This window comes from Hydractinia symbiolongicarpus, chromosome 1, assembly GCF_029227915.1.
Source record: "Hydractinia symbiolongicarpus strain clone_291-10 chromosome 1, HSymV2.1, whole genome shotgun sequence".
Taxonomy (NCBI): Eukaryota; Metazoa; Cnidaria; class Hydrozoa; order Anthoathecata; family Hydractiniidae; genus Hydractinia; species Hydractinia symbiolongicarpus.
In genome coordinates this window covers 25,752,501-25,816,230 of record NC_079875.1, presented here as the reverse complement: position 1 = coordinate 25,816,230, position 63,730 = coordinate 25,752,501, and the positions used below count along the sequence as shown (strand labels likewise).

The 63,730-nt window shown below is 35.8% G+C and overlaps 3 protein-coding genes across 3 annotated transcripts; all 3 read left to right on the top strand.

The window, feature by feature from the left end:
• Positions 1-25,092: 25,092 nt before the first annotated feature.
• LOC130637777 (uncharacterized) lies at positions 25,093-26,366 on the top strand. The gene is made up of 4 exons (XM_057446958.1): positions 25,093-25,282; positions 25,355-25,552; positions 25,694-25,857; positions 25,981-26,366. Exons 1-4 carry the CDS (start codon positions 25,138-25,140, stop codon positions 26,047-26,049), a joined length of 576 nt encoding a protein of 191 aa, XP_057302941.1. The 5' UTR covers positions 25,093-25,137; the 3' UTR covers positions 26,050-26,366.
• Positions 26,367-49,542: 23,176 nt separating this feature from the next.
• LOC130620229 (tigger transposable element-derived protein 1-like) lies at positions 49,543-50,520 on the top strand. The gene has a single exon (XM_057436395.1). The coding sequence runs from the start codon at positions 49,543-49,545 to the stop codon at positions 50,518-50,520; it is 978 nt and encodes a 325-aa protein (XP_057292378.1).
• A 10,691-nt stretch (positions 50,521-61,211) lies between these two features.
• On the top strand, positions 61,212-61,793 carry LOC130620063 (uncharacterized). The gene has a single exon (XM_057436394.1). The coding sequence runs from the start codon at positions 61,212-61,214 to the stop codon at positions 61,791-61,793; it is 582 nt and encodes a 193-aa protein (XP_057292377.1).
• The last annotated feature ends 1,937 nt before the right edge of the window (positions 61,794-63,730 follow it).

The following is a 63,730-nucleotide window of genomic DNA, read 5'->3' as shown; positions in this document are numbered from 1 at the left end:
AGACCTCAATAAACAAGTTAAGCATTGCATCATCAATTTATCCGTTTAATTTTATGTTTTGTATTAGCCGCTTGTTCAATATCGTTTTTGTTACTTAGATATTGATTTAGCATGTGTAAATTCATTTAATAAAATTAAAAAATTGTACTTTTGGGAAATATTTAATTGTCTTAAACAAATTGTGTATATAAATTTTATTTAACTAATTGTGTTAGTTTATCTATATTATTTTGTCAATATGGATTAGCTTGTGTATAATTCATATAAAATTGTACTTTTGGGAAATATTTAAATAACTTTCGAAACAATTTTTGTATAAAGAGTGTATGTATCAACTTTTGTATAATATTCTGAAGATGACTTTGGTAAAGTCGAAACATGTTAAAAATAAAACGTGTCGTAATTTTTATAAAGATATTTACCAAAAATATACAAAACTCTCTTCTAACTTGTGTTTTCAAAAATATCTTTCACAAAACTCAAACAACAAAGGACACGCCAGCGTTTGTCCAGTAATAAAATATCTGATTAAGCAGTGGAATAATAGACTTCTTTTGTTGCCATAGCTGGTATTTGCTTTTAGAAGCTCTTCATCGTAGGAGCTTCAAGACACTCCGTTATTTGTTGTCATTAAAAGTTTATAGTTATCGTATAATTTTAAGAAAAATTACGATAATCTGTTATTCGCTATATTTGTATTCTTGATTTTCGTATCATAGAAAATCTTGTAATTCATACAATATGTAACGTGTGTCCATTTGATTTCAAATTTAATTGAAAATCAGAAATCCAGAATTTTAGTAGAAATACATTTTTTTAATACTTTCCTATTTTGAAATTCAAAATTTAGTGCAGGGTTTACCAGATTCCGGGTTGCACTAACTCTGCAACGATTTTCGAGCATTCGTGGACCGAGTCTAACATTAAAAAAATTCGAAATAGCAATTTTCTTTCGTTGTATATTAAAAAAATTATTTTTACTTCATGATCATTTTTAAGATAAAAAAATTGAAAGAATAATATAACTTCGTATAAAGTTCGATTTCTTTTTTATCACGTCTTGCGCGTAGTTAGATCTAATTCTCGCCTATACATGTAAATTTCTAGCCCGATATATAACTAGATTACCTGAAAAGATATAAGTGATGAAAAATGAGAATTTGATAATAAGGTGTTGAAGAAAAGTCGATAGATAATGTGAAATGGTATTCTGTGACATGTCACTACGAGCTAATAAAATGTATTCAACTGTTATTTTGTGAAAGAAGAAATAAAGAATCCCGACTGATAGCCTTGTGGTAGAGCGTTCGCTTTCAGTGCGGGAGGTCTTGGGTTCAAACCCCGGCCGAGTCATGCCAGAGACTATAAAAGTGTGAATCTATCCTTTCTGCTTAGCGCTCAGCATGAGAATAGGATTGATATCTTAGGCGGTTGTCTAGTTGAGCGATTGCTGTGCTTGCACGACTTTCGTAGCTCAAATGGGAGCTTTAAATGCGCTAGGACCCCCTTCGCAGGACCCTCGTTGATAGCAGTACCAATAGGAACTGATGAGGCTATCCTGGGTAAATAATAATAATAATAAAAAAAAAAAAAAGAAAAACAAATCGAAATTATGAAACTTAAAGTATACCCCTCCAAAATTCAGCATAATCACCAAACAATAAACCTAGAATGAACAAAATTGCATCGCACCCAGAATAATAGAAAAGTTTTAAAAATGATTCGATCAACTTACGAAGGAAGTAATAATATCCTGAAATAATATTTTACTTACAGCACAATCAATCGAGTATTTTCCAGACCGAAATTTTTCGGTGTTATGCTTTTTTCTGCAACACTACACTTATTATCAGACAGCCTTTAATTAAAGCAAATGCAATATATGGCTTTCTGTTCTATAAAACAATGAATTTACTTTTCCAAACCAAGTATAACGTGAACGGTTAAATTTAATTGATATTTAACGTCGTAAGATCTGTACTGGAAGTATTTTTAAAACTATTTAACAGAAATATACAAAACGTTTTAACTTGTGCTTTTAAAGACAATTTTCACAATACTCAAACAACTTAACACAAATGACACACGCCAAAAATATTTAATTAAACAGTGAAACAATGGACGTCTTTTGTTGCCATAGCTCGTATTTGCTTTTAGAAGCTCTTCATCGTAGGAGTTAAGGGGCACTCCGTTATTTGTTGTTTTTTAAAATCTTAGTTATCTTATAGTTTTTAAGTAAAATCACGGTGTTTTTTTACGGAGTTCCTGACACTTTCAGGCAGACATATTATTTTTGTTACCAGTATTACTTTAATTGACTTTTGTTTAATATGCCTTAATCTAATATTTCTTCTATTGGTTCAGAAAATTTGTTGACACTCTTCGACAGTCCATTATAGAACACATTAAAAGGCGTTATAATTGGTATAATATTTTAAATTCTCGATTAACATTCGATTGTAACAAAGTTGGACTTAGGGGGGACATGTTTGAGAGTCAACAACGTCCCTGGTTCTATATATTTTAGCCGCAGAATTGACAAACAGGCATTCGAAAGTGACGCGTGTCATTTATTTGCGATTTTTCGTACTGAAACAGGACTAGCCGAGAGACTAAACCCAACGTCGAAACGCCGTGTTTAGAAACGCCGTTGAACACCCAAGCACCTAATAAGCCTAATAAGAACTGAAAACAGTGTTCTCAATAAGAGCTTTGTAATAAAAGAAACAAAGCTGTGAACTCGTGTATTCTCCAAAAAACATAAGCATTCAGCAGGAACATTTTGTTTACATGGTTTGACTTGCTTATTATTTCCATAATAATGAAATTCGGCAATCAAGTCAAAGCCAGCCTCCTTTTTGCCCTTCTCTGATCTTGAATCAGTTTTTTCTTCAAATGTAAATTTAAAATATTTGTGAAGTAATTTTTCCACAACAAGCGAGATGTAAAGAATGACCAACTTGACGAAGAATATTATTCACAATTTAACAAAGGAAGAATGCTTAAAGTATTGATTTTAATTGGTTACCATAGCAATTCGCTGCAACTTTATATATCCTTGCCTCAGTCTTTTGAAATAATAATGAAGGCCTTACGATACAGTTTTTTCCTTGTTGTTGGTAAGATGTTATCATAAAATAGGCGCGATAAGATTGACCGTTAATTTAATAACAATTTTGTCAGGAAACGATCTTTTGATGATACAAAGCTAGTTTTGTCCGCCTTGATTTTTAATCTTGTTTTCTCCTAATACTCCCAGAAGAGAGCACTTTTGTTTGAAACTTACTTTTACAACTTATTGATGGCCATAGAAAACGCGCCTACGTAATTTTCTCTGCTTTTGTATTTTACCGACCGGTGCGCGCTCTTATACTAAAACATTATAGGGAATCATTACAAGAAAATAATAACTCCACTTCAAGATTCCTGCCGAGATACTGGACGGCAAGCAAATATAAAAAATCATGGAACTTCTTAAGACAGAATAAATGTGTAAAGAATATAGATTGGAATATTTCGAAGCACTATAAAAACATATTGAACTAAATTAAGAAAATAATTTACAAAGAGGTGGCAAGCCACCGCAATGATGAACTCAACCTGTTAGGTCTTTGGAAATAAGCTAGAGGTTGTACTCCTCTAGAGAAAATGCCTCTAAAAGCATAATTCTCCCTTTTTACAAGGAATTAATAAAAAAATATATATAACAAAATAAAAAGGACACAACACATTTGAAAAGATGAACAGAACTTTAACCAAGGGCAGGTAGGTTTCGACCCATATTTCTGAACCTAAGTACCCTGAATGTCTAGCTGGGCCACCTCGAAGAGGTCCGCGGACGGTCATCAGCAGAAACTAGACATCCCTATCTTCCTAAAGTAAACTTTGACCCCTTTCTGTTCAACTGTGCTATTCTTTGTTTTCAAGTCAGGTAATAAGTGGAGTCGTTACTCTCCAAAGACAAGATCATGTGTGATCAAACACCCCTGCTATTTTTTTTTTTGTTTTAACTGGGGTAATAAGTGGAGTCGTCACTCTCCAAAGACAAGACTGAGTGTAGTCAAGCCCCCTTGCTGACTCATTCTGGTTAAAATATTCTTACCTCAGCTCTTCTAAAAAGAAAACACATGACTCGTGACTGTTAATAAGGCGGTCATCACAGAAATTACTGCTCTATCGTTGCAATGTATCCACCTGTGAACCATTTGGTCGAAGGCTATGGTTGTGTAGTGACCATTATTTAAGTTGCCGCAATGGTTGATAATAGCCCTTAATTGAAAATTTTTACGAAATTTCACTTCTCCATCTACGGTAAAAGGTATGGAAAGGGTACCAGGGTAAGCTGTAATACGAGAGGCAATTTTTGACACAAGGCCGTTGGCACTGGCAAAACGTTTTAGCAGTAAAATGAGATGGGAACCGCACGACACTATCTCTTTTAGATGGGCGTTACAAAGATGGCAGAAGTAACCATTGGTGTCTGATAACTCCTCGCTTTCAAAGAAATTATCTAAGGAAGATTGTAACGTAGGGTGCAGAGAAAGTTGGATGCATGGTGCTATAACTTCTGTGGAGCTGGTAATATGACATGAATTGCAAGTGGTTGATGTCTTGATGCCAATACTAAAAAGACTTCCAAGAAATGGAAAGTCTAATGACAGACCAGGTAGGAGATATTCAAGAACCTCGGGGACGTCGTGCTGAGCAAAGATATTAAATGCACTTCCCTCCGCAGCTGAGATATGATGTTTCATAGCACGCAAGAAATGGTAGGGATCAACTGGACTTCTAGAAACAGCCAAACTTTGAAGAACACCTACAAATGCTTCGCCTAACTTTGAGGTTGTTTTGCTGACAGAAATGGCTTTTGGTTACTGAAACAGACCACAACGACAGCGAAGGCAGCACAAGCTTCGACAATAATGGCACAATGCTACAGTTTCTCGCCTACCTGATGTCCCCAGATGGTGGGCAACGTGAAAGGAAAAGTTCCTTGCAAGCTGTTAGCGAAGTACCCACAGTGGCAAATGTTTTGGGGGCCCAGCTTATCAATCTATTTAACAAAAAACAAGATCCAAGACAATTTTTTTGTCAATTACCTGGACAAGAAAAACAAGCTGGCAACCTCAAAGCACTACATGTCTTCGCTAATTTCATTCATGGAATTTGCTGTCAGTGAAGGTTTGGAGTTGCCTGAACTTGGTGTGGATGATTTTATAACCGCGAAATTATACTCACATAAATGCCGTAAAACCTATAACAAAGTCATCGATGAGCAACGTTGGGACATAGAAGCTCAAATGAAGCTTTTAGTCAGTCCAAAGCAATGGGCAACATTTGAAAGCAGCAAATTGGCTAGAAATGCGCTAAAAACCTTTAGGGACAGCATTAGAAAGCAAAGTTTTCACCCTGTTGGAACACACCAACGTGCGTAATTACTTGATGACTGTTATCGCTTTGCAAAATGCACACAGAGCTGGTGTAGCATCCAATTTAACTTTGGAGGAGTTTGGAAACCGCAAGTTACATGACAGCGATCAAAATATAGTTATACCGTTTATCAAAATTACTGTTGACTTCGCGATTTCTCCTAACCCATATCTTAGCTTTCTAGGTTGTGGCACCGTTTAGATTGGCTTTAGCCTACCAATATTTGTTGCTGTTATAGGAAATAGTTTTTACTGGCGGACCTGGCAATTTATACAGTTCTCCATATGCCCTGCAACATGAATAACTGAAATACATCAGAAGGAGTCTTTAAATCTTCTAAAAATGAATTATGAACATAAGATTTTTACCAGAACTATTTAGGACCAGACTAGACTTGCCTTCGCATCATTCATTTTCAGCGTTACTGGACCCTAAAGTGTGTTTCAGTCTATGTTAAGATAACTATTGTTGCCAGGATTGATACCTTATCGATTTATACAATTGTTTTGTATATGCTGTAAGGCTAAAACTGAATTAGTAATAATGGTAATAATAAATCTCCCTGTACTTTTCACCCATGCGTTGTTTGTTTGGAAGAACACAGATTTTAAGTCAACCAGACTGATGATATAAACAGCATTTAGCATTTCTATTTTCTTAGACCGCATTCAATAATACCAGTTTATTATTCGTTTTTGTGCCTTAACAACAAGGCCGTAAATGCCCACCTGCTGTTCTGGCCGCAAAAGTCTTTTTACTTTTAACTTACGTCAAACTATTACGAAGTCAACAGTCCCATGTTTCATTTGTGTTAATCAAACCAAGTTAACAATATAGACAAAAAACACATGGTTATGACCTTTTTGCGAAATAACATTTCACAACCTAACTAATCTTCCCTGAAATATACAAAATTTATAGTGCAAATCTGCAGCCTAAATCACTTACAGGTGCCAATTTGTGGTTTTAGTATTGCAGAGTGCTTTGATCTTCCTTCTCAGTGGGTTTTCAATATTTTTTATCAAAAGCGCAGCAACATAATTAATATCCATGGATCTCCCAAAATATAGGGAGATTAGTTAAGATAGTTATAAATAAAAAGTTACGTCAACAGAAAATTTTGAGTACCGTCACTAAACCTAGACTTTTTTCTGTTTGGAAACTGCCACTGACATGAATTTTCGCATGATAGTTATTGAGTGATATGCACACATCAAATTTCAAGTTAATTTATTAAAAAATAAGGCGAAAAAAAACACTTTTAGAAATTCACGATGTCGCGTTTCGTTTTTCCAACGAACTCCTTTCTAAAGTTGCGTTTAGTTGCACAAACCCCACTTGACTGTCGTATTCAAAACATAACTCAAAATTAAAAGCAAGAGGGATTTTAGTGGATAGTATATTTCTATGCTATTGGGGTGTCTCAACACGACTAATTTTTTTTAAACTCATTTGGGCCTTATATATATACAGGGGAGATTTGTTACATTGACAACTTTTAACGGTTATTGCGAAAATTTGAAAGGGATTTTTGGAAAACCATTATTGGGAATGTAAAAAGCACAAAACAAATTTAAAAAAAAATTAATTGAACTTGCAATTGAGCGGACATATTTGTTTTACTCTACCTATAATAGTAAACATTTCTGGTAGGTTTAATTATTTTACAGTTTTAATTAATCTAAACAAAATTAATAACAGCAAAACATAAAAATGAAATGTCAAAAATGAACATATGAGCGCTCCTTAACCAACTTTATAACGCCTCATTGAAAACAAATAGTTTCCAGTATTCTAAACTGTATTGATAGCCAAGAAAGAATGGACCTATTATTTTGTAATGATTTGCAACTGCTTTATTTGGTTTTTTAGCAAAACAAAAAAAAGGAAAACACCATTGATAAATAACTTGGTAAGTGTATTATCATTATTATTATTCGTCGTATTCATGAATAAACAATTTATCACAATAATTTCACATTTTTCAGTCGCGCTATATGCTGAATTTATTACTCACAGAATTGCGCATGCCGGGATCAATAAGATAAAGGTCTTTTTGGTCGTTGGATACTGTGTTCCAAATACTGCGTCGTGTTATTCGTGGTGTTTAGCGTTGCATGTACACGGTATAGACATTGCCTTACAACATTGCTCGCTGTGCTTTGATATTGTGTTTACCATATATTCAAGTCGTGTTGAGAAGTATACCAGTCCAAGCACAAGTGTGACAGTGCAATCAAACGTATAGCTGTCATCATTAACGATTACTGTAAGTGCCATATTTAATGTTCAACAATTTTATATTTTCCGGTTCATCATCATCATCATCATTCTCGGCTTAACGTCCGTTTTCCTTACTAGCATGGGTTGGACGGGGTATATTAATGGCCCTCTTCCAATCTGATCTAGACTGTGTTAGATCTAAACTCAACTTTCTCTGTATCAAGTCTGTCCTTATAATCTCCTGCCAAGTCTTTCTCGGTCTGCCTCTGGGCTTTGCCCCAGGAACTTACCCAATTAGGTTTAAAACTTCGGTATACCTTACTTTTCCATGTAATTTACTGGATTAACTTTTCCATTTATTTTTATTTTAGTGAACGTCTGGAATCAATTTGACGAGGAGTCGTTAGGTCGTTGGATGCACAGGGTAGGGGGGGAGGAGAGAGAGAGAGAGGTTTCCCGGTAGTAGGTTCCAGTGGTCTAAGTAAAAATTACCCGTTTTTTGTGTAAAAAGAGTTGGACACATTTTGGTTATACATATACAAATATCAGAGTCTGACCGAGCTTTTTGATTGGTTAATACTATTGTTCCTTGCAGAATTGATCACTATCGGGATATCCTTTGTTTTGAGAGCAAATAGCCTCACTCACTTAAAGAAATATAATTGATTTCTAAATTAATTATTTTTATTCTTCAACAGAAAAATATTTTAGCACATTTTTTCAGCATAATGTTTATAATTTTGATTCTCAATGCCTCTCAAAAATTTGTGACATCAAAAGTTGCTAACGATCGCTAAAAAATTTTAAAGTTTCCACTCCTTTGGCGATCTTAGCAAATAATTATAGCTCTTGTGCTCTTTGCGGGAGACTGGGTTTCGATTCCTTTTGACGGCGATTCAATATGGGCGAGTGAATGTTACCATAGCCCCGGGTTAACCCAAGCCATGTGAGGGAAATTGGGGAGATGGCCAACTGTTGTGGGCCGTTGGATGTTAAGCCATGGCCCCTCCTGGAAATAATAGACAGGGTATATCGATATTTGTGAGGCTAGTCATGTAAAATATGCACATCTATCTATCGACCAGGTAATCATGAGCATATGATATAATCATATTGAGGGTAACAGGTAATCTTTGAGTCGTAGAGGGAAGAGTTCTCCGTGCCCTTGTCTACTCATGCCTTTTCGGGTGCTGCCTACTATGGCCTTTGCTGCGACTTCCATGCTTTGCTGTTTCCCTCTTTTGTTTCCTTGTCTGCTTTTGCCGTGGCCTTAGGTTGCTGTGTTTAATAATAACCTTACCCTTCCAATGCCTTTACTGGTGCCTGCCTACTATGCCCTTGCCTGTGCCTTCCATGCCTTGCCTACCCCTGCCATTCTGATTCCTCTTCCTGTGCCATGCTTAAACCTCTGCCTAGGCAACCTCTCCGTAACCCTTTCTATATTGATTTCTCCAGATTATTCTTCTCCTCAAAAAGGCTTATTGCTGACCACCACGTCTAACCCATGCTAGCATGGAAAACGGACGTAAGCCGAGAATCATGAATGATGATGACTGCCTAAGCCTGCATTTCAAGTTCCTGATAATGCAGCTGTCAGCGAGATAATCTTGATCATAAAGATGCTCTTGACTCTGACACTGATTTTGACGACCTCTTAAGTAAAACCGATGAAGAAGTTGTTTTAAACAACAGTGATTCTGAACACTCTGAGGATGTTGCCATCCTTGTTCTCGACAATCCTTGGGGACAAGGTGGCTCAGTTACTCAGCAGATGGAATATATTTTATTAAAAAATCAATAGAAAAGAGAGGAAAAACTTTTGAACATTTCAGCAAGGCACAATGAAATATTCAACCTGTTAAGTTTTAGGGTTAAATCATAGAGGTTTTGTTTCTCCAAAGTTACTGCTAAAAAGACAGTTAAACTTCCTTTTCGCAGAATATACTACTTTAATTCATCCCCCGATACAGAGAGATCCAGAATTTACCGTCTAATTAAAGTTTGTTTTCATGTTATTCTTCCAATATGTAGCGCAAACATCAACGTAGTTTAGTAAACTAAAGTCATCATTTTCACATTTTGCAAAAAAGCATACATCATTTATTTAATGTCCAACGAAACCCTTATAATTCGCCATTTTTAGGGTCGGCAAATAACTGCTATCGTACTTGCACGTATTAAAATACTGCTTCTCAATTTTCAAACTTAACAAAAACAAAAAATATTTTAGCTACCTCCTAAATAAAAAATAATTTTTCTACCGGAGAAAAGCGAAGAAAAATAAGAAATAAAATAATAGTTAATTGCGTAAATATTACAGTTTAATGCAAAAAAACGACATTCTATTAAATATATTTAGCGTTTTCTGCAAAGATTTAATCAAGCTACATTGGTGACAAACTGTTTTTATGATGCAGTTAAAACGCAAAACTAACTGTGTTTTGCTAAAAGTTTGTTGTTCGTGCATTGCCGTAAAAGGCAACTGAACTATGCTGTGGAAAAACAAATACTTTTTTCCGTTGTTATATCTTCGGCTATTTTTTACATGTCTGATTGCACAAGGCTTAGGGTGGTTTGAGGAAGGCTTTTTTTTTGGCCTCTTTCCAGGAGAAACTGAGCTAGTTCTTCTTTTTTTGTTAAACTTGTTTTGTGTGTCTAATAAATTGGTTTTTGAATTATTTATTAATGTTGTTGTTGTTGTTTTTACTACGTTTTCCAATTACTGTTATGAAAATCTGCGGCGATTTTGCTCTGTTGTGAAACCTTTAGAGGGTTGCAACTTCTACCTATTGCTTAACCAGCTGTCATTAGATAAGTATCGTCACTGCAGCAGCTTCTTTATTTTCCTCTTTTCCGATTTACATAGCCTGTACTATTTCAGGTAACTTAAAGCTTTACGCATGCTTTAAGCTCATCGTTGTTTTTCAAAAGGCTTCCTTTAAAGCTTGAAAGTTGTGCCCACTGTACATGTCCAGGGACTTTTGGTATCTTTCTGAGAATAAATTACAAAGTCCATGCACAATGATAAACTCGACCAGTTAAGACTTAAAATTTAAATTCTGGAGGTTTTGCTCCTCTAAAGAATATGCTCATATAAAGGAACACAATTCTTCCCTTTTCAAGGAGATAATCGGCACAAAAATTGAACAAACAGACAGAGGGAGTAGGACAGGACTTCTGTAAAGGGTACAAGGGTTTCGACTCATATTCCTCAACCAAGGTACCCAAAATGTCTAGCTGAGTCACCTCAAAACAGGTCTACGAACAGTTTTCAGCAGGAACTAGACATTTCTTTCATCGACAACTTTTCATCTGTCCTACTCTATACAATCTTGTGTGACTGGGGTAATAAGTGGAGTCGTCACTCTCCAAAGATAAGACCAGTGCAGTCAAACCACCTTGCTCCTCTAAAGAATATGCTCATATAAAGGAACACAATTCTTCCCTTTTCAAGGAGATAATCGGCACAAAAATTGAACAAACAAACAGACAGAGGGAGTAGGACAGGACTTCTGTAAAGGGTACAAGGGTTTCGACTCATATTCCTCAACCAAGGTACCCAAAATGTCTAGTTGAGTCACCTCAAAACAGGTCTACGAGCAGTTTTCAGCAGGAACTAGAGATTTCTTTCATCCACAACTTTTCATCTGTCCTACTCTATACAATCTTGTGTGACTGGGGTAATAAGTGGAGTCGTCACTCTCCAAAGATAAGACCAGTGCAGTCAAACCACCTTGCTAACATAAATTTTTTTTTGTTTCCTTTTTGACTGGGGTAATAAGTGGAGTTGTCACTCTCCAAAGGTAGGACCTGGTACAGTCAAACCCCCTTGCTGGCGTAATTTTTTTTGTTTTTCACTTTTATTTTGACTGGGGTAATAAGTGGAGTCGTCACTCTCCAAAGACAAGACTACAAAAAAAAAAAAAAAAATAAAAAAAAAATAAGAATAGTTAACCCCCTTGGTGACATAAGCCAGAAGTTGTGCTGCTGACTGCAATTTACCTAAGCTCTTCAGGAAAAAGGATGTAAGGTTGTACACCATTAAGCAAGCTTTGTTTGCAAGTGACCACTGCTCTGTCGTTGCAATGAAACCACTTACCATGTACTTGGTTATAAGCAACAGTAGTGTAATGGCCGTTGTTCAAATTTCCAGAGTGGTTAATTGCAGCCCTTAAGTTGTAGTGCTTGCGACAAAGGACTTCACTGTCTACAGTGATAGGTATAGAAACGGTGCCTGGGTAAGATGTGACAGGAGAACAAACCTTAGACAGAAGATCTTTGTTATACGCAAAGCGCTTTAATTGCAGAACCAAAATTGAACTGCACTCTGCGACCTCTTCTTCAACTGTTGCAGTTTGGTAGCTATTGCAGTAGTGACAGAAGTACGAGTTGACACTGACAATTCTTCGCTCTCCAAAAAGTTATCTATTCAGGATTGTACAGTCGATGTCAAGGGCAGTTGAAGAAATGGACTTACTTGCTCAGATGTGCTAATATTATTGCAAGCGCTGCAAGTAGTGCAGATTTTCACACAAGTGTTGAATAATCTACAAAAGAAAGGAAAGGCTAAGGACAACTCTGGTATGAGATACTTAAGAATCTCTAGGGTATCTTCCTGAGAGAACGGATTAAAAGCAGCACCCCTTGCATTAGAAACATGGCCTTTTTATGCATTTAGAAATGAAGAAGTGTTCACTGGAATGTTGGAGGAAGATAGTTTGCGTAGAATACTTACAGAACTTTTACCTATCGCCATATTGGAATCATTTGCAGAGATGGCTGTGGCGACTTCGGGTAACACATAAAAACATTGCAAGATGGAATTGATGTAACATGTGTTGCCCAAATTTAGCAAGCCGCTGTTGCTGCCTAGTTATTCTTGTGCAGGCAAGGTAGTGGAGCTCTTTGTTACGCCCTGGGGATTCGTGTCCTTAAAGCTAGTGGTCGAAGTTGCTTGTGACTTGGATGGTTTCTTTGAAACAGTTGGTATCAATTGAGCGGTATGCTGTGGATCCCTACCAGGATGAATCCAAGACAAAGAATCTCGAGATAGCCATATGTAAAACGACGATCGCATAGATGACTCAGTAAGAGATTTGAGAATGGAACGCACAGACATGTTAGAAAAGTCGATGCGACTAGGCAGATTCTGTTTCGGAACAAAATCCCCTAGCTCCTACTTCAACCGCAAAGAAATGCAGAGAGCAATTGTTTAATCTCATGACGGAACAAAGTGACGAGTATTTATCAACCTTAAGTCCATACCAAGTCTCCATGTTCTCTTCGCATAGGTAAGTTAATTCAAGGATAATTACAGTTTTGGTCATGACACAAGTTAAAAGTATGTCCGGACAAAGTTGCGTTACAGCAAGATAAGGTGGTACTATTAAGGTTGAATCTAAGTCTGACAGTAATTCTCCAATCAGAGGCCAGGTGAAGGATTCCTTGAATTTTTGAACGCTTTATGGTGGGAAGATGTTAACCAGCTGGAAGAAAGGATATTTTATGACATCTAGATGGTTTTCCTGGCTCATAATCGGATAAGAACTTCTGAATGGCTGTCACTAACACACGTAGAACAGTATCGTGGCGGTACGTGAATCTACCTTGTGAAAGGGCTAATTTACAAGCGCCTAAAATGTGGGACACGTTACAAGAGGGTTTTTTACATAGGGTGCAACTGTTGTCATTTTAAATTCCCCACTTGACAAGAATTGTAGGAGAAGGAAGCGTGTCATAGGTTGCGCCGATGCAAAACGAAAATAAACTTTGCGGCAGAGGCTGTCTGTTTGCACATAAGAAACTGCAAGTAGAGCTTAGCCAACTTTCTCATACAATTTGTCTTTTTTGCTATTTTTCTCTTTTTACAGATGGTAACTATTACCAATATTGCACTATCCCCTCGTGCACCATTCACAATTAAATCTTTGCGTATGATAATTAAGACTTATGTTAAAACACTTTGATATAACCTGCATTGGTTCTTGTAACATAAAAAGGCAACAGTACTCTTTTGTTTCAAAAATTGAACGTTTTTGCATAAAGATTTTACAATCTGGAGGGGGAATTAATGGAACAACAACAGTTTAATTTAAGTTTAAAAGTTTAAAACTTTAATTTACTATTCCTAAAAACATTATAAGAATCTGTTCTTAATCTATTTTAGAAATAACCACAGAAAACAAAATAAAGTATTAAATACATACCTGCCTGCATTAGCAGCACATAATTTGTGAATTTTCAGGGGCGGATACATACCACGTCAAAGACGTCAAGTGACGAAGGTAAATTGTCTACCTGTATAACGGACGATGTCAATCGAGAGGGGCATAGTAGTGCGTAAAGTTCTTTTTATGTAAACAACGTGCACCGACGATCGGGAGTTGATATAACAATGCAATATTTCAGTTATAAACTGAAACAAAAGCCAAAGATTTAATATGGCTGACCTTAATTGTTTTTATTAAATATTCTTTTGTTTTATTCTCAGAATAGTTTTATTTTACAAAACGTGTCATAAACAAATATATAAATGGTAGCTGAGTTGTGTTGTTATGTTTGTGAATGTATTACTAGTTAGGCACAAGACTCAGATTGGCTTTGTTTTTCTTGTTTTAGCTCTGAAGCAAGTGGAAACTGCTTATACAGCTCGGTATCATTAATGTTGTCAGGTGACAGTTCATTGTGCCATGATTTAAGGTTACTTACTTCTTTAGAGTTGTTTATTCGTGCTGAGTTTTATTCTACGCATCCCCTCTATTTTTGAACAAGGACAACTAAATAATAACCAACTTTTTAAGAATTTCAAACAAGTATTTGATATGTCCCTGGCTATATCTGATAAAGATTACCCCCCTGGTTCTTCACTTACAGAATTAGTGCAATTTGAAGCTCTGTATAATTGCAAAAACGGCAGATGGGCAGGTCTTCTTGACATACTTGGCCTTTCTACTCTCATTAATCACAATATAAATGTAACATACCCCGAATGCGGCGAAACATGTTATAAGTTATTGTTTGCGGAGAAAGTTCAACCTCGAATCCCCAATGAAAACATAGCTTCTGACATAGAGCTTTGTTATGTTATGCATGGTTATGTATCGAGACCAGGTGAAAATTATAAACCAAACCATTTTGTTCCCTGTATACTTTTGTTAAATCATAGTAGTAAGCATAAATCCTTTTCCAATGAAAAAAAACTTATAAAAACAATTAAAACTGTGGGTTTTGCTAGTGATAAAGTACAAGCAAAGCTATCATTTTGGACCGATTAATGCAGCGATAAGCTTGTATTACCTAAAGTAAAAAGTATGTCCACACAAAACAGTTTGCCGATAACTAAAATAAATAGTACTGATTCAATAAAAAGTTTATCTACATATAATTCTAAAAATTGTTTAACGGTTTCCATTCCTACCTCCAATGCCAGCCAAGTTTTTGGAAAAAATTCTTCTACTTTTACTTCCCCTGCTAATCTTTCTTCCCCTGTATCCTTTTTCTCCCAAAAGCCTTTATTATTTCCTTCATTTTTCTCAGAATCATCATCAAAAGCAGGTAGCTCATCTCTTGTCACTTCTTCAATAAATGAGTGGGATGTTGCTGGATATAGGGACAAATGTAAAGGTCCTAGGCCAGAAGAATTATGTAATTTGATAAAAAATGTTCACAAATGTGATGACTTGTTTTTCCTAAAAAAAAAACTAAAAGTTTTCGTCGGGAAAGACTTAAGTCATTTAGTTGGCTATGTTATTCTCCAAGCCAAGATGTTGACAGATTTCCAACCAAGGCATATAAAATAATGAAACTGTTACGTGAGCCATTAACATATTGGCCTGATGCATGTGCTGCTTTCAAGCGCCATGAAAATGTTCCCAATGGCATACATAGTGATGCTTTTACCTCACTGATAAATGCTGTTGAAGGTAAATCCCAACCAATTGATGTCTTAATTGACAACCAAAGGAAAACTGTTGTATTAGAAAACCGAAAAAAACTGATTCCCATTATAGATGCCATCATATTGTGTGGACGGAAAGGTATTGCACTAAGAGGACATCGTGATGATGCTAAGTATCATTCAGCTCCAGGGGAATATTCAGTACGGAGAACTGGCAATTTTGTATAATTGCTGAATTTACGAGTTCGAGGTGGTGATACTGATTTAAAAGAGCATTTATCAAAATGCCCTAAAAACGCAACATATATTTCCAAAACCACTCAAAATGATTTAATAAATTGTTGTGGTGAAGTAATAACTAATAAAATTGTTTCTGAAATTAGGAAGAATAAATTTTTCTCTGTCCTGGCTGATAAACTTTTAGATTGTTCTAATAAGGAACAACTTTCTTTAGTAATCCGTTATGTTGATTCAAGTAGAAATATCAAGGAAGATTTTCTTAAATTTCTTCATTGTAAAGAGGGTTTAACTGGTGCAGATTTAGCCCAGCTGATGTTGTCTGCTCTGCAAAATTTAAATCTAGATTTTAGTAATTGCAGGGGCCAGGGTTATGATGGGGCTGGTAATGTTGCTGGACATTTAAATGGTTTATCAGCTCGTCTTCTGTCAGTTAACAAAAAGGCTATTTATGTTCATTGTCATAGCCACCGTTTAAACCTTTGTGTTGCTAAATCTTGTTCCATTACGCTGGAAGAAAATTAAAGAAATTTCCTACTTCTTTAACTTTTCACAAAAAAGGCAACTTGAAAAAAATGTCATTCAATATTGTCCTAACTCTCATAAGTCTAAACTTAAAGATGTCTGCCGAACACGGTGGATTGAGCGTATTGATGGCATGGAAGATTTTCAGGAACTTTATGTTGCAATTTATGTGACCCTTGATGATATGACAGTTAATTTAAATAAAATTGTCAATAATGAAACTGCCACCAAAGCACACTCTTTTTTAATGAAATTTCTACCTTTGAGTTCATTGTATCTGTGGTTGTGACCAGAAATGTTTTGGCACTAACACATGGTGTTACAACTTTGCGTAGAAGTATTGATATTACAGATAATGTTTAATACATCACTAATTTGAAAAATACAAATATGAGTTGCAGGAACAATGTAGATTTTTTTCACAACTCAAGGTACAAGGAGGCATTAGATGTTGCGGAAAGTGTAGGAGTTGAGGAGAAAATGAAACGGGTTATCAGAAGTCAAACATTAAGGGACAACCAACCTGCTATCAGTCCAAAGGATTATTATAAAAAAGCCTTAACCATACCAATCTTGGACCATTTAAACAGTGAACTTAACTCGAGGTTTAATTTTGAAAACTTTGTAGTGTATAATGGATTGTGCATTGTACCAGCCAAAGTAGTTTCAATGGTTTACTCCAATAAAGATTAGAAGAGCAAATTCAAAAGGTTTGTAGATTTTTACTGTGGGAAAGTTTGCTTTGGATTATCAGGGTACAAGACCTGAAACCATTGTTCAAACTTTAAAGTCAATAAATGTTGCTATTCGCATTCTTGCTACTATCCCTATTACTTCATGTGAATGTGAAAGAAGTTTTTCATCATTGAGACGATTAAAAAATTATTGCCGTAGTACCATGACAGAAGATCGTCTTAATGGCCTTTCCTTAATGTACATTCATCAAGAAATTATTCCAAAGGTAGATATGTACTTAATATTTTTGCCCGAGATCCTAGAAGATTACAGTTAATTTAAATTCACTTAAAACTTAATAATATTTAAACAATTTACTTTAATCCTTACTTACCCATACTTACCTTTACTTACTCATCTTTTGCTAAGTCTTACTTTTAAGTTGGTAATTATACACCTAACATCTTAGGTTCACTGTAAAAGTTTCTTAATTTTGGATTTATTTTGTTTTTATATATTTCTTTGTTATTATGTCAGCCCGGTATACTGATGTTTAGATGTCAAATTTGATAGATTCATTCATTATTCCATTGGCCGGTTTTGACAATTTGCTCAATTTGACCCATTTCATGTTAGTTTCAATTTGTCCATGGTTTTCTACATTATGTGATGTGCAAGAAAGAAGAAAGAAGATTTTTATGGGTTCTTAATGCAACCCTTCAAGTTTTCAAAAAACATTATTTTGGAATACCAGCTGCTATGAAAAAGTAGCTAGATATATGTTGTTTTTTCTTTCAATTTATTCTTATGAAATAGGTGTCTGGTAATTATACATTAAAAAATGATAATTGGGGCATTTGCGACAAAACATTTTTGGCTTCACGAAAAATTTTGTCTAAGGACTTTTTAAACCTGTATCCGCCCCTGATTTTATTTTTTAATTCTAAAAATATTACCAATAAATCAGGAATACTGTTTGGTTGATAATTGCTGAGTATAGTGAAATAATTGACAGTCACGCTGCCATCATTGCTCTTTTGAAAATAAGCAAATTATCTTCCAAATAATCATAAGTCTTTTTTAAATTTTTTCTTAAGTAGTATTTCGTTATTTCACATTGATTCCTCTGCTACTATAAATTTGATCAATCCAACAGATCACAACAGAACACCACAAGATCAGAAACAACAAGTGGACTAAAATGGAAATTTGCCAAATTTTAGCAAAATAATAATTAATAAATAATTATTATTTTGTATTTATTATAATTCCATCCCAATCTATGAACGCAATGTGCTATTGATTTAGCTTTTGTTTAAGTTCTGTTACGTTCTTGAGTAATTACCTTTGTTCTTAGAAGACGTAGCTATGGCAACGGCACAAGCAGATGAATCAACACTTGCAGCTTCAATTTCAAAGAATGGAGATCAACTTAAACTGGTCACTCTTATCAATGAATGTTCCGACCAATTGCACTCAATGCTGCATGAACGTGGAAACATGTTAACAGTGCTGTTGTATCAACAACTGTTGCCATTTAAAAAAACATTTGAAATATCTAAGAATTTACATTTTTTGTGTTTTCTTGAATTTCTTATTGTTTGTGTTCTTTACATCACGCTCTCCAATACATAACATGCCTTTTTAATTGGTTATTGCTGGGGTATGCTGTTGTTCACTTTGTATGCAAGAAAGTATAAATACTGATGACTGCAATTCCATTTGCATTGCCCTTTTAGCCGTCATCAGTCACACTGCTTCATATTTTAAATCGGTAAGTATTTTCATACAAATTACACTTTACTCTTATATTTGTTTACCTAAAGGATTATTTTTATCTTTTCCGTAATTTAGAAATGGCTAACAAAAAAAAGTTCAAAAACAGTCATAAATTTTCTATGGCTCAACCGTCCTGAGTTAGCAGAAACTCTTGAAACAAACTCGCCGTTGGTTGGAGATAAGAGGTTGAACAACATTTTTAAAGGACGTATATGGCAAGTGAAGGAATCCTTGCAGCGGTTTAATAGAAAATCAGACGAGGAGAAGCCGTCAAAGTCGAAATTAAAAAAACTTCCACTTGCAGTAACAGGCGCCAGAGGTCTTTAATGGCTATGCTTGCTGACGTGGACGAGGAGAACAGCGTTGCATCAGTTGAACAGCCAAAGGCAGAGTCGAAGAAGAGAAAAAAACCAACAAGAAGTAATCCGATTGGCAGCATGTCGTATTAATTACATTGACGGAACAACCATGCACATACACACAGCATATATTAATGCATACATTTGAATGTAACAAATTTGACAATCGTAATATGAATTCTACACACTTCTTCAAACAAAGTTATGATAGAAAAAGATGCATATTCTGTAGCGAGTTCCAGTCAAGTCTATCTCGCCACTTCAGATGTGACCAAAAACCAGAAAGATGAAACAAAGCATTTTAAGGGCAAATTTCGATATTATTAAAGACTAGCCGGGTAAACCCGGCGTCAAAACGCCAGGGTAAGCCACAAGTCAAGATGTGAGCCGGCGATAAACACTCTGTGGAGCGTTTAATAACAGCCGTAAACTGCTTCACACAATGAGGTGGAGTGCTTTACTGTAATATAATCTTTTTAAAAAATAACTATCCTGCAACAATAGCTGTAATAAAAATAGAGTTTACACACCATTGTTACCCGGTCATGGCAAAAACATTCGGTCAATATTATTTTATTTTGCGGAATAAGTTTTTCTGAAAGTTAAAAATTTATTCGTGGCAATGGGCTGACCGCTTAGTACAGTTAAACAATGTTGCACAGGTGTGTAGGGATAATACCCTTTTGAAAAACTTTCTTGCAGACTCTGTTTAAATAAAAACACAAGAAACAGTCCATTCTTAACACAGGGCTGAACAGTCGGTCCAGGTAAACCGTGGTGCACATTCTTACAGGCGTAATACACTTTTTTCAAAAAAATATATAACAGTTCGGTGTAAATAGAAACACAGAAAACAGTCTGTTGGGGGAAATACACGAAATTTGATTATTGAACATATAATATTGAACATCGTTGAGTAATTTAACTTTCCTCGAACTTCTTTAACAGACGTGAATTACTTTAATTTTGATAAAATAAACTTTATATTTTTAATATTTACTTAGTTAATTTACCCTTCTCTCTCACATTTGTTTGGATATAGTCTGTTTGGGTATGTTTATAATTTTCTCTGTCTATTTATAAATATTTTTCTTTTGAATAGTTTTCTACTTTTTAACATATCTATAGTAATGTTAGAGCATATTTTATGTATAATTTATTTTTTTAAATCTTTACTCTTATAAATTTTAAACAGGACACATATTTATAGCAGTTTTTTTAATACTGAAATGTAAGTTGAAAGGTTGTCATGCGATCACACAAAAGGGCAACCAATATTGGTTATGGCAAGAATGGACGTTAGGTGACACAATTTCATAGTGTTTTTAGTGTCCTGAATGAAATGGGGATGGTTAAAAATTTCTGCTTGACTAAAGGAGCCTCATTCGCAATCATTTTCTACTTATTTGAACATATAGCAGTGCCAACTGACTCAGTTAAACCCATTTGTATAGATAATTGTCATTCGCGGAACAAGCTTCAAGAAATTTTTCCCACGTGTATTGTGAAACTAGACTGACTTCATTCAATTTAGGGACTTAACAAGACTCTCTTCAAAAGACATCCATTTTTCCATAAGTGTAGGCTTGATTTTTTGACAGAAAAATGATTTGGAAACAAGTAGAATAAAATGTACGGCAAGCATTGAACAAATCAATAACAGTCTTGATTGTTTCGTAAAGAAATAGGAATACATTTATTACAATGGCTGGAATATTTTTAATCAAATTTTCAAAAGGGAAGTGAAAACTCTTAAACCGAATAGCAGTCAGCAGAGCCGTGGGAACTGGAAAGAGATCTTTCTTTTTTTAGGTTAAGCTAAGGAAACCTAACCAGCTCCCCTTGGAGGAATATGTTCAAAACACGCGAAATCATGGGTTAGAAAGAATTGGTGCCATCATCACCGATTCTTTTAACTTCTGGGACAAGCACACAAATGTCGAACTGCGGGATTGTTGCTATTACTCCTATTACTAACAGAGTTTAGAGAAGCGATGGATGGGGTTTGGCTTGACAGGGAATGATTGGATGAAATTTGATTGTGAGATAACAAAACAGCAAGCTGTAATGATGGAAGTAGTCTACTGACTCTTTTGTTTTTGAATTGTAGAGGTTACACCTTCTAGAGATCTATATTCAGTACAAGATCTCCTTTTTTACAAGGATAGTCTGCAGAGATCATCCCATTAAAAAGGCCCTGATCAAGTCGTTGAAATTAACGTATCAAAGTGGAAAGGGAAGTGTTAAGCTGGTGCCAGTTTTAATTATTTAAGACTGCGTACCAGCCTTACAGATCTTAGCCGATCCAGAGAAAAGAAAAGTTTTGTGTGCAGCTTTCAAAAATCCTTTTCTGTTTCCCAGTACCCAAAACTCGACAAATTATGCATCTGGGTGGCATACGACACACAATATTTGCGTCAAACTGAATATCAACTCAGCAGCTACATTAACCGCCACAAAAAATCGCCATCGTGTTAGCAAGCTTTTCGCTTCTTTGGACTTTTGGGGCAAGATGGTTTACTATAGAAATTCAGGAACAAAGGAGAAAATATCGAGTTTTTAAACTTACATGTCTGACAAAAGTAAAATTTAGTACCACTACTTAGTAGCAACAAGTTAGCAGGTTAAATGAAAATAAAGTAAAATGTAGCTATAAAAATCCTAACCATGTATGAAATAATTAAAATAAAAAACAAACAAATAAAATTAGTCACAGAAGTCACAAATAGGTTTATCTGAAGAACAATATAGTTCATGAAGCCATGCTGAACAGTTTATACACTGTATCCAGTTTTCTCCTGGCAATGACTCGTGCCACCAATCACTTCGAACTAAACATTCGCAATCTTCTACAACTGATGGTGCCATTTTTGTTTTAGTCGTTGTAGGGACAAATTTTTAGCTTGTTTATGTTGCACTCGATTACGCCTATTGGTTTCCCGGTCATTTGCTCATAAAGTTTATACCGTATGGGCGCAGTTGAGGCATAAATTGCTAATTTTAGTACATATTCTTTCCTTATATTTATACTTTTCTACAACATTTAACTTATCTAAAACATGGTGAAATGGTTCTGCTCGTCATCCCTTTGCTATAATAACTTTCGAACACAAAATTCAAATGGAGAAAAGCTTGTATTTTACAGATTGCCAAGGACCAAGGATTTACAAATGGAGTACCAAAAAATTATTAAAACTGCTGGAGTTAATTGGAAAAACGGACACATATATATGTTGTGAACATTGGAGTGCTGGTTATAAAATTAATGACACTCTTCCTGATGTTACATTACCCCAGTCACAAATTCCTATTATTGAGCAAAAATATAATAGAGCAAAAGAAAGACTTGAAAAAACCCAAAGTGCAGCAAATAAAATGAAAGTTAAGGAGCTAAAAAAAAAATTTGAATTCATCCAAACACTTCGTACACCATCTAGTGTAAAGAGAAAACCTTCTGCTAAAAGAATATATTCTACGCCAGTACATATACAAAGAGAACCCTCAAAGAGACAGTTATCTGCTAAATTAATATCTAAAGACAAAATTATTGAAGAACTTAAAAAAAAATAAACGAATCAAATAATAAAATAAAGAATCTTACCCATGAAAATAAATTACTAAAAATTAAAAACCACTACCTGCAATCATTTGTTAATAAACGAAATAAAATAATTCTTGAAAAAACAGGAACAATTCTAAACCTTCAAAAGTATATATTTTCCTATGACAACTTACAACAGAAATCTAGCAATATAGAATATTTAGCTGGTTTGCCCGTTGAAAAATTTGACTTGCTATTTCAAATTGTTTCACCATACTTACACATTATAAAATACCCTGACTGTAAAGGAACTGGGGAAAGATCATTAAACAAAGCAACCGAACTTTTATGTGTTTTAACAATTTGTCGTCATTCTCTTCATCTTGGCGTTATGGCTTATATGGCAGGTGTTGGTAAAAGCACAATGTATAGGATATTTGTTGGATGGCTTGTTTTTTTAGAAACACTTTTCAGTCAGTCGGACTTAAAACCAGATGATGGATTTTTATTAAAGAAAATGCCAGATATTTTTGTTCGAACAGGACATGGGTTGACCGACTTAGTTATTGATTGTACAGAATTTAAGTTTCAACATGCTCCAAACTTTGAACTTAATTCCCTTATATTTTCTAACTATAAAAACACTGTCACCGGTAAAGCTTTAATCGGAATCTCAGCACATGGAAGTGGCCTTTTTTTCAGTGACATATATCCTGGTTCAATTAGTGACAGCGCTATAACTGAAGAAACTGCTGTTCTTGAATGGGTGCGACCTGAACATGAACTTATGTCAGATAGAGGTTTTTTCGTACAAGATCATTGTTCCATAAAAGGTGTTTTTTTAAATCGACCTGCCCAAAAAGATACAGATCAATTTTCACCTGCTGATGTTGCTGCAAATTTTGATATTGCATCTACTAGAATTCATGTGGAGAGATTCATTGGACGAGTAAGAAATTTTCTTGTTCTGCTATGCCATTTCTGCAGTTGCTCAGTGCAAGATAGAGCCAAAAATTTTTCCTTTGTTTCGTGAAAGTTTTTTAAATAGAGAAGCAAGGCCAATGTATGGCAACATAAGCCACTTACACCAACAGGACATTCACAGTAGGCTTTAACTGGAATATTACTACTAAATAGAATAACTGTAGGTCTTGTTAATTCACCATATGATTTTTTAACAAGAGTTCTAACAAATACATTATTATCACCTGCAACATGTGTTTTTACTGAAACTATTTTCCTGCTAGTCAACATAGCATAAGCTTTCTGTTGCTGACCTAAACTACCTTCTCTTTTTCTAGAACTATATTCTTTAAATATCGATGCTGTAACTATTGGATACAATTCCTCTTTAGGACACCAGGGAGCTGAAATGGGAGGGATAAGATTGGGATCTAATGTTGTACCAAAACTAAAATTTCTTTCTCGTTTGACTCTCAATTTTTCCGCAAGTGATGGGTATAATTTGAATCGATTAACACGCATATTAAGCTCTTGTATTGTTCCTCCTGTGGACAGGCCACGTTCCATAAACCATTGTACACAATCTTTCTTTTCCATTATTGCAAAAACAATACGTAAAAGTGTTAAACAGCAAATAACTATAATATAATAACTTGGAAGTGTGTACAAACGCTAGCTAAATGTTTACACTTTGCGGGAGTTCTGAAAATTTGTCCCTACAAGCCACTTCGGTCGGGCCCAGATCTGCGCGGTATGAAACTCCGTAATTCTAAGATTTCTCCAAAGATAACTTGTATGGTGATCCTGCATTATCATGCATGGCACGTTTGCGCATTGGAAGGGTTGCTGTATGCATTAGACTAAATAGCTAATTTGGTATGATCGTATGATGCATTAGAAACTGTATGTTGTGGAAATTTTGCAATAACCTTTTTGGTGTGACTTAATGATTTTTTCTAATGTCTGGTATACCATTTTCCCTGGTGTACTTCTGGCATGGCAAAGCAAGTATATAGTTTTAGCAGATTTAGATTTTTACATAACTGTTGTTAGCCACCTTCGATTTTGTTAGGCCTTTTGCATTTTTATTTGTTGTTGGACCTGCTTATATTTTTAAGCGTTCAGTTTCAGCGGGTATAAATATAACGCAGATTGTGAGCAACCTCAATCCCAGGGCTCTTTTTCTCCTTTTCTTATTACTGCACATGCTTATTTTTTGGACTTTTTGTTTCAGCGGTTATAAACATAGAGTAAATGCAAATTGTGACTTTTAAAAATTCAAATTCCTATGTTCTATGTTTTTATTTGGCACCTCTCAAAAAGACTCGATGAGAGATTCAGTGGATTCTTCCATGGGGATTCGGCTAGTTTTTAATAATAGACGACTACACGTTATGTTCAAGTTATGCATTCACTTCGGAAGAACCATAAACACCAGAAAAAAGAACTTTATTAAGTAAATCAAAATCGTCTGCTGGTAAGGAATTCAGTTATTCATTTTTAAAAACATGATTGTATATATTTTTTCTTGTCCAGCAACTAAGTCATCACAATTTGATTTAGCAAAAAAGTTACCAACACCACCAATCCGGTTTACCGTTTCTAACAAAAAGAAGCCATCTGAGTGTTTTAGTATAAAAAGATCTTTGGCAGGTAATCAAGACTTAAAGGAATTTTAAGAGATAAAAAGCTAACACTTGATGATCATTTGTATTTTATATTTAGAATCTGTTTCACCTGTAATATGTAAACAAATTATGTATGTGGAAGATTCACCAATGTTGTCACCATCAGAACCAAATACACCACGATCACCACTTGCTGCTAACCCTTGTTCTAGTTCCAGTTCTTCCACCTCAAAGAAACCCAGCAAGAGCAATGAAGCAGCTTGTAATAAGGATAAATATCCTTTACCTGAAGTAGGTAAGGTATTTGCTGCATGCGAGTATGTCCTTATATTTTACATTGATCCTTTCCTGCATAAGCCTATTTGTCCATTATATCCATAACACTGCGTCAATTGGGATTTGTTAGTGAATTTACTACTAACTTATATCACATTAGAGTTGCAACGAAAGGTTTTACTTGGGATTTCCGAAATTCTAAATCTCCTGAGAAACAACAGAACAACAGGTACCAGCCATGACAATAAAAAATGCTTGTCAGAGGAGGAATTTGAAACTCTGGAAAGAAAAGTCAAAGAAGACAAGACTGAATTCAAAAATCTTGTAAGCTTTTTATTTCTTCAACATAAGTTCAATTATTAGTTGTTGTGACAGTTTGAAGCTTTTATTTTAAAAAGCATAAATTGATTTTTAAATAAAACCTCCTACTCTTTTCGATTTTATTAGGTCGACAAAGTATCCAATATAGGTGGTAGTAGTGAGAGGGAATGTACAAAGAACATACTATTAATGTAAGTGTTTATTATTATTTAAAAATTGATAAGGCCCGTGGAAAACTTAACTTAGGCATGAAAACAATGGAAAAAACATGTATATATATACAAGATACATTTTTGTTTTATTTAAAAGGTTAACAACAGATTGCAACAAAATACATCTTTCGCAATATGTTTTATAAGTGTGTTGTTCTACATTACCAAGGGTTTTCAACATTTTATTTTCTCACATTCGTTTCAATCTATCTAACTATTTATTTTGAAGAACATATTATTAAATTTACCCTTCTCTCTTACATTTGTTTGGATATAGTCTGTTTGGGTATGTTTATAATCTTCTCTGTCTATTATATAAATATTATTCTTTTAAATAGTTTTCTACTTTTTAACATATCTATAGTAATTTAGAGCATATTTTATACATAATTTATTTTTAAATTATTACCTTTATATTTTAAACAGGACACATATTTACAGCAGTTTTTTTAAAACTGAAATGTACATATCCTGTATAAGAAAATAATTTACAAAGAGGTGGCAAGCCACCAGGCATGTTCTCTAGAGGAGTACAACCTCTAGCTTGTTTCCAATTCTCCCTTTTTACAAGGATTTAATTAAAAAAAATATAAAAAATAAAATAAAAAGGACACAACACATTTGAAAAGATGAACAGAACCTTAACCAAGGGCAGGTAGGTTTCGACCCATATTTCTGAACCTAATTACCCTGGATGTCTAGCTGGGTCACCTGGAAGAGGTCCGCGGACGGTCATCAGCAGAAACTAGACATCCCTATCTTCCTAAAATTAACTTTGACCACTTTCTGTTCAACTGTGCTATTCTTTGTTTTTAACTCAGGTAATAAGTGGAGTCGTTACTCTCCAAAGACAAGATCATGTGTGATCAAACCCACCTGCTAATATTTTTTTTTTATTTTTTATTTATTTATTTTTTTTAAGTGGGGTAATAAGTGGAGTCGTTACTCTCCAAAGACAAGATCATGTGTGATCAAACCCACCTGCTAATATTTTTTTTTTTATTTTTTTTATTTTTTTTTTTTAAGTGGGGTAATAAGTGGAGTCGTCACTTTCCAAAGACAAGACCTAGTATGATCAAACCCCCTTGCTAACTTAATTTTTATTTGATTTTGTTTTATTTTTGACTGGGGTAATAAGTGGAGTCGTCACTCTCCAAAGACAAAACTCAGTGTAATCAAGCCCCCTTGCTGACTCCGGTTAAAATATTCTTATCTCAGCTCTTCCAAAAAGAAAACATATGACTCGTGACTGTTAATAAGGCGGTCATCACAGAAAATTACTGCTCTATCGTTGCAATGTATCCACCTGTGTACCATTTGGTCGAAGGCTATGGTTGTGTAGTGACCATTATTTAAGTTGCCGAAATGGTTGATAATAGCCCTTAATTGAAAATATTTACGAAATTTCACTTCTCCATCTCCGGTAAAGGTATGGAAAGGGTACCAGGGTAAGCAGTAATACGAGAGGCAATTTTTGACGCAAGACCGTTGGCACTAGCAAAACGTTTTAGCTGTAAAATGAGATGGGAACCGCACGACACTACTTCTTTTTCAACTAGAGCAGTTTGATGAGCGTTGTAAACATGGCAGAAGTAGGCATTGGTGTCTGACAACTCCTCGCTTTCGAAGAAATTATCTAAGGAAGATTGTAACGTAGGGTGCAGAGAACGTTGGATGCATGGTGCTATAACTTCTAAGGAGCTGGTAATATGACATGAATTGCAAGTGGTTGATGTCTTGATGCCAATACTAAAAAGACTTCCAAGAAATGGAAAATCTAATGACAGACCAGGTAGGAGATATTCAAGAACCTCGGGGACGTCATGCTGAGCAGAGATATTAAATGCATTTCCCTTCGCAGCTGAGATATGATGTTTCATAGCACGCAAAAATGGGAGGGATCAACTGGACTTCTAGAAACAGCCACACTTTGAAGAACACCTACAAATGCTTCGCCTAACTTTGAGGTTGTTTTGCTTACAGAAATGGCTTCTTTAACTTTTGGAAGGTTATAAAAACATTGTAAGACGGAGTTTGCATAACATGTGTTTCCCAAGTTTTTTAGACCGCTATTCATAAAATCAGGGTTAGATGGCAATGCGACTGTTGTTTTGGAAGACCTTATATCAAGTTTTTCGGGTTTTTTGATTTTACAAGATTTTGTGTGATTTGCGGAAGATTTCTCAGGGTTTTTTGATTTCTTTTATTCCATATTTGTAACAGAAGAAACTTCAGGAATGATTGGGGCCTTTTCAGGCTAAACCCAAGTGGTAGAATTTCGAGACATCCAGATGTAAAAAGAAGCACTCATGGAGGTAAAAGTTAGGGATTTTAATAGGGAACGTAAAGGCTTGTTAGGGAAACCAAGGCGAGGGAAACCAAGGCGACGAAAACAGGTCCTTACTGATTCTGAACAGAAACCCCTTGCACCCACCTCAATGGCAAAGAAATGCACGATCCATCCATTGTTTTTCATAGCATAACGAAGTGAAGAATATTTGTTAAGCTTTCGTTTGTGCCAATATTCCGTGTTCTCTTCACATGGACAAGTCAGTTCTAACATAATTACAGTTTTGGAAGAACTGGATATGAATAACACGTCTAGGCGCAGTTGTGTTATTGCAATGTATGGTGAAACAACTAAAACAGAATCTAAATCTGACAGTATTTTCCAATCGGAAGCAAGGTGAAGAAGGCCTGGACACTTTGTATGCCTCTTCTTAGATGGTGATTGACCGGCCGGAATGAAATTAATTTTGTTGCACTTGGAAAGCTAAGAGGTTCATATGATACCAAAAACTCTTTTAATGCCTTAACCAAAACTATTAAAACCGAGTCATGACGGTATGTGTATCTACCCTGCGTAAGGGAGGTCCTACAGGCACCCAATATGTGAGAGACATTTGAGTTTCTTGCACAGAATGCAACTTTTGTCTTTCTCAATTCCCCATCTCACAAGATTGGTTGGAGAGGGAAGGGTGTCGTAGGTTGCCCCTATACAAAATGAAGTTAGACATTGTGGCAGTGAAAGAATTGTTCTCCAAGATAAATCATTTTTTACATCAGAGCACCATTTCGTCCAATTGCCTTGCAAATGCAACTGTACAGCTCTGGCATGGTAAATATCTTCTTCATTTTCTTCAATGATATTGGAAACAAGCTTTCGGTAAGCATAAGTGCCTTTTGGTGGTATATTTTTGTGGTCTAAGAGCCCTAAGCCAGCTCGACCAGTCTGATGCAAACCTAAAATCCTTTTGAAATTGAGCTGACCATCCGCCGAAAGAACTGCCTCACTAACTTTCCAATTTCCAGCTTTCAAAACTGGTACACACTTAGACACACAAGGGTCGACAGAATCTCTTAGTAACAGATGTCCACTGATTTTGGCAGATTTGAGAACAGATGCAAGACTTTTCAGGGGAAGAGGACAAGGCATTGTCGAGGAATATAAGAAAATGTTGGAAATTGAATGATGTAGTTTTAACCATTTCCTAATGAAAACAGAAAATCTTTGCTCTAGTTTTGTGATAGTAGATAGAAACTTCATAAATTAATAATGGCCAGCGGATTCTGGGAATTAACAGATGGTGTAAAAACCAAACCTTATGGACCCCTTTATGAAAGGACATGTCTATAGCCATAAGTTTGTCTTCGGCATCATTTAGAAATTCTTGTATTGCAGCAGAATCAGACAAGGATGAGTTTATTGTTCTGCCTAAAAACCTAATTGGATTAGAATGAATGGATGGAATTTTTTCGCTGCCAACTGTAAACGGTGAACTTTGGACAACTTTTCCCTTATCAATAACAATGCTGTGTGATTTAGAAGGCCTAAACGACATGCCTACCCAATCAAGAGCTGTTGTACACCTGTTTAATAAATTTTGAGTACTTGGAATTGACGTGGACATTAAGAACATATCATCCATAAAAGCTTTTATTGGGGGTTGGTCTAGGATTTTGTTTTTATTACCTTCAGTATCAATAAGGCTGGGGGTAACACACACATACTCAATAATAACGTTTATAGCTGCAAGAAATAGTATAATGAAAAGTGTACAGCCGATAAAAATTCCCCTACAGTGTTGATGCCAACTGGAAGGAGCAGAAGCGTAGTATAGCTGTATGAGCCTTATCCATGATTCTGGTACACCATAGCGTCTGAGAGCCATAAAAATCAGCTTGTGCGGAACTGAAGGGTACGCATTAGCAATATCAAGCCATATGGCTGAAAGCGAAGAATGTTGTGCCTTCGCATTCTTAAGTGTGGACCAAACAATAGACATGTGTTCCCAGCAATCCGGAACTTTTTCCATACAACCTTTTCGAATGGAAGTATTGATGAAGTTGTTTTTCTTTATAATATGCGATCCTAACCGCTTGGAAATCAAACTAAAAAAGAGCTTTCCTTCAACATTCAGAAGAGCTATGGGGCGAAAATTCTTTATGTTGGATGGACAAGGTGTGTTGTTTTAGGTATATAAACTTCTGATGTAATTCTCCATTGCACAGGAATAAAAGACTACTTTAGACAAGCTTGAAAAATGTTAAACAGAAACGATGCAATATGGTTTTGCATGTTGCTTTTCTCAACTTTCAATTTGCTTTTTTTAGAGATATGGGCGACAGGTTCATCATCAGATTCACTCTAATTGTGGAATAACTGCAAGGAAGGCATCTCTGAAATTCCAGAATTAGAAATCTCAAGATCGTTTTCGTTGTCTGAGAAATCTAAGTCTCTCAATTCTGATATATATAGTATATAGAATAGTAATAATTTCATAAAGGTCTTTATATATTTTACTTATCTCCAAAGATAACAAAGGATTGAATAAACCCATATTATTAGATATCACTTGCTACATACATACGTGGCGGAGGTAAGCATTTATTTCAATAAATTTCCACACATTCCTTACCCTGTCTAGTTGAAAGCAACTGAGTAAGATCATATATTTCTTTCCTTCAACCAGTTGGTGGACACATTCATCAAGCAGCTGCTCCGAATTTGTTATCAGAATGTACGACTCTTGGTGGATGTAAAACAGGGGAAGCAAAAATTACGAAAGGTAAAATAAATTTTGCGCACTTTCGGAAAGTATTGAAAAGAGTGCGCAGTTTGTAGTTTATTCCCTTTTTAGGTTACCTTTTACCAGCTAAGCGTATATTGTAACGTTACAAGACAATCGCCAAAGCCGGAAAAAGTTAACACAGGCACAGAAATATAAGAAGTTGCTTCAGTTAGCTCAACAAGTTGTGTCTGTTAGGAGTTAGGGAGGAATGGGTTTTTTTGATAAACAGCTCAACGTTATGCAGAAAATTTAGAGTTATGGAGGTTGGGCAGGTTGGTAGTTATTTTGTGGACAGAGATTAATATTTTTACTCAGACAGCTTCCAAAAAAGTATTTAGGAAAGAGAAAAAATCTATATTTTGCCATTGTAGATTTGAGAGAGCTTTTGATAGTGCCACTTAAAGTTATTTGTTGGGCTATGAGAAAATTAGGTGTTGATGAGTGGCTAGTTACGATGGTACAGTCTATGTACAGCAATGCTAGAAGTCGTGTCAGGATTAACGATTCACTTAGTGAGGAAATTAGTGTAATAGTTGGGATACATCATGGTTCTGTACTTAGTCCTTTGTTGTTTGTTTTAGTCTTAGAAGTGCTGTCGATGGGGTTCAGAACAGGTTGTCCATGGGAGTTACTGTATGCAGATGATTTGGTTCTCATAGCAGGAAGAATTAGTTGAAAAGTTTAAGAATTGGAAGAAAGGACTACAAGAGAAAGGGCTAAGGGTGAACACAGCAAAGTCTAAGGTCATGATTAGTAGCATTCCAGCCAATTGTGAGCTTGTAGTTGGTAAGTGCCATTGTGGAGTTGGCAGGAAAGGGGTTGGTAGTAAATCAATTTTTTGTCAGGCTTGCAAGCATTAGGACATAAGAAGTGCAGTAGTATTGGTGGAAGGTTAAGAGGTGAAATTTAGTTTGTATGCAAGCGTTGAAAAAGTGAGATTATAGAGAATGAAGTATTTCCACCTTAAATGATGTATAACAGTGGCTCGTTAGAGATAGTTGAGAATTTCTGTTACTTAGGTGAAGGGGGTGTTGGAAGAAGTGTTACTTGCAGGATAGGTTCTGCTTATAAAAAGTCCAGAGACTTACCCCCTTTCTTGACTAGCAGAGTCTTGTTAATTGAGAAAAGGTAGGTTATATGAGGCCTGTGTAAGAAGTGTTATGTTGTACGGTAGTGAGACATGGGCATTGAAACAGTAAGATCTTGACCGTTTAGAAAGGAACGATATGAGAATGGTTAGGTGGATGTGTAACGCCAGTCTGAGAGACAGAAAGAGTTCAAAACGAGAAAGACTTGGCAGGAGGTTATAAGGGCAGGCTTGATACAGAGGAATTTGAGTTTAGATCTAACACAGTCTTGATCAATTTGGAAGAGGGTCATTAATATACCCCATCCAACCCATGCTAGCATGGAAAACGGACGTTAAGCCGAGAATGATGATGATGAGATGAGTGTGTGAGAGTAGGGGAGGAAGCAAGATATGAAATTGACAGCCTGTTGCATGAAGAATCAAAAGAACAAGAAAATGAAGAAATAAATGACTCTGAGAAAAAAAAAAGAACAGGATAGAGGTAGAGATGAAAGACGTAGACATAAAGGAAGAAACTTGGTAATGTAAATATGCCACCTAAAACGATTAAAGGGGGTCGTCCAAAGGGCGCGGAACTAACATGATAGGGCTGCCTTGAAAAAAAAAAAGTCAAGTCAAAAGTCGGAATTCATTTTCTTTATATCTTTGTAACTAGGAAAACTGTACCAGCCACTTGGACATTATTCGAGCCACTTTGAAATTTTATGTATCATATTATTTTGTATTAGCGCATAATAGGCGTGTTACTAATTATTTGAGCAATTCTTTAACTCATCTCCTTTTAGAAACAAAAGCCATATCAGAAGCCCAAAAGACTGTGTTTATTTTGCGGGAAAAAAACCCCGGAAATTGACACGGCATGTCAGCACAGTCCACAAAAAGGTGAAAAAAGTAGCGGATAGTCTGACCTTTAACAAATCATCAAGAATAAAGGCGTTCAGAAAAATAAAAAGGGAAGGCATAGTGAAGTACAATAAGGCAGGAGGGGAAAGAAAAAGAAAGAAAATATTTTGAACTTTTCCATTGCAGTTCATGTTCAGCAAAGATATCGAAAAGGTTTTTTCACAACATAGACGATCTTGTGGAAAACAAAATGATGCTCCATCAGTTGGTTTGCCATAATATATGGAATCTATTCCTAATAAGGATAAAATGCCTGAGACATTTGTCAATAACATTTTATGCAAAATCAGGGAAGATGAAATCGGCTCTATTGTCAGAAAAGATGAGAGCATTCTTAACCTGGGCTGTAAAATGTTTTAAAGAATTACAGCACATATGCAAAGATTGGCCGTTTGATGGTAATTATGAAAAAAGTTTTAAAATCATTGATATGTTTAACATAGATAACTTCGATTATCTATGCGATGCTGTAGATGTTATTACTGCCAAGGATGATAAAACTATAAGGGCAGGCTTAAGACATAATATATATTATGTAGTGATAAAGGCAGTGAAAACCTCAAGGGCTAAAATGTTTCTTGAACGACAAGAAACTTTATCAACTGGATAACTTTTACAAGTCCTTAAAATCCAATGAGGATATCATTGTTTCTTCTGCAAGGTAAATTCGTGACCTTTCATTCAGCAGGTTTCAGCGCCATGACAAAATTTCTTTTACCCAAAAATAAATCTTCTCTCCAATAAACGAATATTATTAACCCTATTTGAAATAAAGGGAAGGGGGCATAAAGTCCACAAGCAAAACTTAAATTTCAATATCTTCCAAAACACTCGCTTAATTTTCAATAACTTTGTGATTGTCAATCACTATGTTTTGTGTGACTTTTTTTTCCAAAACTTTACCTTCAGGATTTATTAGGCGTTGCTTAAAACCACCATATTTAACAAACTTAAATGGAAAATAGTATAAATTTTGACATAATAATCCATGTGTAAGAAAAGTTAGGTCACTAGCAGAAAATCAAGTCAAAATACCAAAATATATTAGCCAGAATGCTATTATACAAAAATATGCTGGCTTTACAAGAAAATAAGTATGCTAATTTATTCCATTAATCTCAGACTACGGCGGTAAAACTACCAGAGCCAAAGAAGTGCATACCTATTAGGGTTAAATAACTCTGACCGCAAACTTTTACCGGGTAATTTAATTATTACCTGTCTATAGTCTTAGGAAGATTATATATTCAGTGGTACTGTTCCTTTTTCAGGCGATTCTTCAAACAAAGGTAAGATTAAGGAAAAAACCATGCCTGGTATGATGGAAAACGTTTTGAGTGGGTGTAACTCTAAGAAATATAAATTATGCTATCTGTTCTTTTTGCTGAAATATTTTTTTTTTTTTAAGAACATTATTTACTTTGAGTGTATTTATTACTAGGACAACAGACAGACAGTTCTATGGAAGAAAACAAAGGGTTAGTCAGTGGACAAACTGGCAAAGACGCGGAACATTCTGCTTCAGGGAAAAGTGCTTGATTTTATTACCAGTGATACGGTGTACTCCTTCTTAATGATTGAATTTAGAACGTCGTGAAGCATGGTATAAATCAAATATAATATCTTGTAAAATACCACCAAAATAAATTAAATTTGTCATTTCAGTTTCCAAAAAAAAAGAACCGGAAAGTTTATGTTCACGAATCATTCGATAAAGATTCCGGTGAAGATATAGCACATCTTGATAACAATTACGGTGAAAAATGGACTTATTTTCGTTGTATCGAAATGTTACTTGTTAAGGTATAAAAACAGTTTAATGAAAATAATTTGATGTACCGTACCCTTTGTCGAAAGCTTTCGACAAAGAAGTTTAAGAAATGTGGGTTCAGGATAAATATCTGAAAACAAGATAATGTTGTAGAAATGGATATCATTTTCCTAAGTAGGGACAGCATTTTGTCATCATCCACACTAAAATAATAATTTTTAAATTTTTTTACCGGCTTCTTATACCGACTTTATCTTTTGATGGTGCTAAAATAAAAGCTTAGCACATGTTAAATGGGGTTACAGAAGGAAAGGGTGTCTCCATTGACTCCTAGCATAAGGCTAACCTGGTTCACTAGTGTTCTGTCATTCTGCATTATTAATTTTGCAAATGTGTTAGTGACCTATGACTAATAGTCAACACTATATTAATTTAACCAAAACAATAGACTGCCTAAGCTTGTTACTTAGCCTGTAGATCCAAACCACACACAGGGGGTTATAAATATGAAGTAAAACACAGTAAGCTTCTTGCTCTTGAACAGTTCAGACGTTTTGCAGAATACATTCAGAAAGTGGTTGCTTGTTAACATTGGTTTGAAATAGCTCAATCAACTTAATACTTGATGGCACTAAAAAAGAAAAGAAGCAAAGGTAACATACGATGAAATGATGGCTGAGCCTCGTCTTAGAACTGTTGACGAGTGGTCAGAGTTAGGCTTTTAAACTCTATGATTGCGAAATCCTTTCAAATTTCAACTCAAGGCAAAACATTGCAAGATATCGCATTTCTTGTTTCAAAAAAATTTTAGGAGGCAGAAAGCCTACCAGAATACAATATCGAAAACCTTGAATTCTGCAGCAGAAGGCGCTGACGTAGAAATCAGTTTCATATCACATGGCTTCTCTTCAGGAACAAAGAAAAATCTTTAAAGGACAAATTTAAGAAGAAAAAGGCTTTGGCACATGAACTTATCTTTTTTGAAGAATGAGATTCAAAACGAATTTAATAAACAAAAAATACTGGCACAACAGGAAGCTCGGACTTACCGTCCACAGTCAAGCCAGCCATTTTTTCGTGTCCCCCCCCCTAGCGATCTCCGACAGCCGGTTTTGTGGAACATGCTAATCTTAAAGATGGCGTGTCAGTCGCAGGTCGTTGGTTTTGTGGAACATGCCAATCTTAAAGATGGCGTGTCAATTGCAGGTCGTTCAGTTGCTGGCCCCACTACTAATGCTTTTAGTTTTGCTACTTCGGGTTTGTCTACGGAGGTGGTAGGGTCCAACTTTATCAATCTCTCTCCCTCCAGTTCATAAGCGAATTTCGGAAAAGATTAAGGCCAGTGAGTATGTAAATTTTGACGATTTATTCCCTCCATCACTCAATGCCTCAATGTCCTTGCCCATGGTCGATGGAGATGAGTACGAGATGAGGATGCGCACCATGGATGGCACATTAGCTGTGTGTAGAAAAAACGTAACCAAGTCTCGTATTAAAGATTATGCTTCGTGGAGTTTGGCTTGGAGCTATTATCTTGGGTGTATGCTCCACTACTTACCACATTTAACTCAGCAGTTAGTTAGATATCAGACATTCATCGCCCAATCTGCACAGAATACATCTGGCAAATGATACAAGCAAGAGGTGGGATGTTATTGATGACCTGTAATACAACCAGCACCATAGAGGCGCTCCTGTGTTGCCAAAAAGGGATGCTGTTGCTTGGGGGAAAATCTTCATCTACATCTTCCAGGTTGAGCTATGCATGTTTTTATCAGCAATGAAGTAGGGCACTTCGCTAACCAATGCCACACTCGAAGTTGACGGTTTGGGAAGGCCGATGAGCAGCATTTTTGGAATGTCCCCCAGCAGTTTTGAAGTAATTCCGAGCAACTATGGTGCATTAAATTTAATAGAGGACTGAGTTGCACATACACCCATGCACCTACTCTCACAGGTGTTCTTCATGTAGATCGTCAGGACACCCAGCACTCCATTGCACACTCAGGTCCTCTAGGCCAAGTACCAAATGAATTCTGTGCTGTAAAATCGCTTATTACAACCCGGTTAAGCTTGACGCATTAGAGAGTCTCGTGTGTATCGTATCAGGTTTTCGATATGGATTCAAACTTGGTTTTCAGGACAATGAGTTGAAATCATGCATGAGTAACAAAAATCTTCCATAGAGTATGAAACCAAAGTTGATGAGGCGATTGTGAAAGAGCTGCAGAGGGGACATACGGTGGGTCCATTTGCTTCATCACCATTTAAATTGCATTGTTCTCCACTGGGTGCTGCACCAAAAAAGGACGGGATGGCGCGAGTGGTATTAGACCTTTCTTCACCACACGAACATTCAGTTAACGATGGCATTACCAAAGAGGACTATTCGGTCTCCTACTCATCATTTGATGATGCGGTTGAAATGGTTAAAAGGTTGGTTAGAAATTGTTACATGGCTAAGTTGGACATATAAAGCATGTTTTCAGACTGTGCCCTGTGCATCCTAGTGATTGGCACCTATTAGGTTATAAGTGGAAGGGAAGATACTTTTTTGACGTAGTTCTACCTTTTGGTGGGCGTTCCTCTGCTTTCATTTTTAACAACTTTGCTGATATTCTAGAGTGGATATTATTGTGGATTTATTTTGTCAAAAATCTCTCACATTATTTAGATGATTTCATCACAGCTGCCCTGTCTAAAAATAATGTCAGGCTATAGTAAAGTTGATTAAGGACGTTTTTCAGTTGCTTGGTGTTCCGTTGGTTCCAAATAAGATGGTAGGCCCCTGCCAAGTAATTACATACCTGCACTTTGAAATAAACACAGTAAATTTTGTTGTTCGTCTCCCACAAGATAAGTTCACGGAATTACTATCTTCACTTCGTAATTGGTTAGGGAAGAAGAAATGCATAAAAGAGAGAACTGTTATCTCTTATAGGGTTTTTGTCTTTTGCGAGCAAGGATGTGAAATGTGGTCGAATGTTCTTACGACGTCTTATTGATCTCTCCACTACAGTTCGTTCCTTACACCATCATACTTCTATTACATCAGAATCTCACAACGATATTCAATGGTGTTGTGAGTTTATCCCCACTTAAAATGGCATCGCTATTATCCACACTGAAACCTTAGACTCCTCTTCAATAAATCTCTTTATTGATGCTTCTGGAGTAGGCATAGGAGGATATTTTTCTGGTGCACGGTTTTCAATTGCCTTACACCTTACTCATAGGTATAGAGTATTACCTTCATTGAGTGATCGGCCATAGTTGTAGCAGTTTTTTCTTTGGGCAAAGCATGGAAAAACAAGCAATTAGTGTAATACACAGATAATTTGGCTATTGTTTATGTGTGGTCCTCTGGGTCGTTAGGGTTGTCCAAACATCAAGCATCTCGTACGTTTTTTATTTTTTCACACAGCAAAACACAATATAAACCTCCTGGTACGCCACATTAACGGCCAGCACAATACTTACCCAGATCTTTTGTCTCGATTGCAGGTAAAACACTGCAAACGTCTATGCCCAGAAGCCAAAACAGATCCAACACCAATTCCTTTATCAATACTACAACTCTTCAAAGAGATTTAAGTCATTATTTAAAGTCTTCCATTTCAACAAACACCAGGGCAACATATCGGTCAGGATATCTCTCGTTTAAAAAATTTTGCGAAGCTACATCTGTACCTACCTTTCCTTTGACAGAAATACCACATCAACTGTCATATTTGGCAAGACGCGACAAATTTGCTACTATTAAAGTCTATCTTCGCGGTGTTCAGTACGAGAGTGTAATATGTGGCTTTAACACAAAGATAGCCCGCATGGGTTGCCTGTACTGCATCAGAAGATGTCATCCAAATTCTCTTTCTCAGAGACTACCAATTACACCAGCTGATCTGCGTAAAATGATAATGTTTATTAAAGCAATGTGGACTTGTCTTATCTTAGTGGCATTTCTTGGCCTGTTAAGAGTGTCAGAGTATGTTTGCCCATCAAGTCAATAAGCTTGCCTAACAATATTAACATTAATACACATAGTTTTCGCATTGGTGGCGCTTCGGCTGCCGCTTCCTGCGGGATACCCGATTCCGCTATTAAGATTTTTGGACGCTGGAGTAGTGATTGCTACAGAAGGTACATTCACCTGGCAGACAACGTTTTGACAGAATAGTCTACTCGCATAGCAGACTTAAATGGAATGAAAAAAATCTGGGACATTAAGTTTGTGCTTTAAGCTCAGCTCAACTTGTATAGTATGTAGGTTATTACGATCCTCTAAACGCCTGTAAGAATACTATAAACGTCGCCCTATCCTTTGTATATTTTTCAATAGGACAGCAGTTCATTAGTTGCCGATAATTATTTATGATTAGATGTTGTGTTATATCATAGTATGTAGCTAATGTCATACTTATAGAAGACTACATAGAAGTCAACTCTTGGTTTTTCAATCTAGGGAAATTTGGGGGTGCTGGGCTTCCTTCGTCAGCCAGCTTGGTGCTGATGTCTATTTTGTTGACAGTGATAGAGTTGATTAAGTATTTCGAAAGTATAGAGCGTGTCAGTTCATGTCAGTCCGTTACAATGAGACAAACGTTTAATTGTCATTAATTGTCATATACTGTCAAAAGAATCCGTCAGTAAATAACAGTAACAATGTCAGTAATTTATTTCAGTACTAAATTTCTAACGAAGCCCGAGCACCTCAACCCATACCCCAAATATAATTGCAAACTATTTAAGAATACATTTTCTACCAATACTTTGTGTTGTTTTCACTTCTGAACCGTACCAATTAACCGGAATTTTGCTTCTCCTTTTTCAGTGCATTCAGAACCAAAATGCCTTTTAAAGTATGGACATCTTCAGTTTACATTTTTAGTTGCAATTTGTTAATTTTTATTATCCATTTTCATTTCAAATAGAGTCACTATCCCTTAAAAATATATTAAGACACAGGGGCAAATTTCAAACCTGGTCCCCACAAGAAATTAGAAAGTACTTACTATATTCGTCCAATTTGAACTTGCCAAAGTTTATTTGTCAATGTTTATAGTTCACCTGTCACTGTTTACCACTTGTCAATGTTTACAGCGGACTTAGGAACTTAGGTAATCAAGTTAGGTTCAAACTTTTAACATACTCTAATTGTTGCTGACGTCAGCATGGCCATTATTCTCCAATTTCGGGACCTCTGTGGACCCTGAAGTGGGATGCTAGTGACTAATATTTGTACCCACTAAAAAATTTAGCCGGTTTTTTTTACTGATAAGGCAGCTGTTTGCCAAATTGATTAAATTGATTGGCTCCTATTTTAATTATCTTTTATTATTAAATTTTTCTTGTTTTCTATTTAGATTTCGGATGTTAAATACATACCAAACCAGCGAGAAAGTATGAGCTATGAGGATGTAAGTGGTTTGGATTACATATATACTTCACGCCTCATGTTAATAATGCCCGTATTCCGTCTGTGAGCAAGAAAAAAGTCATGCCAACGGAAGCACGAATATCAAATGCAACATATTTTTATCCACTTTGTTGCGACAGGTCAATTTAAGGAGGGGCGATCCGTGGATTTTTCCACGGGCTAACAACAGAATAATGCACATGTGAAAACAGTTCTCATTATTCTGTATATCCTCTTTCATGAGTTCTTTTCCGTTTTTTTACAAAATAATCTTTTTGCCATTGATTAACGAAGGATGCAGCCTCTTTTTACGTTTCTTTGACTCTTTTTTGCAGTTTCAGCAAAAGATTTTGACAACGTTTGCCAGCCATTTCAAAGCGATTAACGTATATTTATAAAGAAATTTTAAAGAAATAGCAAGATAACTAAAAAAATATTTTTGGGAATGATAAGCTACTAAACTATGTAATAATTAATTTGTGTGCGAATGTGCAATTAACCAATTTTTGAATACATGCGTAAAAATTTCAATTCTAGTTTAGTTCCCAAAAGGTATAGCTAACTGGTGATTTAAATGCTCTAAACTGCTCTAAGCCAAGAATTATACTGAAACGCTTTGCCAACGAAGCTACTCTTGTGTAAGCAAGAGACAGGACTCGAACCTGCAGTCTATCCAGATAACCTTTTTAGCTAGGTAGCAGTTTACTATTCGATTTTTTTTCTTACTATTCTCATATTGCAATATTTAATCCCTTATCATAAAAATTAACATTTGTTAGCTATTCCTTTACTATTGAGTAGTAACATAGTATATTATAGCTTAGTCGTTACTCAGCCGTCGTTGAGGTCGGAGGTGTGCTCCGAGTTAACCTGTCATGGGGTGATTCAAAATCCGAAATACGTGGTATCTTTTCAACTTGTTTCATATTATCCACACAAACATTATGGCTAATAAACAAATCATCGCTTCAAAAATTTGTTAATAAAATATCTGGAATTTTCGATGACTTACACACCTTGATGACTTCCACTAAGCTTGAATTTGAATTACCTATTTCACACAGTGTTAATGACAGATGTGCTGAAAAAATCGTAGATTTGGAAAGACAGTGTTGGTTAAACGAACAGTACAGTCACAGAGAGTGCCTATATATTACAGGTATAAATGATTTTGTACAAGATCGCAACATTGAGTCCAAGGTATGCGAAATTCTCCAAAATTCCTCCTAAATTCCTATAATGATTGGCACTGTATTGAATGTTGCAAAGAATCACTGAGACCGTTTTTCTCGCAATTAAATTCCTTTTCACCAGAAATTTGTGATCAGTCCTATGACGTGGGAGGAGCCAACTGTATCATGAAATTAAAGAATTTGACCATCAACCTCTTAAACTGTGACACAGATAAGCCTGTCAAGAATTTTTTAGATATAACTTCCTCTTTCTCCTTGCTTCCTCACATCACCTTTTCTTCTAGGATAACTAACTCCTCCAGTACTCTTATAGATAATATATTCTCTGACACCATGACTGGTATTATCTGTACTACTACGACCACTTGCCTCAATTCGTTATAAAACAGTATATTCTCCTTCTAATGTTAAGACTAGTGTCAGAGATTGAAAAAAATTTTGATCAGCAAAATTTTATTCTTGATATTTTTGATACAAACTGGGAACAAACTCTTGAAAAAAATTCTGGCAATGTAGACCTCTCCTTCGACAAATTCTTTAACAGGGTTGAGGTCCTCCTGGATCAGTATGCACCTATAAAAGCACTAAGCGTCAACATAAACGTGATTGAAATCCTTGGATCACTTAGTCTATTCAACAACGCGATCGTCTTTATAAATCCTCTATAAAGGCTAAAAATCCTTTCAATAAACGTTATAAGCAGTATAAAAACTTAATTGTAACTTTGTGCAAGCAGAGCAAGAAAATACTTTATGCAAGCTATTTCAGTGATAACCTTGGCAATATTTACAAGGTGTGGCAAGGCATCAATTCTATCATATCTACTAAAAAGTCTAAATCTTTTTTTCCTACCTGTCTCAATCTTCATAATACTAATGTCACTGATCCTTCTGTAATCTCCAATTCCTTCGATGATTATTTTTCTTTTATTGCTGATACCATACAATCTAAAATTTCTTTTTCTTCAAAAGCCCTTCTCTCATTTTCTTCAAAACATAAATTTCAATTCGTTTTTCTCTCACCAACTGGACACTGATGAATTAGCCTCATGTATTGCCTCGTTAAATTGCCATAAAGAATCTGGTCCTTTTGGTATTCCTAGTCAATTATTGGCTCTTCTCAAATTTAAATTTGCCAAGTCACTCTCAATTCTGATCAATCTTTCTTTCTCTTCTGGTGTATTTCCATCCCAATTAAAAATTGCCAATGTTTTTTCTGTATTTAAAAAAGGATTCAAACTTGACTGTACAAATTACACACCGATCTCTTTGCTATCTAATTTGATAAAGTTTTTCAAAAACTGATCTACAAACAATCTACAACATAATATTTTGTACTCTCAACAGTTTGGATTTAGGCAAAAACACTCCACAGCATACGAACATCTTAAGAACATATGCCAAAATAAGAATTTGCACGGATCTTATAAACCAATATTTTCATTTAATATCAAAATCAGGTAAATATGTAATGCAATACAATTCGGGTAACTACTTTTGTAATTAGTAATTTTGGTGGTGGTGGTGGTGTTGCTTAACATTGTTTTATGTATATAATTAAAATCATGGCAGTTTATACAATGCAAAACACATTTTTTTTTATACTCCTACGATACATTCAAAAACGCACATCTAATTGGGTAAATGTCGGAACTATGTTCTCGCCTATTTCACCCAATCAGACTTATTAGTAAAAAAATAATTTTTTACAGCACCCTTGCAGGCTAATGTTATGAAAACACTTTCGGAACATACCAAGGTGATTTTTCTTACTTGACATAAGCATCTTCAAACGCGGTTCAAATTCTCTTTTTCTATGTTCCAGGATGTGTCTGTATATCAGAATGACACATACTTCGGTATTGTCATGGAGAAGCATGGTGACATCAGCCTCAGCTATAATTCCTTTATGTTGGAAGCTACTCGCCCGGATGAACCCAATTAACCTTTTCTTTCTAGGTGAGTACATAGCAACGACTTTACTAATATTTGGAAGAAAGCAGTCGAAATTATCTAGTTCATTTGTTTGATCAGCAGATAAATTGGAAGCTAATGGCGCACGGAAAAGAGAAAAGTATTTAAAGTTATCGCATTTTTTTGGTCCTAAATGTTGTACTTGTGACTTTTATTTATATTTATACAAGAAAACCTGCCAATATGCCGGCATATAATCTAGTCGACGAATTAATGGAACACATTAAGAAGGTTACTCATTTTTAAATTCCCTTCCAATATTTTTTGTGACGTTAGGGATGCTGCTTGTGGTCGCTTGACAATATTTAATGGGAGCAGGGGTGGTGAACCCGCTATATAGTTTATATATCAGTGGAAGGAAGCGCAGGACAGGGAATGGCTTAGGTCACATGTCCGAGAAGAATACAAGAAGGAAATTGACAGTGGAAATCGACTAACGTATCAAGAGGGAAAAAGAGATAAGTTGGTGCCAGTATTCATACCGCCGGACCAGATATCAGCGCAGGCTGGCACAGTCTTATGTCGACGTGCAAAAAAGTGACATTATTCCCAAAATAAATAGGACAATAAATCGGCATAGGGTTTCGTCCCTAATCGGAGCCCTCGGTCTTCCTCAACATGAACAAGAGCTGGCCTTCGAACATCTACAATCCTGGCCAAAATTGGTTGAGAAAAGGCCAAACACATGTGGATTTATTATCTTTATTATCATTATTTTTGTTTCTGTCGTCCCATGTGTAGAGATTCTCTGTTTTGTTGACATAAACTAGCCAGCAAAATTGTGGTATGTGTATACTAAAACAGTGCAGGTTTTCACTTATAGAATAGTAGCTAGTTTCCAGTCCCCCACTCCCCCATTTCAATGTTGAAGTCATTGTCACATTGTCACAGTTTGAAAAATGCAGTTGGCCACTCAACCCACAGCCAGCCATTGGCTTAAATATTGAAATGGGGGGAGAGGGGGGCTTGCATCTTTGTTTATCTTATAAGCTTATGTTGCATTGGAAATTTTATCAACAATTTTGGCCAGGATTGTAGGTCATAGTGGTGACATCAATCGCATTATTTACCAGGCACCGCCAGCAGAGAAGCAGTTAGCTAGTACTGGAAGATACTTAGCGATGATTGACAAACAAAAAATTGCAAATCAACAATCGGACTTGCATGGTTCTAAAATTAATACTGGAGACACGAAGAAGCCAAATGTTGAAGTGCGAGTTAAAACCTTGAGAGTAGGCACTGATAAAAATTGTACTAAACATGTAAAAGTACCAGATGCTCTAATTTAAAACTCAGAATGACGAAAAAGTTTAGGTGCATGAATAAATATACATTGCAAAGAAAAGGTAATTTGATTTCAAAGTACACAGTCGTCATGGTTATTTGTTTTTATTGATAATAAGCCATATAACTATTTCGGAATCTTGAGTGGACGTGTTACCATCACAGTGTCCAGAGAGTTGTAGCCTAAAATTTGGAGGCATATAATATGAGTAATCCAGACCAATACTTATACAACACCTAAATATTATCTTTATAGATCGCAGTATTTCGTTAAAAGATGATGTTAATGGTTCAGATGACGAGGATGAAGATTTCGACATTATTGGCGATCATAGTGTTAATGAAAGCACTGATGAAAGTTTTGAAGAAGAAAAAAAAAACGGTGAAAACGCCAGAGAGGCAACACATTCCACAAAAACCCTGCGTTAAACGTCAAAAGTTTGGAAGAACATTAAATTACCCAAAATATTGCTAGGAATGTTTCTCGAGTATTATGGGTTGTGGCGGTTTTAACATTAATCTTTATGCCGGTCGATCTAATCCTTTACCCACCGCAAAAAACGGTTATTAAGGGTCTGTAATAGAGACTTGGGGCGTAATTGAAAGAAATTGCCCTCATTGTGTGGTTAGGGTTTGTTAAATTTATTACTAGAACGAACATTTAACGTAAAAGGAGTGAAGGTATACTTTTATGTTTAGTATTCTTAAGGCGTAACTCTACCTTTCCTATTTTGTACTTTAGGTAGGTGTGTGACTAAGCCGTACTCTCCGCTTGTTTGCGCACTTTAAGCGTGTATATCGTTATATCTTTGTTTAGTGTCTGGACAATGGCTTACAATTACGCATTGCATCAGAGAGGTACTTCTGAAGTCATTTGTGTATTAATTTAGACCTATTAAATTAGGTTACTATGGTGAGTAACTCTTGTTCCGCTAACTTACCCGAAATAAATGTGATTACAGAAATTGAACAACCGGTTCCTGCTGAAGTTAACGTTTGTCGAAAAAGAAATACCAACGATGTAGAAAGAAAAAATGACTCTGGAATAGAGGAAAATGAAAGTAATAAAGAGGTGGAAAGTGTGGTAAGACATAATTCGAGTGATGGACGTATTACAGGAAATTTCTGTCTAGTAATGTTTTTAACCTATCTAAAAGAGTATTTTCGGAGGCCGAAATTTCAGTTTTATTAAGAGGGCTTAAATTTTCATCCACTCCAAAGGAACTTGATAGAGCTCAATTAAAACAATGCATTCGGTATTTTCGGGAGAAAGAGGGTGAAGAAATTTCTAAATGCTTTAGGGTACCTTCTAAGTTTCATCCCAAAAACGTTGATAGTGCTATTGAGATCTATCTAAGTGTTCTTGAGGAGAAGTAAATGTCTATAAAAGCTGAGAAATCAAATTATAGTAATATTTCAATAGCAGAACAAGAAGCGCTTAGAAATCTGCGTTCTGACATGTCTATCGTTATCAAACCAGCTGATAAAGGATCTGGGGTAGTCGTGTGGGATAGGGAAGATTATCTTAAGGAGGCGGTGAGTCAATTATCCAATGAGAACGTGTACGAAAAGTTTAGCCAAGATCCTTTTTATTTTGTTCTTCGCTTTTAATTTGACTGGGGTAATAAGTGAAGTCGTCACTCTCCAAAGACAAGACTACAAAATAAAGTAAGAATAGTCAAACACCCCCTTGCTGATATAAACCTAAGTTGTGGTCCTAACTGCAATTTACCTAACCTCTTCAAGGAAAAGGATGTAAGGGACCACTGCTCTGTCGTTGAAATGAAACCACTTACCATGCACTTGGTTGTAAGCAACAGTAGTGTAATGGCGATTGTTTAAATTTCCAGAGTGGTTAATTGCAGCCCTTAAGTTGTAGTGCTTGCGACAAGAGACTTTACTGTCTACAGTGATAGGTATAGAAACGTTGCCTGGGTAAGATGAGACTTTACTGTCTACAGTGATAGGTATAGAAACGGTGCCCGGGTAAGATGTGACATGAGAACAAACCTTCGACACAAGACCCATAGGCAAATCACTTTAATTGCAGAAACAAAATTGAACTGCACTCTGCGACCTCTTTTTCAACTATTGCATTTTGGTAACTATTGCAGTAGTGACAGAAGAACGAGTTAACACCTGACAATTCTTCGCTCTCCAAAAAGTTATCTACTGAAGATTGTAAAGTTAATGTCAAAGGCAGTTGAAGAAATGGACTTACTTGCTCAGAGGTGCTAATATTATTGCAAGCGCTGCAAGTAGTACAGACTTTCACACAAGTGTTAAATAATCTATAAAAAAGGAAAGGCTAAAGACAACTCTGGTACGAGATACTCAAGAATCTCTAGGATGAAGAAGGGTTCACTGGAATCTTGGAGGAGGAAAATTTGCGTAGAATACTTACAAAACTTTTACCTATCGCCATATTGGAGTCATTTGCAGAGATAACTGTGGCGACTGGGGGTAACACGTAAAAACATTGCAAGATGGAATTGATGTAACATGTGTTAAGCTTTCGCGGGATCACAAAAAACCCTGATAGAATTGTTTGGAACTTTTTGTTAAACAAGGTTCAAACTAAAACAAATACACAGAAAATATGAAATACAAAGAAAAACACAACGCCTAAATTTTAAATGAATAATAACTAAATAAATAACAAACATATACCAACTATTCTTTACAGGGCTTGACGGGATGAACATTGTGAGTGTATAACTTTCTTGAACTTCTTTAACTGACGCAAATTTATTTGAAATTTGATAAAACAAAACTTTGTAACTTTTGTATTTGAAATTTGATTTAAACTTGTTACTGTCTTTTTACGCGGGAATAAATAAGGAAACGTGAAAAAACTACATATATAAATTCTATCAATGAAAATAGCACACTTGAGACACGAACATAAAACACAAGTTAATTACGCTATACACCATAAAAGAACAATAAAACATGCACATAACAAACATATTGAACACGAAACGAATGTATAGTATTATATAACACGAAATCAACACAAATCCATTGTTAACTGTACATTGCCCCCAGACAAATGAAAATTTTTGATTGATAATTGATATCGATAATCAATATTTTGAGATTTGTCTTAATGAATATAATTTAACATCGCTTTTGCTTTCAACGCAGCTTCATGCAATTCAGTTTGCACTTGATTAGTCGATTCGCTTGAGTTTCGATATCTAACAACAGCAGTTTTTATACGACCATCGTTCCCAAATTCAACATCAACTACTAAACCATACATATATTGTCCTGACAAATTTTCTGCTTTTAGGAATAGGACAATGTCGCCAATTTTGATATTAAGATCATTTCGAAACCATTTTGGTTGTTTCATTAGTTTAGGTACATAGGTTTTTAACCAATATTTGAACCATGCATTGAATATCCTACGGTTTTGATCAATAAATTTCCAAGGCTTAACAGTTGAGGCAATAGGACCAACTGGTGACCTGTCATTGTTGCGGCCGAGGTGTAAACGATTAGGTGTTATTAGATCAGCATTTTCAAAATCAGCTGTGACATCTACAATAGCTAATGGGAGATCATTAATACAATTGGCTATTTCTGTACCCAGAGTCTCCCACTGTAGTATAAAAAGTCTCTCATTTGAATTTGATTTTAATATAGATTCTTTAACTTGTTTAATTTTTCTTTCTACTTTACCATGCATAGTGTCCCCCAACAGGGCATGTCTCGAATTTAATTCCCATTTTTTTTTAATTCCACCCTTTAAATCCATAAACGTGATTTTCATGTTTTTCCATCCACTCACTAATTTGCTTCCTTCGTCTGGTAAAAGGATTTTTAGATATCCAACCTTACATGAAAACCGAATAAACGCTTGGATTGAACCTGAGGTGCTGTAAGCTTCCATGACTTTTATGTTTATGGCTGATGTTGTGGTACAAAGAACGCCGCCCTCCAAAGAACGCCGCACCTTAGATGCGGCGTTTATTAGAAAAAAACCATTTTAATAGGGAAAGTAAAAAAAGTTGGTATTTATATGAATTTGATCTGTTTTCTTTCACAAAATTCTTCTACATCTAATGACAAACACGAATATTTAGTTTTACGCTTTAACAGTTCACCGTGAAGAATTTTAGCATAACTTTTGCTAGATGTAAAACAAATGAACTTTGCAGGTACACTCAAACCAATCTCTCGTTTTCGTTTCCCAGTAACTGTCGCATTTACATGATTATCTCCAATTTCAATAAAAAACGATATCAGCTTTGACAACTCTATTGGCAAATGTCCCACTAAGGTTTCGTTGCCGTCCATGAGTTTGTACGTTCCAATTGCATTCTTGTCCAGTTCTTGAGCCTCTACTCTCTTGTCTTCTTTGCAAACCAAAGATTCTCCTATAATGGGTGTCCATATATTTTTATAAACATGATGTCCGCGAATATTTGTAGAGAATTTAATGATGAAATACATTTCAAATGTTTTAGGAATCACTCGAGCCATGTTCTTCTCAAATCTCTGACTTCCACGTGTAGCTATCATATATTTCGTATGAGCGTGCAATCAACGATTGATAAAAATAGAACTTTTTCTTATAGAGAAAAAATTCTATTCAAAATCATTTTCCGCGCTTTTGATCTCGTCGAAAATAACACTCCCTTGGATTGTTAATAGTGTTTAAAGAAAAAGTTGACACCAGTAAACAATACTACAAGATAATTGCTCCCAATCTGTATATATCAACCTTACACACTTTTATGTTTGTAAGTGAAAGTTCATTAGAAAAATGTCGCACAACGAGGAGAAGCAGTTAATATCCCATAAAGGGGAAAAAAGAAGAAGCTTTACCTTTGAATTTAAGACAACAGTTGTTGATCATGCAATTAGTACATCAAATCGCGAAGCAGGAAGAAAGTACGGTGTCGATGAAAAAAGAGTAAGAGAATGGAGAGCTAATGTGGAGAAGTTGAAACAAGGAGCAGCGAAAAGATTCAAACTAGAAGGAGGAGGTTGCAAAATCAAGAATCTTGATTTAGAAGAAGATCTGCTCGAATGGATACATGATAGGAGAGCTAATTCTTTGCGTGTTTCGAGAAAACTGATAATGAGAAAAGCAAAAGCAATGCACGATGAAAAAGCTGGAGAGGACACTGTTGCAAAAAATAGTTTCCAGGCTAGTCGAGGTTGGTTGGAAAAGTTCATGAAACGAAATTGTCTTTCATTACGTCGTAGAACGACAACAGTTCAAAAGGATCCAGCGTATCTTGTGGACAGGTTGGTGCAGTATGTAGTACATGTCCGCCGAATGTCAAAGAAATACCAATTCAACGCCGGTTCGATTCTTGCAATGGACGAGACTGCTGTTTGGGCGGATATGACAGCACCTACAACGGTGTCACAGCGTGGCGAACGAGAAATTATGCTTAAATCGACTGGTCATGAAAATGTCAGAATTTCTGTATGCTTGACAGCAAAGGCAGACGGAAGTAAATTTAAACCATTTATTGTTTTTGGTGGTGCAAAACGCGAATGCAAAGAACTAAATACTGAATTCAAAAATAAATGCGTAGTTGTGTCCTCAAAAAATGCATGGATGAACGAGGAACTCACCTTACACTATGTGCAAACAGTTTTAGGAAAGTTTTCCTTTAATCGACGCTTGTTAGCTTGGGATTCATTTGAATGCCACATGATGGATTCCGTGAAACAAGAATTGTCAAAAGGCAGAATTGAGAATGTCATAATTCTCATAAGGCTGCACTAAATATATACAGGCACCAGATGTCCCATGGAATAAACCATTTAAGAGTCGGATGATCGATCTTTATAACGAATGGATGGTTGAAGGTGTTCAACAGTTCACAAAAAGAGGAAACCAGAAACCTCCATCGCGACGAAAGCTAGTGCAATGGGTTTTAGACGCATGGAATGGCTTGAGCACGGAAATGATTATCAAATCTTTCAAGTGGTTTAAATTTAGCTCTTGATGGATCAGAGGATGGACAAATCCATTGTTTTAAAGAAGGATCGTCCTGTTCATCTGGTGCTACCTTGATGAAAAAAGCAACTGAGGCATTGGAAGAAGACCAATCTTCTGACAACCCATTTGAAATTTACGATTGTGATGTAAATGAAAGCTATGAGTCCTTTCATGTTATCGACGAAGACTCGGACGGCGATAGCGACATTGACATTGTTTAATAGACTTTTCATAGTTTAATTCTTTTGTTATCTATATTTAATCTTAAAGAAAATACTTAACGTCAACTTCTGCTTTTTGTCTCACTCATGGTTTTGTAATAAACGCCGCCCTGCAAAGAACGCCACCCTCTAAAGAACGCCGCACCTAAAAATTGCATTTTGTAAAGAACGCCGCGGCGTTCTTTAGAGGAAATACGGTATACTATAAGCAATAGGTGAATACTTATCAACAATTGGTGCAAAAAATGTGGAACTTGTCAAATGTAACATAACATCTGTCATAGTGGACTTCTGATCTGGTAGAATACGTTTTATATAATACAGTATATTGTTGTTTTCTTTTGATATTTTAGCATAAGCATCTTTTTTTGTGAATTTCTTAACTTCAGCAGTTGCTTTTTTCCAAAAGTACTCTCTGGCAGTCTTCAAGTCATCACTAGGCAAGATAATTGCTTCCACTTCAGAGATGGACTTATTTGATTTTGTAATAAAACATTTATTTTTACAGTTACTGATAAATCTGTAAATAAGTCCAAGTAATCGGATAACTTGACTGAATCTATGTTTCAATGGATCGATAACGTAATTTGACAATTCGTACCTGGATATTACCTCGTCAGATATTTTTCTTAACCTGTGAAAACAAGTATATCTGGTGATTCTTCATGGTGTGCAATTTCTTTTATTGTTTCGGATAAATTTGTATGCAGGAAATTTTGATACGTCTGACTTCATCCACTCGAATCCTTCTATCCATGTAGATCCTGGACTGACATCTAAGATTTCCAGCAATTTATTCATGTTATTAGTACCTATAGCAAGTATGTCATTTAAACTTGTTCCACTGTCAGTGGGTTGTGACGCGTCAAACACAAGTCGACATGGTGTTGTAAACAATTTTCCCCATACCGCACGCCAGGGAATGAAGTTATAGAGTTGATGGTGTTTTAATGACTGTTGTTGTGTCGGTGTAAGGTTGTGCACAAACTCCACAAATCCAAGTGATTGCATTTTCTTTTCTGAATTGATAACATCTTCCTTATCTTTAACAGATTTGTTAAGCTTTCTGAGTTGAGTGTAGTAATCTTTCAATGCTTTTTTCTTGTTTGGAGCAAGTTTCACTGCAGGATTATGAATGAATGGTAGTCTGGCTATTGTGAGGTTACTTGACTCATCTCCTGAAACCGACCGATCTATTAATTCCTGTTCCACTTCTTCCTTTAAGCTTAGAATTTCAATTTTCTCCCCATTTTTGCATTTCTGACATGATCTACAATCAATCAACACGTCTATATTTGATTTCTGAACCAACTTCTTCTACCTGATCGAATATTTTCATTTTTCCGGACGATGTAGGTTTCGGGACTTTCATGATTTTCTACTGACAGCTGGTGTACAAATTGATGACTGTCTTTTAGAATTCCTATATCTGGGTTGACTTGATAGCCCATTTTATATAGACTATACTGCTGGCTAGGGTACGATTGTTGGCTGATAATGGATCGATTATGATGATGAAATTTGTCTATTTCTGTAAACACAGAATGTGGTCCTCCTACTACTCCTCTGCCACCGAATGCATTCAAAAAGGAGATCGATAAACTGTCAAACCTGAAGGCATCTGAAATACTATTTCGGGATAATATCGCAGGTATTTGATTCCAATCATAAAGTCGGTTTGACCTCCTACGGACTCTGGTAACTGTGGTAGATTTTCTATCTGCCTCCATGATTGCGATAATGGTTTTGAATGCCGTCTGACACTTTCACTCTCAGAGGATACAAGGGAAAGTCACTTGTGATACGGTCTATGCAAACTCCTGTCATGACTGCTTGTCTTCCATCATGTAGTGGTAACGTTACGCTGTAGATGGCATGTGGTGATTCAGTTTTTAAATTGCCAACTCCTCCAAGTGTAACTGGACCAGCTCTTTCTTGAGTGTCATTTATTCTTTTAGTTGCTTCATGTCTGCATACGAAATCTCCACATCCATTATCAAAGAATATGGTGTACGTCTCATTTTGTATCTTGATTGTTTGGAGTATGTAGACGCATGTTCAGTGATATCTACAGAGTTGGATTTCGCATTACCTTTCAGTGATACGTAAGCTGATTGGGTATGAAATGACAGCTTGATGTTCTTTGCGAATTCAGGCAAAGGTACTTTTTGTTTAAGGATGCATCTGTCTTTGTACTTCTGAAGAGCATCTTGATTCGTTTCACAGTGGTCTTGACATACCAAAACGTGTTTCTTTACCGTGTGTTTGTCGTGGTGAGAATGAGGACATACGAAATTGCGTTGACACTTTCCTTGTGAATGTTTACCTGTTGACTGTAATGCTTCTGGAAAAAGACATTGAATACATAAACCTTTAGCCTTAATAGTGTGGAATATCTCTGAGGGAGTCATTTCAGCAAACCTTTGACATGAAAAGTACTGAATAATTTTAGTACCATTTGGACCATTGGTTGCAATATGAGTACTAGAAGATTCATTACAGATGTGACATATGGGGGCTTTATCGCTTTGCCTATCATTTATATGGTAACTTTTGTACTTATCTCTCGAATCATTGCGATAATTTTTTTTTATCTTTTTTGTACTCAGGAGCCTGATGCCTAGTAACCAAAGCCTTCTCTTGTTGTATCCTTAATTCCTTCTCAAGAAATAAAATCAATCTCTCCCACTTTTCAGGTTCTTGTAAACTTTCCTCATAGATAGAAGAAAACCACCTAGTAACTCTCGCATCTCCCATAATATGGTAAATCATATTCAAACCATCACCAAAATAAAGCCTATTTTGAATATTATGAACTTTGGACAGAGAAAGAATATCCTGGAGTAATGTAATAAGTTTTGATAAACAGTATTGCAACGTATTGTGACTTTTTAATTTCCATAGCGGACCAAATTTCTTAACATCTTCGAGTTTCTTTTGAAGAATTGTTTTGGAATCACCATATGCTCCTTTTAATCCAATCCAAATGTCCTCAATATTTTCAAGACCTTTCACTAAAGACAGCGCAGGTTCGTCAAGATGATTATTTTTAAGTAAGTCTGGTAACAATTTTGAAGGTGTTGTTTTTTAATAAAGCTCCTCAAACATGGATTGAAATGAATAAATATCAAGCTTCGATTCATAACCTCTGAATTTCTCCAATTTTATAATAAGATTTGACGAAATAAAAAATTTCTCTTTGGATAACTTCCTGGTTTGAATTTCAGTTTTAAGATTTTCGACATATTCCTTCTTTTGAAAATTTAATTTTTCATAAGCTTCCATTATCGTTTGCAAAACACTTTCCTTATCTGGATATTTAGACGGGAGAGTGTCCAACAAATACTGGATTTTCTTTGCTAATTTTTCACATTGACAAAGTTTAAGTTGTAAATTTGATTCCTATTTAACTATTTCATCGTTTGTGTCTTTGTTGACTTGAAAATCTTTTGAAAGTTCATTTATCATGCGAAAAATTTCATTGATGACAAAACCAGTAGTTTCAATTTTTTGTTTCGTAATTTCAAAATGATGTTTTTCGTTTGAAATTTCTTTATTGGTAAAATCCGCTTTCTCTTTTGCTCTAATTGATTTTCTCACATCTTTGGCAAACTTTATATAAGTTTTGATGTTAGCAAAAGACATTTCGACGTTTTTGGCAAATTCTGCTTTGAATTTAGTTTTACCAATATTTAATTTGATTTGATTAGAAAGCGAACGCAAATTTGACCTTTTAATCTCGATTTTTTTAACACAAACATCAATATCTGAAATAACAGCGGCAAATGAGTCGATTTCATTCTCCTCAACAAAATCGTTTATGGCGGCAAGTAAAGCATTAATTTTGACAATTTTATCGTTTGCCATATCTAAATCATCAACACTGATGTTTTGAAGTAAATTTGAAAGTTCGTTTATTGATTCGTCACACACTGATGCGATTTCCTTTTGGGTTTTTTTGCCCGTATTGTGCAAAAGTTTATAATCAATTCTGGATTGGACTCTTTTACTCATGAATTTTTTGAAGTAAGGTTCCAAGTTTTGTAGGTTTGGGTTATAGTTGTTTGAATGTTAAGTTTTCGCGGGATCACAAAAAACCCTGATAGAATTGTTTGAAACTTTTTGTTAAACAAGGTTCAAACTAAAACAAATACACAGAAAATATGAAATACAAAGAAAAACACAACGCCTAAATTTGAAATGAATAATAACTAAATAAATAACAAACATATACCAACTATTCTTTACAGGGCTTGACAGGATGAACATTGTGGGTGTATAACTTTCTTGAACTTCTTTAACTGACGAAATTTATTTGAAATTTGATAAAACAAAACTTTGTAACTTTTGTATTTGAAACTTGATTTTAACTTGTTACTTTGTCTTTTTGAGCGAAAATAGCATACTTGAGAGACGAAAATAAAACACAAGTTAATTACGCAATACATTATAAAAGAACAATAAAACATGCACATAACAAACATATTGGACACGAAACGAACGTATAGTATCATTTAACACGAAATCAACACAACTCCAGTGTTAACTGTACAACATGTGATGCCCAAATTTAGCAAGCTGCTGTTGCTGACTAGTGATTCTTGTGCAGGCAAGGTTGTGGAGCTCTTTGTTACGCCCTGGTGCTTCTTGTCCTTAAAGCTCGTGGTTGAAGTTGCTTGTGACTTGGATGATTTCTTTGAAAGAGTTGCTATCAATTGAGCGGTATGCTGTGGATGCCTACCAGGATGAATCCAAGACATAGAATCTCGAGATAGCAAGAGAATTCAGAGTGGTACGAAGCCGAGGCGATGGAGGCAGATTCTAACTGTTTCGGAACAAAAAACCCTAGTTCCTACTTCAACAGCAATGAAATGCACAGACCAATTGTTTAATCTCAAGACGGAACATATTGATGAGTATTTATCAACTTTAACTCCATGCCTCCATGTTCTCTTCGCATGGGCAAGTTAATTCAAGGATAATTAGAGTTTTGGTCATGGCAGAAGTTACAAGTACGTCCGGACGAAGTTAAGTTACAGCAAGATTAGGTGGTACTAATAAAGTTAAGTCTAAGTCTGAAAATAATCTCCAACCAGAGGCCAGGTGAAGGATTCCTTGAATCTTTTAACGCTTTTAGGTGGGAAGACGTTTACCAGCTTGAACAAAGGATATTTTATGACATCTAGATGGCTGTAACTAACACACGTAGAACAGTAACTACATTGTGAAAGGGCTAATTTACAATCGCCTAAAATGTGGGAAACATTACTAGAGGGTTTTTTTACAAGGAGTGCAACATTTGTCCTTTTGAATTCCCCACTTGACAAGATTTGTAGGAGAAGGTAGCGTGTCATAGGTTGCGCCGATGAAAAACGAAAATAAACTTTGCGGCAGACAGTAGGAAGAAAGATCGTATTTAATAAACGATCACCACTTAGTCCTGTTACTTTGGACATGAAGCTGAACGGCTCGAGCATAATAGGTGTCTTCCTCATTGTCCTTCACAACATCTGATACAAGTTTGCGGTAAGAATGGGTACCAATTAGTGGGACACTTTTATGGCTGGTGGAAACCATGCATTTTCTTGAACTCGAGTTGACTCTGAGACTCACAGGAGAAGATGACCACTGATCTTAGCAGACTTTAGTACAGAGGATAGGCTTTTTAAAGGTAGAGGGCATGGCGATGAAGCGGAATATAAACTATGTTAGAAATAGAGTGATGGAGTGTCAGGCACTTTCTTATGAAGAAAGAAAGCTTTTGTTCTAGTGAAACAACGTGAGATATCGGAACTTCGTAAACTAAAAAAGCCCAGTTGGAGCAAGTGAAAGCTACATCAAATGAATCAGCTCAATACCATAGAAGTAGTGTAAACGTCAAAATATCGGGGATACCTTATCAAGTTGGAGAAGATGATACCTCTGAACCAAGAAGATAATTTACAAAGAGGTGGCAAGCCACCGCAATGATGAACTGAACCTGTTAGGTCTTTGGAAATAAGCTAGAGGTTGTACTCCTCTAGAGAAAATGCCTCTAAAAGCACAATTCTCCCTTTTTACAAGGAATTAATTAAAAAAAAATCTAAAAAAATAAAAAGGACAAAACACATTTGAAAAGATGAACAGAACTTTAACAAAGGGCAGGTAGGTTTCGACCCATATTTCTGAACCTAAGTACCCTGGATGTCTAGCCGGGTCACCTCGAAGAGGTCCGCGGACGGTCATCAGCAGAAACTAGACATCGTTATCTTCCTAAAGTAAACTTTGACCATTTTCTGTTCAACTGTGCTATTCTTTGTTTTTAACTCAGGTAATGAGTGGAGTCGTTACTCTCCAAAGACAAGATCATGTGTGATCAAACCCTCCTGCTAATGCTTTTTTTTTAGCTGGGGTAATAAGTGGAGTCGTCACTCTCCAAAGACAAGACCTAGTATGATCAAACCCCCTTCCTAACTTAATTTTTATTTGATTTTGTTTTATTTTTGACTGGGGTAATAAGTGGAGTATTCACTCTCCAAAGACAAGACTGAGTGTAGTCAAGCCCCCTTGCTGACTCATTCCGGTTAAAATATTCTTATCTCAGCTCTTCTAAAAAGAAAACATATGACTCGTGACTGTTAATAAGGCGGTCATCACAGAAAATTACTGCTCTATCGTTGCAATGTATCCACCTGTGTACCATTTGGTCGAAGGCTATGGTTGTGGAGTGACCATTATTTAAGTTTCCGCAATGGTTGAGAATAGCCCTTAATTGAAAATTTTTACGAAATTTCACTTCTCCATCTACGGTAAAAGGTATGGAAAGGTTACCAGGGTAAGCAGTAATACGAGAGGCAATTTTTGACACAAGGCCGTTGGCACTGGCTAAACGTTTTAGCTGTAAAATGAGATGGGAACCGCACGGCACTACCTCTTTTTCAACTGGAGCAGTTTGATGAGCGTTGCAAACATGGCAGAAGTAGGCATTGGTGTCTGACAACTCCTCCCTTTCAAAGAAATTATGTAAGGAAGATTGTAACGTAGGGTGCAGAGAAAGTTGGATGCATGGTGCTATAACTTCTGAGGAGCTGGTAATATGACATGAATTGCAAGTGGTTGATGTCTTGATGCCAATACTAAAAAGACTTCCAAGAAATGGAAAGTCTAATGACAGACCAGGTAGGAGATATTCAAGAACCTCGGGGACGTCGTGCTGAGCAAAGACTTTAAATGCACTTCCCTTTGCAGCTGAGATATGATGTTTCATAGCACGCAAAAAATGGGAGGGATCAACTGGACTTCTAGAAACAGCCAAACGTTGAAGAACACCTACAAATGCTTCGCCTAACTTTGATGTTGTTTTGCTGACAGAAATGGCTTCTTTAACTTTTGGAAGGTTATAAAAACATTGTAAGATTGAGTTTGCATAACATGTGTTTCCCAAGTTTTTTAGACCGCTATTCCTAAAATCAGGGTAAGATGGCAACGCGACTGTTGTTTTGGAAGACCTTGTAGCAAGTTTTTCGGGTTTTTTGATTTTACAAGATTTTGTGTGACTTGTGGAAGATTTCTCAGGGGTTTTTGAATTCTTACATTCCATATTTGTAACAGAAGAAACTTCAGGCATGATTGGGGCCTTTTCAGGCTCAACCCAAGTGGTAGAATTTCGAGACATCCAGATGTAAAAAGAAGCACTCATGGATGTTAAAGTTAGGGATTTTAATAGGGAACGTAAAGGCTTGTTAGGGAAGCCAAGGCGACGAAAACAGGTCCTTACTGATTCTGAACAGAAACCCCTTGCACCCACAAGACGTTGTTGTTAAACTCGCCAAAGCCGCGAATTTTAGCCTCTTCGACAAATCACAAATTGATGTTTCCCACCGCGTCGGGTTTTTGAAGTACTCGCCTATTATTGTTCGGTTTAAAAACAAAGTCGACCGCATGAGATTTTTTGGACAAACAAGAAATCTCCTGAAATTAAACGGAGACAACAGTGAGCCATTACGATTTGGAAATGATAATCAGGAAGTTGCAGACACCAGAAAAGTTCAAACCTACACTCCCTACATCCAATTGCAAGATTACTTGACAAAAAACAATGCAGACTTTAAGTACACATATCCAGGCTACGTCGTAAATGGTCAAATGCGCGCCAAAAAAGATGAAAAGGGTAAATTTATCATGATCCGATCAAAATCTGACATTGAAAAGATTGAGTAAGTCTCGCTATTATGTTTGTTTTATAGTATAGTTTGGATACCCTATAACATTATGCAATGACAATTTAGAAACCTTTGTGTCCTTATGGCAAAATACCACCAGTTGCTACGGAATTGGAGACTTTTCAGATGTTCTGGATAGACGCCTTGAGTTTTGGGAGCTGTTTAACAACTATTCAGATGGCTTACCATTTCCTAAGGTTGAAACCCATACAATGGTCAGGTCATCTAATACATACAAAAGAAATACAGATTTGTGAAAAAACCAATTAATGATAAAAATCAAACATTGAAAAGTAACATAAGGTATCTATCTCGTGATGATTTAGAAGATAGGTACAGTTTGATCGTAACTGTTTTCGAAATTGCAACTTGAAACTGAAATACGATGATTCTACGGAATTCTTTACAACCATTGCAAGTGCTACCTTCGCCTTTAAACTATAGTTGACAGCAGTGAAGAAAAAAGTTTTTTATTGTTTTTCAATTTTCAACAGTAGACAAAGTTCTTACAAACAACACCACAATATATCCACTGAAGGATCCTATACGTAAATTACTTAACACTATGACTACAACAATAGTACAGGAAATTTGGAATGCCAGAAATAAATTTAAGTACGAGCATCATAATCCATCCCCAGTAGATATAATAACTAACATAAATGCCAATCTTAAAAACATCATTAAAATAATATATCGCAACAGTAAAAATAATAATAAAATAACTGATTTTATAAACAACTTCACTATAAAAAACGTCATATGTGCTGTAGATACCAATAACACCTTAACTTTCAATATCTAATTACTATATCCTAGGACATCTGTCCTATAAAATAATTTCATAAACGATCCTTAAATATTAAGAACACAACATAAGTTATAGAATAAATCCTCAACATCTCTTATAAATAAACATTCCCTTATTACATGAATACTTAATTTCTTTAACACTTCATCTATTAGGACACCCGTCCCCGACACTTACCAAACCCACCCATCATAATTGGATATCCCTGAGAATGTCCAAAATGAAAGCAGCATGTACGCGCACCGTTGTATAGGCGGCTCGGCACTAGAGAAACGCTTGTAGGGATTACCCCTATTGGTTTCCCGGTCATTTGCTCATAAAGTTTATACCGTATGGGCGCAGTTGAGGCATAAATTGCTAATTTTAGTATATATTCTTTCCTTATATTTATACTTTTCTACAACATTAACTTATCTGAAACATGGTGAAATGGTTCTGCTCGTCATCCCTTTGCTATAATAACTTTCGAACACAAAATTCAAATGGAGAAAAGCTTATATTTTACAGATTGCCAAGGACCAAGGATTTACAAATGGAGTACCAAAAAATTATTAAAACTGCTGGAGTTAATTGGAAAAACGGACACATCTTCCTGATGTTACAGTACCCCAGTCACAAATTCCTATTATTGAGCAAAAATATAATAGAGCAAAAGAAAGACTTGAAAAAACCCAAAGTGCAGCAAATAAAATGAAAGTTAAGGAGCTAAAAAAAAATTTGAATTCATCCAAACACTTCGTACACCATCTAGCGTAAAGAGAAAACCTCCTGCTAAAAGAATATATTCTACGCCAGTACATAAACAACGAGAACCCTCAAAGGGACAGTTATCTGCTAAATCAATATCTAAAGACAAAATAATTGAAGAACTTAAAAAAAAAAATAAACGAATCAAATAATAAAATAAAGAATCTTACCCATGAAAATAAATTACTACAAATTAAAAACCACTACCTGCAATCATTTGTTAATAAACGAAATAAAATAATTCTTGAAAAAACAAAAGTATACCTTCCAAAGTATATATTTTCCTATGACAACTTACAACAGAAATCTAGCAATATAGAATATTTATCTGGTTTGCCCGTTGAAAAATTTGACTTGCTATTTCAAATTGTTTCACCATACTTACACATTATAATATACCCTGACTGTAAAGGAACTGGGGAAAGATCATTAAACAAAGCAACCGAACTTTTATGTGTTTTAACAATTTGTCGTCATTCTCTTCATCTTGGCGTTATGGCTTATATGGCAGGTGTTGGTAAAAGCACAATGTATAGGATATTTGTTGGATGGCTTGTTTTTTTAGAAACAATTTTCAGTCAGTTGGACTTAAAACCAGATGATGGATTTTTATTAAAGAAAATGCCAGATATTTTTGTTCGAACAGGACATGGGCTGACCGACTTAGTTATTGATTGTAGTGGCCTTTTTTTCAGTGACATATATCCTGGTTCAATTAGTGACAGCGCTATAACTAAAGAAACTGCTGTTCTTGAATGGGTGCGACCTGAACATGAACTTATGTCAGATAGAGGTTTTTCCGTACAAGATCATTGTTCCATAAAAGGTGTTTTTTTAAATCGACCTGCCCAAAAAGATACAGATCAATTTTCACCTGCTGATGTTGCTGCAAATTTTGATATTGCATCTACTAGAATTCATGTGGAGAGATTCATTGGACGAGTAAGAGATTGGTCAATTTTAAATGCTGTTTGGCCTTTACAAAGAATGGACTTACGTTCATCAACTTGGCAAGTTCTATGTCACATTGTGAATTTGACAATGCTACCTATTGGTCCAAAGAAATCAAATGTTTAAACCTAATTAATTTAACTTATGGTTCAGTGTTTACAAACCTATATACAAAACCTCATAGCAATGTCGTTCGAACGGTTTTTTAACCTTTTTTATTTCCAAAACCATATCCGATTTCATTTGTAGCACATCTCCTTTAAACCTGGAGTTTTCTGGATCAGCTGGAGTGATTTTAGCATCAGTTACATTGTTTGAGGTTCCAACTCTGGCTGAGGTTAACTTTATTTTTCGTAACGGCATCATAGGTATAGAGCCTTTTCTTGTTCTGCGATGCCATTTCTGCAGTTGCTCAGTGCAAGATAGAGCAAAATTTTTTTCCTTTGTTTCGTGAAAGTTTTTTAAATAGAGAAGCAAGGCCAATGTATGGCAACATAAGCCACTTACACTAACTGGAATATTACTACTAAATAGAATAACTGTAGGTCTTGTTAATTCACCATATGATTTTTTAACAAGAGCTCTAACAAATACATTATTATCACCTGCAACATGTGTTTTTACTAAAACTATTTTCCTGCTAGTCAACATAGCATAAGCTTTCTGTTGCTGACCTAAACTACCTTCTCTTTTTCTAGAACTATATTCTTTAAATATCGATGCTGTAACTATTGGATACAATTCCTCTTTAGGACACCAGGGAGCTGAAATGGGAGGGATAAGATTGGGATCTAATGTTGTACCAAAACTAAAATTTCTTTCTCGTTTGACTCTGAATTTTTCCGCAAGTGATGGGTATAATTTGAATCGATTAACACGCATATTAAGCTCTTGTATTGTTCCTCCTGTGGACAGGCCACGTTCCATAAGCCATTGTACACAATCTTTCTTTTCCATTATTGCAAAAACAAACAGCAAATAACTATAATATAATAACTTGGAAGTGTGTACAAACGCTAGCTAAATGTTTACACTTTGCGGGAGTTCTGAAAATTTGTCCCTACAAGCCACTTCGCTCGGGCCCAGACCTGCGCGGTATGAAACTCCGTAATGTGAATTTTTATTGCTGGGTTTACTTGTGGGACTGTACAAAAACTGGTAAGAGGTTAACAAGCGAGTGAAAATAAGTACGAACTGTGAAAGTGTTAAAATGTTGATGAAATTTGACGGAAAAGCAGTATGTACTACCCTAAAGTACATATGTGGTGGCCACCCACCGTCAGAGTACATACCGCTTACCGCTAGGGCGTACACTACTCTGCACCCAGAGCGACGGTGTACACCGCCTAGCGTAAATCACCCGGTTGAGACACATAACAACATGCGGGAAATCGGAATGGTCTTTGCTGTATGTCTTTGAAAGACTGGTTAAGTGTTTTTAATGCGATACGTGTATACGAGTTTCATTTTTATGACTGCACTGAGGTGTCATAAATGATGGTAGAGGTGGCGCTAAGTTTCAAATTTTATTTCATATAAAATTTCCATACGATTTAATATCGGATAATCGAGCCTATTCTGCCTCAAAATGTCACCCAGAGTGCCGCTCTGCCTCTTTCGACTTATTCTCGGAAGTGAAGCAGGCGAAAGTTGTTTTTAAAATTTTATTTAAAGTTATCTCAGCAATCATTCTGACTACCACAATGGAAGATAATAGAAACGTTTTATTTGAAATTTCTTCGGAGAATAGTGGTGATTTAGACCACGAAGCTTTATCTGATGAGAGGATGAATGAATACGAACTGCCTATTAAACTATCAGAGTATGCTAACAAATACATTTCGTTCCAGACCAGGACTTAAAGACAGTGTGCTGGATTAAAATCAAGTTCCCACATATATCAACCGAAAAAATTGGATATATTCTGCAAAGAATGGTTAGAAGAAAGCAGAAAACGTATTGAGTTAAATTTAGATGAGGGATTACAGCGAATCCAACAAAAAATATGCCTTTGAGCCGTATTTGGTATGCAATTGAATTATCACTTGGTGCCTCCAGGGAAA

Coding starts and splice junctions, on each gene's coding strand:
- LOC130637777 (XM_057446958.1), top strand. CDS start 25,138: ATGATTGTATATATTTTTTCTTGTCCAGCAACTAAGTCATCACAATTT. Junction 25,283..25,354: donor TATAAAAAGATCTTTGGCAG/GTAATCAAGACT, acceptor TTTTATATTTAG/AATCTGTTTCACCTGTAATA. Junction 25,553..25,693: donor ATATCCTTTACCTGAAGTAG/GTAAGGTATTTG, acceptor ATATCACATTAG/AGTTGCAACGAAAGGTTTTA.
- LOC130620229 (XM_057436395.1), top strand. CDS start 49,543: ATGTCGCACAACGAGGAGAAGCAGTTAATATCCCATAAAGGGGAAAAA.
- LOC130620063 (XM_057436394.1), top strand. CDS start 61,212: ATGGCTTATATGGCAGGTGTTGGTAAAAGCACAATGTATAGGATATTT.